Raw genomic sequence first — 72,089 nt, 5'->3', positions numbered from 1 at the left:
GAAGAATTCTTCCTCAGGGGATAAGTAAGTCATCAAATAGTGCCCGCTAAATGTTGTCAACATGCAAAAATAACACAATAAACATGCCACACTAATCTCAGTAAATACAAAAAAAAACCTGCACAAATGAAGGTGTCTGAGTTAACATCAATCAATCAATCAATCAATCAATCAATCATATTTATACAGCGCGCTACTCACCCGCGAGGGTCTCAAGGCGCTAGGGGGGGGTCACTGCTGCTCGAAGAGCCAGGTCTTGAGACGCCTCCGGAAGGCGAGGTGGTCCTGGGTGGTCCTGAGGTAGGCGGGGAGGGAATTCCACGTCTTGGCTGCCAGGTAGGAGAAGGATTTCCCACCTGCGGTGGTTCGGCGGATGCGAGGGATGGCGGCGAGAGCGAGGCTGGTGGAGCGAAGTTGACGGCTGGGCGTGTAGAAGGTGAGGCGATGGTTGAGGTATTCAGGGCCCTTGTTGTGGAGGGCTTTGTGTGCGTGGGTGAGGAGCCTGAAGGTGATCCTTTTGCTGACGGGTAGCCAGTGCAGGTGTCTCAGGTGGGCAGAGATGTGGCTGTGGCGGGGTACGTCGAGGATGAGGCGTGCAGATGCGTTTTGTATGCGCTGAAGACGTTTCTGAAGTTTTGCGGTGGTTCCTTCGTATAGGGTGTTTCCGTAGTCCAAGCGGCTTGTGGCGAGGGCGTGGGTCACAGTTTTTCTGGTGTCGGCAGGGATCCAGCGGAAGATCTTTCGGAGCATGCGAAGTGTGAGGAAGCAAGAAGACGAGATGGCGTTGACTTGCTTGGTCATGGTGAGAAGGTGGTCCAGGATGAATCCGAGGTTGCGTGCGTGGTCTGAGGGGGTCGGTGCGGTGCCCAGGGCCATGGCCACCAGGAATCGTCCCAGGCGGACGGGGAGTTTCCGAGGATGAGGACTTCCATCTTGTCTGAGTTCAGCTTCAGGTGGCTGAGTTTCATCCATTCTGTGACGTCTTTCATTCCATCCTGCAGGTTGGTTTTGGCGGTGGCTGGGTCTTTGCTGAGGGAGAGTATCAGCTGGGTGTTGTTGGTGTAGGAGATGATGTTGATGTTGTGTTTGCGTGCGATGTCGGCGAGGGGGCTCATGTAGACATTGAAGAGAGTAGGGCTGAGCGAGGAGCCCTGTGGGACGCCGCAGATGATCTCGGTGGGATCCGAGCGGAAAGGCGGGAGGTAGACTCTTTGGGAGCGGTCAGAGAGAAAAGAGACGATCCAGTCCAGGGCCTGTCCTTGGATACCGGTCGAGCGGAGGCGGGTTATTAGGGTGCGTGGCAGACGGTGTCGAAGGCAGCCGAGAGGTCGAGGAGGATGAGGGCGGCTGTTTCTCCATTGTCCAGCAGGGTTCGGATGTCGTCGGTGACTGCGATGAGGGCGGTTTCCGTGCTGTGGTTGGCCCGAAATCCGGACTGGGAGGGGTCGAGCAGGTTATTGTCTTCGAGGAAGTTGGTCAGTTGCTTGTTGACGGCCTTCTCTATGACTTTGGCCGGGAAGGTGAGGAGCGAGATGGGGCGGAAGTTCTTCAGGTCGCTGGGGTCCGCCGTAGGTTTCTTCAGGAGAGCGTTGACTTCTGCGTGTTTCCAGCTCTCGGGGAAGGTGGCAGATGCAAAAGAGCTGTTGATGATGGTCTGGAGGTAGGGGGCGATGCTGGCGTCGGCTTTGTTGAAGATGTAATGTGGGCAGGGGTTCGAGGGGGCACCGGAGTGGATGGTGTTCATGGTAGTTTTGGTCTCTTCGGCGCTGATGGGTGTCCAGGCGTTGAGGGTGACGGCTGGGGCTGTGGGTTCCGTGGTGGTCGGCGGGATCTGTGGGCCGAAGCTGTCGTGTAGGTCGGTGATCTTTCGATGGAAGTAGGTAGCGAGGGAGTTGCAGAGTTCTTTTGAGGGCGTGATGGGGTTGGAGCTGGCATTGGAATTGGAGAGCTCTTTGACGATGTTGAAGAGTTCTTTGCTGTTGTGGGTGTTCTTGTCCAGTCTCTCTTTCAAGGATGCTCTTTTGGTGGCGCAGATCAGCTGGTGGTGTTTGCGGGTGGTGATTTTGAGGGCTGACATGTTTTCTGCAGTGTTTTCTTTGTGCCAGGTTTTCTCGAGGGTACGGCAGGTTTTCTTGGATTCTTTGAGGGCGTCTGTGATCCATTGAGGTTTCCTGGTGTTGGTCTGTCTTGGGAGGCATCTGAGGGGGGCGAGGTTGTCAGCGCAGTTGGTGATCCACTGTGTGAGGCTGAGGGCTGCGTTGTTGGCGTCGGAGGTGATGGTAGGTTGGTTGTGGTTGAGAGTGGAGAGTAGCTGTTCTGTGGAGATTTAGTTCCAAGGTCTGCGGGTGATAGGTTGTGTGCGAAGGTGGAGAGTCTTGCGTCTGAAGGTGAAGTGGACACATCTGTGGTCGGTCCAGTGTATTTCGGAAGAGTGGCTGAAGGATACGTGGTTGCTGGCGGAGAAGATGGGGTCGAGCGTGTGTCCAGCGATGTGGGTTGGGGTGTTCACCAGTTGCTTGAGGCCGAGGTTGGCGAGGTTGTCGAGCAGGGAGTTGGTGTTGGTGTCGTTGTTCTGCTCCAGGTGGAAGTTCAGGTCTCCAAGGAGGATGTAGTCTGGTGAGGCTAGGGTGTGCGGGGAGATGAAGTCTGTGATGGATTCGCTGAATAGGGCGCGTGGTCCAGGGGGCCTGCAGACGAGAGTTCCTCTGAGGGTGGTCCTGGGGTCGGTGTGGATCTGGAAGTGCATGTGTTCGGCGGCGAGGAGGGTGTCTTCGGTGGAGGTAGTGACGTTGATGGAGCTCTTGTATATGATGTCGATTCCTCCTCCGACTTGTTTGGTGCGGTCTTTCCTGGCGATCTTGTAGCCGTCGGGGATGGCTATGGCGATGTCGTGGGGCCGATGCAGCGTTCATCCAGGTCTCAGTGATGAATGCGACGTCCGGTGCGGTAGAGTCCAGGAGGTCCCATAGTTCAATGGCGTGCTTGTGGACAGAGCGTGCGTTGATGAGGATGCACTTGAGGTGGTTGTTGGCGCGGGGGCTGGTGGACGGGATGCAGTCGCGGTGGAAGGTATGCTTGCAGGTTTGACAGGAGAAGGATCCATGAGTGCGTTTCAGGCTGGCTTGGTAGCAGGTGGTAGTACGTCCCGGGTTCAGTGCGTGGAGGGATGCGGCGTCGTAGCAGTGCTGGGGGTTTTGGGAGCGCTGGGGGCCAGGGGTTCTGGCGCTGGGCGCGGTCCAGGCACGGACGGGCGCAGACGGGCTTGCGTTTGGCGCAACCGTGCAGCGGCCGCCATAAGAGGGAGGGGAGGAGGGGGGGTCAGCTGGTCGGGAGGGAGGGCGACGAATGAGAGCAGGGGGCGGGGCCGCACGGGTGGCAGCGGCGGGAAAGCAGAGAGCGGGAGGCGGGAGGCCGAAAAAAGAGAGAAAGTGGGAAGAAAAGGGGAAATTCACAGAAGAAAGGCGGAGATGGCAGGAAAAATCAAAAAGTAGAAAGAATCAGAGGGGTAAAGAAAGCTCAGAGGAAAAAAAGGGGCAAGATACACAGGGGTAGAAAGGCGCAGTGGCAGAGTTGTAGAAGGGGAAATTCACGAGTGGGGGGAGAGCCAGGAGAAGGGGAGAAAGGACGAGGAGCTGGACAGGAGAGTGCCAAGAGGAGAGGAGAAAAACGAGGAGCTGGACAAAGAGAGAGTGCCAAGAGGAGAGGAGAAAACCGAGGAGCTAGACAAAGAGAGAGTGCTAAGAGGAGAGGAGAAAAACGATGAGCTGGCCAGGGGAGAGCGCAAAGGAGCACTTACGGTCTGCTGGAGGTGGCAGGGGCCTGGGCAGGTGGAGCGGCGGCATCGGGGGAAGCGACCTACCCTAGGGTCAAGGGTCGCTGTCTCTGCCGCGCAGCGTCTGCCATAAGAGAGGGGGGGGGTCAGCTGGGGGAAAGAGGCGGGAGGGAGGGCAACGAATGGGAGAAGGGGGGGCGGGCCGCATGGGTGGCAGCTGCAGGAAAGCAGAGAGAGGGAGGTGGGAGGCCGAAAAAAGAGAGAAAGTGAGAAGAAAAGGGGAAATTCACAGAAGAAAGGCGGAGATTGCAGGAAAAATCAAAAAGTAGAAAGAGTCAGAGGGGTAAAGAAAGCTGAGTGGAAAAAGAGGGGCGAGATACACAGGGGTAGAAAGGCACAGTGGCAGAGTTGTAGAAGGGGAAATTCTCCAGGGGAGAGACAGGAGAAGAGGAGAAAGGACGAGGAGCTGGACAGGAGAGTGCCAGGAGGAGAGGAGAAAAATGAGGAGCTGGACCAAGAGAGAGTGCCAAGAGGAGAGGAGAAAAACGAGGAGCTGGACAAAGAGAGAGTGCCAAGAGGAGAGGAGAAAAACGAGGAGCTGGACAGGGGAGAGTGCAAAGGAGCACTTCCTGTCTGCTGGAGGTGGCAGGGGCCTGGGGAGGTGGAGCTGCAGCGGCGGGGGAAGCGACCGACCCTACCAAATAGGTATTCATGACAAACTGTGTCACAAATGATGTGTGAGTGTCATGAAGACAAGAATACAAGATTGCCAATGAGAACTCATCTTATAAGGGTGTGCATGATCATCACACTGCAGTCAGACCTAAAACTGTTTCCCAATACCAAGTCTGGAAGCACTGTTAGTGACTTTGAAAACACACTTATCAGCAGAAACACATTGGGAACCATATTAACTGTGATTGGTGGTTGCAACAAAGGGTAGACACTTTGCAAGGTAGCTCTGGGATAGCTGCCAATCGTACAGCTCAGTTGGGATTCGTAGCAGAGGATACAGATGTTATAGTACACAATTGATGTACACTGAATCCAAACCCACGATCAAGTACCATTCAACACATACTATTAAGGGGTAACCAAATATTTATTAAAAGCTAACCATAGATGAGGAAACGGAAGGAAAAATCTTACCTACCCTAATCTACCCTGACTACTCATTACCCACAACTGTCCCTAACTAACCTAAGCTACACTTACTAATCACATGTAACGAAACGTTCTAAACATCTACCCCCCACCCCCCTTATGAGACGGGACACATTGAGGACAACACATACTAACCGAAACACATACTATACTATCCTAAACAAATATATATATTTTTTGAATTTTTTGTAAAAGTTTTTTTTCTTTTTTGGGTATTTTTTTTTATGTACACACAAGAACCCCAACATAGCCTAACACATGTAATAAGTCAAAAATAAAACAAGCAGGACCCCCCACCCCCACACTCACTAACACTAACTAAACTAACAGCCTATACTAACCTAACACTAAGCCCCCTAAGCCCACTAACTATAAGAACAAGGAAAGAGGAGGGAGGGGAGGGTAGCATGTCCATCAAATCAACTGTCTAGAGGTTGGCCCTCCGGAGGGTCCTCTTTATATCCTTGACCGGCCGTTTAATGTGCCGCACGTCCCGGCTCAGGTGGCTCACCTTGCGCAGCACTTTGTCCATCTTATGTTCAAGTCTATTGAAAGCTGCAGGGTCAACAGCTGGAGCAGTGGCAGTCTGGGTACCGGTGGAGGAGGTCTGTGTAGGCTGTCCTGCACCGGTGGCAATGCTGGGGCCAGGAAGACCAGCAGATGTTGGATCAACAGTGGCAGCTGTGGGTGGGGTCACCTGGCTCAGATTGGTGGTTGTTTCTGTGGTGGCTGTGGTGGGCAAAGTAGGCCCACCCTTGGGAAGGCTCGCCATGCCCCGGAGGCACGTTCATGGCGATATCGCTGGGCCATCCTCCGGAACCCCGACTCCACCAGCAGGATGTGCTGGTATCGCATGGCCCGACGCTGAAATTCACTGACCTGGTCTGGAGTCATGTTAGCTGCTGTGAAGACAAATGCAGATATGCTACATTAGTAACTGCATTGTGTGAAACGGCACAGCAAGTTAATCAGACATTACATCTACTGTGCTTGTAACAGCTCATATCACGATACAGAGCATTGAATGTCCCTGAGGAAGTATATGGCAGGCCAGACAACACAGGTGACATCACACAAAGCACATCCATAACCCACAAGATGGGTAACAACTGGCTTTGACTTACAATCTGAATTCTGACAGTTAACATCTAAGAATCATGCTGCATATCCTCCACCAAGAGCTGGGCTACAAATGTCAGTGTACGGAAAGCAAAACTAGAGCCACATGGTCTGTAAGTTGTAACTGGACTTTCCAGTATGGTACCAAGTGCCAAACCTGAGTGTGTAACCTAGTATACAACCAAACCGTCACTTATTCACAGGTATGTGTAACATACTGGTAGCATCAATACTAGGTACCCCATTCACAAACCCATGGCCGTGTTTGAGGGGGGGCGGTGGATACACAACTATAATTTGCCAACAACATGTACACCGAGGAGTGTACAGGAAACTCCACACATGTTTGTCTCTACAGACACACCACAGGTAAGGTCTATCAACAATTAGGAGTCAGCAAATCCTAGAGCACTCATAGGATCAGACATGTCAGGAAATTCAGAACTTAGTACACAACATATACTTCCAGTGAGGCCTGACTTACATCAGACACAGAGTTGCTAGAACACCCATGATGATGAATTGCATGCACACCTAGGCCATTACACTCAGGTTCCACAGACTTGATGCACTACATGTGGAAGTACATGCTGCTAGGAGGTTCTACCTACTGTTTCAAACTTACGTAGGTAAATAGTGAAGCAGATGTCTATTGGGAAGCTATTAGCTCCACCAATCTTAGAGAATGTGGGTCTGACAGGCTGACTAAATAGGGGCTGACTTCCATTGCGACTCTTGGTGATACAAGTGTCAGGCACATGACTATCCCCTGTACTCACAGTGGGGCCTACAGGGATGTCCTACAATCCCTACATGATACCATTGGATACGCATGGGCAAACTCAAAACATGTGAGAACTGCATTCCACTCATGGAACAAGTGAAAAACTTGCCCAACGCATCACACCTTGCTATGCGTCCAACTCACACAAGTCCATAACCAGCAAACACAACACATAACAGACATATCAACACTTACTTGAGTGGTCGGGGTCCTCAAATGTCGCCACCTCTCCCACAGTGTAGGGTGCCGGTCCACCTGTAAGGTATGGAAGGAAGAAATGTGCTCAAAATAATAATTTACAATGTGTAGGCTGAATAAGGACATGGCAGACATTCAGACATGATGGTACTGCATCTGATATTTCACGGCCAACTTGTACATAGCATGGGTCTCCTGTGACAGTTACACACATATCTGCACACATACATTGGCCCTAACTATCATGTGGTTGCAAACTTGCCCCATAATTGGTGAGCACTAAAAAATATGGAGTGTAATCGTCTCATCATGTGCATCCAAGAGAAACATCCAACGCCTGGTTACTTGAAGACTGCATTACCAGTCAAACATGCCTTGTGGCCATGACACATTTATTGCACATAGGCCCAATGTACAGAGGGAGGGGCAGGGACTCCTGTAAGCCATCCTGTTGTTACAGTATAGTCAATTGATGTGGCCCAGCTATTTTGATTTGCACCAACCATGGAGATGTGAAGCCATGTGCATACACTTGGACTGCCATCCATATTTGGATTGTGGCTCAACTAATTCCAACAAACATCTTAAGATGATAGCTGGGGGCACCTTACACCTTTTCACGATGTTTTCAAATCATGAACTGACATTATCCAAAAAGATCAAGAAACACAATAATCCCACACATTCATAGTAATTCTGTGAACGCTTTCCTTCCACACTCACCAGACTAACATGAGACCAATGTTTGAGCCACTTTGCTATTATCAATTGATGTGAAGGCAGCACTCATTTTCAGCGTCATGTAGTGATTCTAAAGTCAGTCTAGCAATTGCGTCAACATAGTTGGCCTAAATGTTGGAACATCTGTACTTCTCTGTCAATAATACCCTATATAGACATGATTGGCTCCTATTTTGTTAGCTGTGCAGACAAAAAGGCCACACCAATTTCCTTCATGGTAAAGTTACCTGTAAGTTTGCTGAGCACGTGCTACCTGACAGCTAGCAATTGTGATCCTTGCCATAGTGCATCAATGATCCCCTTATATTTCCCCAGCATTACACACAGTCATCAAGTTAGCTGGCAGACATTGCACTAATCCCCTGATGTCACTACAGAGCATTTAATCGTGCACATTAACAATTGTCGTACTCACCAACAGTGCCACCAATCATGATTCCCAGGTGGTCCAAGAGATCCTGCTCCCTGGTGATGAGGTCAGCCCACCGGTGCTTCAGCTGGTGGTCACTCCTCTGGCTGGCATACACACGCTGCAGGTGATGCAGCACCTTTCCCCACCGGATTCTGCGCGCCTCTGTCGGGTACCCCTGTATGACCCTGCCTGGATCATGAGCGGCAAGAAATGTGTCACCAGCCAGATGAAGCCCCCCAACTCCTCTTCCCCCATCCTACCAAGACGTGGCCTACCAGACATACTTATAGTTGAAGATAAGGCATAGGGGTAAAAGAAATAGAAAGGGGAAATGGGTGAAAGTAGGGGTAAAAAGAAAGAAAAACAGTAAACCTAAACACTAAAAGAGCCCAACTATCCCCAAACTAACACTACCCACAACAGACTCCCACAAACAAGAAATACACAAGATAAATGGACAAATGTAGACAAAACACAGTAGTAAAGTATACACAAACAATAATTATTTCACAAAAGGACTTTACAGATAGCACACAGGACAAATACAGCACAAAATCTCTGGACAACACTCTCTACACAGCCACACAGTCTAGAGGGATCATAGACTGCAAAGTGAAAGTGAAAGTACACCCACTGTACATGATCTGTAAACAGGATACCCTATTACATCACTTCCTGTATGAAAAGTCCCGCCTTTTTCACATTATGCGTCATTTTTTGTTGCACAAAACTGTATTTGAGTCATTTTTTTTGACGCACAGACATGAATATTAACCTGCATCCACATAATGATACATTGACTGTACAAATATCTGGATGCGGGCTAAATTTCACTCCTGTGCGTAAAAAAAAATGATGCAAATACAGTTTTTGTAAACAAAAAATGACGCACACCGCTAGGGACGTCAAAATTACAGTGCATTAACTGGTTTGGGGCATTTTTTATTGTTTTTTGTTTATTTTACATTTGGAACACATCAGAGATTGGCTAATTGAAGACACTATGGTGTTGATGGTGTATGTTCACATGTGTGACATCATACTGCAGCGGAACATCATCCACTACACCCTTCACAGTATGTTTACAGGTTGGCTGACGTCATAGATGGTCATAAGTGTGGCCTACATATATGTGTGGCACAAATTGTGCATGTTTGTCATAAGGAGAGGATAGCAATGTGACGCACATATGTACAATACCTAAATGCCTTTGGCTCAAAGTGTGTACTTTGACAACTAATGTGTTGGTTGACCAAGTGTGTGTTTATATCACATGAAGTATTATTGTACATATGGTTGTATGAATGTGACGTCCATGTGTTAAATCCTAAGATGCAAGGCAAATTTGGAATGAGCAAGGGCATGTGTTAGTCATACATGTAACAACACCCGTAAAGTATACTTCCAAGTTTTAGGGTCACGTAGACACCACATGTGACATAGCATGCACCAGATGGATGGCAGATGCATGTTTATGTCAATGGTCTACATTTTCTACATCCTATGTCCTAGAGTATTTGTAAGAGCTTCCTAGGCACTAGTTGATGAATCCCACAGTGAGTCATACACATGCATTGAGGAAGTGGGTACCATGTTGTTTGCACAGACAGACAAGGGTCAATCTCATATGTATGATGAAACCACAGTTGAGGCCATAGAAGTAAGCCCCAACTATCAAGTGGCTGCGGTGGACCAGCATACAAGACAGCACGTGTCCACATAATTCCAGTGATCAATTGCACATAGGTGTCTTGTTCATGTGTGTGGTCCAATGATGATCCTGTAGATTGTTTGGGGTGTAATTTGTCACAGTTCGGACCTGGACTCATCATGAGTCAGTGGCAGCTATTCCTGTAACTACTGAGTATCCTTTGTTGATCAATGTGAGTAAATTATATGTGGACATGTGAACCAACATGTGGATGGTCCCACCCTGTCACTAAAGACGTGTAATGAGACAGTCAACAGGGCAACCTTGGTGTGCTGAGTGAGATAATGTCTCAATTGTCATGTTCCGGCAGGTGTCATTACAACATTTGTACACAGGTTGGCCTCTGCACTTCCCACTGCATCTGGGAACATCATAGCCTCTGTGCTGTTTATTCTCGCAGCTATTCACCACACACGGCCCATCACTATGTTGTGCGCATTTTGATGCTGTGTGTAAACTGTCATGGTTTTGACATTTGTGTATTATTCATGTACATTATCAGAGGTTGCTGGTTGTGCTGAAAGCCCCGTACCCAATCCCTGCCTAAGACCCTGGGACACTGTCACACTTTGTCATTCATGCATATATGCAACCCAGACAAGGGATGGGCCATGAATTTTGCATTTCCAAGAGGATGTAACTCAAATGGTACAGTTAAAAGGCAGATGCTGCTATACAATGTATTTGGGTATGCATGGAAGAAGCCCATGCCCAATGCCCCCTGATGAATGGGAGGTTTTCTTAAGCACATGTGGTACATATGTAGACACAGGTATACTTTAGTGTGAAGCACAGACAGTTGCCAGTCAGGCTGACAGAATGCAGGGTGATTCAGGAGCCAGCTACTGGACAAGTTACATAGTCAGTGGTCTGACTGAGACTGTTTGGAGGACAAACTAGACAGTTGACATGTCAAACTGTGTATGTCCTGTGTTTTTGAAGGTGACAAATGAACCCAAGGGGTGTGTTACACGGCTTAATTAGTATCAATGATCGACGGTGTATTTGACATAATGGCAACTCCTATAATGTTCCAGGCATCATTATGGGCAGTGCTTTTTGAAATGGGTGGTGTGCATGGAGGTGATCACAGGTGTGGGCTGCATCTGTTTCTCACCAGTCCTGTAGGTGAGACTTGCATTCTAAGGGCCAACAGACATTTTCACAAAGGGAAGCAATCTACATGTGCTAACAGGGCTTTGAAACTAGAAGACAGTGTATAAATTGACCTGACGTCCATGCAGTCAGATGTTCTATGACAATGGCATACCTTAGGAAAGGGTGTAGCAAACTGGTTTGCTAATGTTGGTCTGTGTGTGTAGAGGAGGTATTATCAGGGTACACATGTTAGTATTCCAGGGACCTCTTCCGACAGGTGGGTTGTGACCAGGTGCATGGGTGTGTCAGGAGTTAGGAAATGGGCTGACAAGTGCATGGAATGTCATGTGCGCAATGCATGTCATATGTGTGGCACTTGTGCTGTCTATGTTCTGCTTCTATGGAACTCTAGTCACAGATATTCCTTGAAAATAATGGATGCAGTTGGACTAACTGCTGTCAAGGGTCTTGTCAGACATTCCTGTTAGTGATGCCAAAGCACATTGACTGCCTCATGTATGAGGGTTGTTTTCCCCTTATTGAGTGACGGTGTCATAGTTGTGTGCCATATGCTGCGTTGGACCTTGCTTTCAACATGTATGTGTGAAATAGTTGTGGTCCTCTGCTATTGGCCTTCAAAGGAGATATGTGCATGATATATGTCATTAAGAGTGTGTGTGTATGTGACCATTGTATGTTAGGCATCACATTAGCTCTGGGATGTTCCGTGTCCTACTCAGTATCTCAGCAATGCTCCATGAGGCAACACCCTTATTCTGATAAGCAGAGATGAAGGTGTGCAAAAAGGAATAGCCAGACCATGATATGGGGATTAGAATACGTGTTAATTTAAATTAGTTAACTAAAGTGGTGAAGGTGATCATATTCAGAAGAAATTATTTACATTCTGTTGCCGCCTGCGTATACCAGCAGCTGTGTTCTGTAGTTCCCCCTCCTGTTGCAGGCCAGCATCCTCCTCTTCTTCCTCTTCAGGCATGTGTGGCTCTGGTTCCAGGAGGGGAATGTTTCTTCTGATACAAATGTTGTGCCATATTGCACATGCGAGGATGATCCTACAGACCATCTCAGGGGAATATAGGAGGCTACCACCAGTGATGTCGAGGCAGCGGAACCTTGCCCTGAGGATGCCGAAGGTCCAGTCGACAATGCTGCGTGTCCTCCTATGGGCCTCGTTGTATGCACGCTCTGCAGCTGTACCTGGGTTGCCAAATGGTGTCATAATCCATGGCTGGATGCCATACCCCTGATCAGCTGCAAGAGAAAATGAATGGGATCATGTTGATGTAGCTGGCACTATTGAAAAGACCTTTAATGGCAGTAGTTGTCTTGTGTTGTCTGTGACTCTTTTGTGTACTAATGTGACATCCTATGCTTGTAGGATGTACCATCTGCATTGTGTTGTTTCCTTGGCTGAACAAGTGTTTGTCTGCTAACCGTTTGTCAGCAGTATGTTTTGGGATTTGCAGTACAGTATGCCCTCCCTAGCATTGTGACTTCTGATACTGGTGTCCGTGTGTCTTCACTGGGGGTGAGATGATAGTTCCATGCACAGTTAAAATTGAAAGTGTTGTTAACGCGTTCATATCAAAGTAGCCTGGACATCCCATACCTTGACACCTATGCAATGTATTAATGTAAAGGTCATTGGGACACTTACAATTTGCAAGGTGACATTTAGGCAACCACACTCATTGACGTCTTCACATTAGGCTGTACAGTAATTTCCAATGTGTGACAGGTTCAATGGTGACTTAAGAAACATGGCTAGTGATGTCACAACCTCAGTGTGTTCCTGTTGACATGTTGCTGTTGTGGTGTATGTGTTGTGTGTCCTAGAGGGTTGCTGTGCAGTGTGTATATAAGTAGGTTTTTGTACTTACCAACAAGTAGTCCATTGCCATACCGTCCATCGTGGAAGTGTTCATTGATGGTGCAGTGACGGAAGATGTATGAGTCATGTACACTCCCAGGATATTTAGCCACGATGTTGGTGATCAATCCCTGGTGATTGACTATGGCCTGCACGTTGATGGAATGTGTGTGTTTCTTGTTGCGTAGAGGTGTTCAGTTGCAGCAGGTGGCACAAGGCGTACATGTGTGCAGTTGATTGCACCAAGGACGTGTGGGAAGCCACTGATTGCGTAGAACCCCTGTTTTGTTTCCTGCTGCTTCTGCAGTGTGTTAGGGAAGCAGATGTAGTGGGGTGTCAGTCGAATGATGGCATGCAGTACTTTGGCCAAAAAGGCGGAGAATGATGGTTGTGATAGTCCGCCAACCAGGGCACCAGTTGTTTGGAAAGAGCCACTTGCCAGCATGTGAAGTACGGCAAGCAGCTTTGTTTCTGTTGGGATGGTGCGGGGTGTCACCAAAGTGGGGGCCAACTGCTGTTCAATGTTTCGCAGCAGCTGCTGAATGGCATGCCAATTCAACCGGTACCTCTGTATGATTTTGTGTTCCCTGAGGCCCTGAAGGGTTGTTCTTGGGCGGAATATCCTCTCCTGCCTTCTGCGCTGCCTTTGGGGTCCCTGCTGGTGTTGTTGTAGCTGCTGTTGTTGCTGCTGGGCTCTGCGTCTGCGTGCACGCTGGATTAGAATTACCTCCATGGCTCCCTGTTGCTGCTCTGCTGCTCTGCTGTTTGTTCTGTGTGTTCTGATTAAATACAGGTGTGTTTGCCCCATTTTAACGCCTGCCCTGACCCAGGCTTTAATTTTTTACGCAAATCGGGCTCTGCGTCATTTTCTGGCTCTGGCTCCGCCTCCCGGCCGTGCGTCATTTTTGCCTGAAAGCATAAATACGACGCATGGCCGTTTAAGCCATTTTTTGGATGGGAACGCCTACCTTGCATATAATTAGCGCAAGGCGGGTTGCCGCTTCCAAAAAATGACGCACACGGTGGAATTTTGTCGTCCGCGGGCTCGGGCGTTAAAGTTTAATTACGGGGCAACGTTTGAGCTGATTGTGCGTCAAAATTTTGGACGCACAATCGGCGCAGACGGAGTACAAATATGCTCCTTAATCTTTCCTAGTTTTTGACAGATTATGTGCAGATTTATCACACAGGCCCAAAAGTATTATCAATTAACATGTTTTTCCATCCCATTTTCAAATGCTCTCCTTTATTGGTATGCACATATTTTAAAATGCCAATAGTAATCTGAAGGTTGTGCCTGTCAAATTTTAGGCATATTTGTCAAGCAGTGCCAAAATTATAAGCAAATCACCAAATGGCTTCTCAACTGAAAAGAAATAAAAAGCTTAACCACTTACATCCCACAGGATACCTTTATTAAAAGTGAATACCTCAAAACCTGTTAAATAGATTTGCATGAAGTAAAAAAGCTACTTTCCTGCCAAGTTTGGGGTAAATATGTTTAGTTTTTTTAGTGAGGGCCAACACTCTGTAAGATATATATATATATATATATATATATATATATATATATATATATAGTGGCGGTCACCACTAGGTATAGATAGGATCATGTTTCCATAGAAAAAGTGTTTTTTGATTTGCCTATATTTTTGGCACCGTTTGACAAATCTTTCCAAACTTTTCCAAAAAAGTGTGCCTGTGATTCTTGTTGTACACTGAAAGTTTCTGGGTGATCTACAGCCCAAACCACTGGACAGAACTACACCAAATTAGGCAGAAAGCTAGCTTTCCGCAAGTAGATTGAGCTTCAACTTATTTGGAGCATAACCATTCAGTAGTTTTCAAGATATTAAAGGGAAAATAAATATGCATATCTCTGGCCGTGGCAACTTCATGATTATTTTGCAAACATTCATGAATGTTCACGAATACACATGCAAAAAGAAGCGATGGAATTGGTTGATCGCAACCTGACTAGAAAGTTACGTCCGCCACTTTATTTCATGAGATACGGTCCCCAGTGATGAAATTCCAAATTGAAAGTGGCTTAAGGGGTCAGGGTTAAGATACCCTGACCCCAGGGGTGTGATATAGGTGTGTTTTGGGGGTAAATTCTGGGTTGGAAATACTATTTCATCACCACACGTTGTATTCACGAAAATTCACAAATTTCATTATTTTTAGTCACAAAAGAATTGCGAATATGAAAAAATTGTAAGAGAAACCACAGACGTATTCATACAGTAATTCATTAACTCATACATGCACTCAAAGACTCAGGAGCCCACTCACACACTCACTCGGACACTCATACACCCACTCAGACCCACTCATAGACTCACACACCCACTTTCAGACCCACTCAGACACTCATGCACCCACTCACAGATCCACTGACAGAGACAGGCCCTGCAGCCAAACTTTGCTCCGCACAGTCATGCATGGAGGGAATTGGAATACCGTGTAATAATTAAAATTACGTTGCATTAAATACCATAGAAATTCACTGAAAAAAACAAAGGTTACAGGGACGTTATAGTTAGAACATAAATTTACTCATACATAACCATAGAAATTCAGCCTGCGATAGTTTCAGTTCTTTCAAGTAACTGTAACTTGCCGCCCTAAAGTAAGTATAACTTGCTCCTTCGCTATGGTTTTGTGTGAGTAAATTCAGAACTTAACTATAATGTTTCTGTAACCTTTGTTTTTTTCAGTGAATTTTAATTTTCTTTTTTAATTCGATTTGCTAGCTAAGATGTCCCTCTAGCCTTGGTTTTTTTCAGAGAATTTTCTATGTTTTTTATTAACGTAAAATCATTTTCATTGCCATACGTTAATCCAACCACCATCATACACGGCCTTTTCTACAGTCCAACTGTGTAATGCAGCACAAGCAAATTTCACCAGTGACCTTGTGTGCATTCTGGCAACATGATTGTTCCTTTTGCATCTTTCTCTAGAATTCTGTGATAACATGAATCCTCCTGCAGAGAGGCCAAAGAGACTACAAAGACATAAACCTCCACCAAACCAGGGTCCTTCCTCTCATCTGTATGACCTAAGTGCTTCTTTGTGGAGATATCCTAATATATATATCATATATAAAATTATATATATATATATATATATTTGTACACACACACACACACACACATTTATATATTTTTTTTCCACTGAAAACAGTTAAAGTGGAGTTATGCATGAAGATCATGGTAATATTTTAACTTATGTGGTAAAAACAACCTTAGAAATTCAGTGAAAAAGGACTACTGATAAAATTCAAAAATCAAGGAAATTAGTATAGCTTGTACCACCATAGATTGCAAATGTCATTAGTAATATAATGTGTGGGGTCATAAGCAGCACATCAGAGGGGAGCAAATTATTCTTATGTCAGTTACATATAACTGGCGAATTTGCTTGCCTTTTAGGTTTTCTGAATGGCAGTCCCTTTTCAGTGTCCTTTTAAGTTTTTTTTTTTTTTTTTAACATAACTTAAAATCTTACTACCTTCTTCATTTATAGCTCCACTTTCACCTTTGGTTTTTTTTCAGTGAATTTCTATATTTTTTTAACGTAGGTAATGTGTTAGAATTATGTTTCTGGCCAGCGCCCAACCACCGAGTTCTATGATGTCACCAGAACCTCTTTAATGGCAACATAGGCCCATATTACAAAATTACCCGCTAAGTATTCTCTCTGTATTAAACCTTAACGTACCATTAACCAAACGAAAATGTCTGGACTGAAGGATAAAAGTAGTGGCAGCTTGAGTTTAACGAAAAAAATAGGATCATTCTGTTCATTTTGCCTGCACATATTATGAACATCCAGTAGAGGGAACCATATACCCAGAGAAAGGAATGGTCTACGCTAGTTAATGGCGAGAGCAACAGACCAGTTACCATGTCATGACGTATATTCCAAAGGGAATGATGTAACGCTGGAATAGTGGCACCGGTATAGATAAAACATTAAATTCATTTTCAGTCAAACCTTCTCTGGCACGAAATGTTTATACTGCTGTTATGTCAATGACAGAATGAACGTGGAATAAATGTCCGTGTAGTCTCAAGTAGTGACGCAAAAGAAAACATGCCAATGGAGCATTGAGCCCTTCTGACGTCAAGGATACCCTCAAACAGAGTGCTAAATGTTTGTACTCACTTTGAATTTTTAACAACAATTATGATGCAAAGAGCACAAATTGGAATCAGCTCAAGGAAGTGTTAGTCACTTTGCTTCAGAATAATGGGGGTTGAGTAGACCATGACAGTTTTCGAACCCCCAAATTGCACTAATATTTTGCTAGCACTACCATCTTACCTCAATATTATTCTTATGTTGATTGCCCTAGGCCCATATGCTTGCTAAAGATGTTATCATAAGTCACTGGCCACATGCTTGTGCACCCATACCTTTTTATTAAGAAAGTCACCTGACAGGTGACGTCTGTGGAGGTTGGGTTTGGGGTGAGTCTATCTACAGACCTCAGAGAGGAGCTGCCTCTTGACATGTCCATCAGGACACTATGGTGTGGATTTAAAGCACTGATGCACAAGTTTTCTTGCGTCACCCCTTCCCCACCTAACAACACCATGGGTGCACACTATGTACAATATAGTGCACCACGTTGCATGTTAGGCCAATAACGTTAATTTGTTTACGTTATTGTGGCCCTTTCCTACAATCGCTTCAAAAATGTTGCCAATAGAGCAAAATGCAAGTAAGCCCATAGGGTAATATGAGTGCATCATTTTAACCCCTGCACTAAGCAGGCGTTACAAATGACTCCAAAAATGGTGCAGCGAAATCTCGTAGATTTCACTGCACGATCTTTGCCGGAAAGCCCCCCTTGCATACATTATCCTGACACAGAAAAAATGTCCTGCAAGGGGGTGCAAAGTGGTACAATGCATAGATTGCGCCACTCTGTAAATCTGGCACAGCAAAAATGCCTTCCTAATGCCACATTAGCATAAACAAAAATGACGCTAATGTGGCGCATAGAGGTGCTAGGGGCTTGTAAATCTGCCCCATTAATTCTCCCAAAACCCAAAAGGAAGGACAATGAGTTCAAACTGTGTAAACAAAACAAGCAGGACATCAATAGACACACAAACAAATTAAGTTGGCTGCAACAGGATATCTCTGTTTACATTCATAAATTGGTGTTACAGAGGACACGAAAACTGGTGCAAAGAAATGTGAGATCTTCTGGCAACATAACCCCAGGAGTCATGTCCTTTGAGTATAGAGTTCGACCACCCTGCTAATGGAGGCCCTTCCACCGTTGTCAGTGGAGCAGCAGCAAGTCCATCTCTCACTTGGGGAGGCCCCATCGACGTGTCACCAACAGCACTGCACGTGGCCTGCGCTTGTGCTGCATTTATGCCATCTGGGCCACTGCAAGACTGTACAGGAGACCCTTCCTAGTCACTTGTACAACCACAGGGGTAGATGGGTCTTAGTCAAGGCATGCTGCTCTCAATCAGGATGTAGATGGGGTATTCAGATAGTCGCAGTTTGAGTGTTGCTTCAGAGTGTCAGGGCGCTTTATGGTGCTCGATGCATCAGTGTCAGACTCCACTCTGATTGTAACATGCTCCCCAGGCAGTAGCATGATTATGTTGCCAGTATGGTGAATCTGTACAACAGGTACATTCGCCTGCCTTCATAGATGCTTAGATTATGAGTTCAGTGGTTGGAAAGATGGCGACCAGATGGTCGTCGTGCTGGTGCTGTACGTCTTCTACTTTTGCAAGGCATCTGTATCTCTGGGCGTGTATGCGATGGTTCTCTAGGCAGCCAGCGACGATGTCTGGATGATTGCATTGGGAAGCTTGGGTCAGTGACTCGGTTCGAGCCTGCGGGTGGCTTACTTTTGGCTTGCCGCTGTACTTCACCTGTTCATCGTTGCTCCACATCAGAGGTTTGCTTGCGTTGGTAGATGTACTCACAGTCATTGATGTGACTCGGGAGCTTTCTCCTTTTCTTCCACACTTGTCAACACGACCAGCAGTGACTTCTGTGGTCACAATATGCCCCATATGTTGTGGGGCGAGGTCTACTCACCTCTTGTGCTTCTAGCCAATGACCGCCCACGAATTGCCCTTCTGCTCCTCCCCTTTTTGTTGGCGCCTTTGGGGAAACAAACAGATGGTGCATAACTTCTTCCGTCAAGTGGAGGCAGCAGCCTATTAGGCCTTGTTGGAGGTGATCGCCAAGGGCTACAGGCTGTGCAGCGAGGGCACTATGGTACTCTCTCAGTAGGATGCTGAATGGAGCAGCTAGATGATGGTGAGTGTGCCGATTCTATCGCTGAATGTTAGCCTTCTGCAACTCTGTCTCCCACATGCCTCTCTTTTCACTTAGCCGCTAGCTCTTTGGTGTAAGGCAGTCGTTTTGCCCACTGCAGTGTTCTGGTAATAGTGTGATTTACTTTTAAAATTTCATTTTAAAGCATGCACGCCCTCTAGTGGGCATTGTTGTGCACCGTTCCGGTATTCCGAGTGCTTGGTCGCCTTTGCTGACCCGTGCACGCCTCTATGCACCTCGTCGGCCGATGGAGATGGCTCACAACCGGCACCTCCTAACCTAGCCGGACCAAAACGGCCCCCTTTCCTGCTCCTCCCTTGCCGCCGAATCTTGGCTGCTGTTGCAGGGCTGCTGCCGGACTGACTCCCAACCTGTCTTCATCACCTTTCGATTGAGGTCGAACTGCTACACAGCGTCCATACGTAGCCCCAACAGCTCCCCCAGGCAGCTGGGCTTTCTTCTGGAAGGTATGGCATTACCCCCTATCCCGTTTACTACCCTTCTGGTGGCAACGCTGGAGTAGGTAGAGAGGCAATATCGGGTATGGGGTTACAGCCGCCCTCATCGACCAATGTTGTATTGTGGGCCTAGGCATTGTCATAATTTCAGTGTAAATATGAGTGACATTTCAACGACTACGAGTTCTCTGACCTCGTTGTCAGGACAGGACGCTCCCCCCGCCGTGCAGCGCACCCTGCAGGTGCCCTGTTCCCTGACTGCCGCTGCTGCCCGTGCTCGAGGCCCTCCTCCACCCGCAGGCCCCCGCCTGCGCCTCATCCCTGGTGGCCCAGTGGTGGGCAGTAAGGTTTGCTTCTGTCGTGTCTCTGTATTCTCCTCGTTTGTCTCTTCGTTTCTGTCTCTGTTGTGTTGCTGTTGTTGTTATCCCTATTGTGCCCACTGTGTTCATTAGTATCTGTACTCTGTAGCTGTATTGCCCAGTAGTGACTCTTTTGCTATTGCCTTTTCTGTGCGCTCGATCCCGCTCTTTCCCCTGCGCGTCTCCCTCCTCCTCTGACCCCCCCGGCCCCAATCCATCGCCATCCGCCCGCTTCCCTGATTTTTTCCCCTTCTCTACACCCCTGCCCTCCCACCTCCCCCTCCCCTCTAGCTACCCAGTGCTATTTCCAACCCCCCTCCACACTCGCCGCTCCCTCGTCCGTTTTTCTTGCCGCTTCGGCCCCGCCCTCCTCCCGCCCCCAGCTTCTCCTCCCTCCCTCCACCCCCTCTTAATGCAGGTCGCTGCGCTCCGAGGGTGCGTTCTCTGACCTCGTTGTCAGGACAGGACGCTCCTCCCGCCGCGCAGCGCACCCTGCAGGTGCCCTGTTCCCTGACTGCGCTGCTGCCCGTGTTCGAGGCCCTCCTCCACCCGCAGGCCCCCGCCTGCGCCTCATCCCTGGTGGCCCAGTGGTGGGCAGTAACGTTTGTTTCTGTAGTGTCTCTGTATTCTCCTCGTTTGTCTCTTCGTTTCTGTCTCTGTTGTGTTGCTGTTGTTGTTATCCCTATTGTGCCCACTGTGTTCATTAGTATCTGTACTCTGTAGCTGTATTGCCCAGTAGTGACTCTTTTGCTATTGCCTTTTCTGTGCGCTCGATCCCGCTCTTACCCCTGCGCGTCTCCCTCCTCCTCTGACCCCCCCACCCCAATCCATCGCCATCCGCCCGCTTCCCTGATTTGTTCCCCTTCTCTACACCCCCTGCCCTCCCATCTCCCCCTCCCCTCTAGCTACCCAGTGCTATTTCCAACCCCCCTCCACACTCGCCGCTCCCTCGTCCGTTTTTCTTGCCGCTTCGGTCCCGCCCCCCTCCCGCCCCCAGCTCCTCCTCCCTCCCTCCACCCCCTCTTAATGCAGGTCGCTGCGCTCCGAGGGTGCGTTCTCTGACCTCGTTGTCAGGACAGGATGCTCCCCCCGCCGCGCAGCGCACCCTGCAGGTGCCCTGTTCCCTGACTGCCACTGCTGCCCGTGTTCGAGGCCCTCCTCCACCCGCAGGCCCCCGCCTGCGCCTCATCCCTGGTGGCCCAGTGGTGGGCAGTAAGGTTTGTTTCTGTCGTGTCTCTGTATTCTCCTCGTTTGTCTCTTCGTTTCTGTCTCTGTTGTGTTGCTGTTGTCCCTATTGTGCCCACTGTGTTCATTAGTATCTGTACTCTATAGCTGTATTGCCCAGTGGTGACTCTTTTGCTATTGCCTTTTCCGTGCGCTCGATCCCACTCTTTCCCCTGCGCATCTCCCTCCTCCTCTGACCCCCCCACCCCCAATCCAAATCCATCCACCCGCTTCCCTGATTTTTTCCCCTTCTCTACACCCCCTGCCCTCCCACCTCCCCCTCCCCTCTAGCTACCCAGTGCTATTTCCAACCCCCCTCCACACTCCCCGCCCCCTCGCCCATTTTTCTCGCCGCTTCGGCCCGCCCCCCTCCCGCCCCCAGCTCCTCCTCCCTCCCTCCACCCCCTCTTAATGCAGGTCACTGCGCTCCGAGGGTGCGTTCTCTGACCTCGTTGTCAGGACAGGACGCTCCCCCCACCGCGCAGCGCACCCTGCAGGTTCCCTGTTCCCTGACTGCCGCTGCTGCCCGTGCTCAAGGCCCTCCTCCACCCGCAGGCCCCCGCCTGCGCCTCATCCCTGGTGGCCCAGTGGTGGGCAGTAAGGTTTGCTTCTGTCGTGTCTCTGTATTCTCCTCGTTTGTCTCTTCGTTTCTGTCTCTGTTGTGTTGCTGTTGTTGTTGTCCCTATTGTGCCCACTGTGTTCATTAGTATCTGTACTCTGTAGCTGTATTGCCCAGTAGTGACTCTTTTGCTATTGCCTTTTCTGTGCGCTCGATCCCGCTCTTTCCCCTGCACGTCTCCCTCCTCCTCTGACCCCCCACCCCAGTCCATCGCCATCCGCCCGCTTCCCTGATTTTTTCCCCTTCTCTACACCCCCTGCCCTCCCACCTCCCCCTCCCCTCTAGCTACCCAGTGCTATTTCCAACCCCCATCCACACTTGCCGCTCCCTCGCCCGTTTTTCTCGACGCTTCGGCCCCGCCCCCCTCCCGCCTCCAGCTCCTCCTCCCTCCACCCCCTCCTAATGCAGGTCGCTGCGCTCCGTGGGTGCGTTCTCTGACCTCGTTGTCAGGACAGGACGCTCCCCCGCCACGCAGCGCACCCTGCAGGTGCCCTGTTCCCTGACTGCTGCTGCTGCCCGTGTTCGAGGCCCTCCTCCACCCGCAGGCGCCCGCCTGTGCCTCATCCCTGGTGGCCCAGTGGTGGGCAGTAAGGTTTGCTTCTGTCGTGTCTCTGTATTCTCCTCGTTTGTCTCTTCGTTTCTGTCTCTGTTGTGTTGCTGTTGTTGTTGTCCCTATTGTGCCCACTGTGTTCATTAGTATCTGTACTCTGTAGCTGTATTGCCCAGTAGTGACTCTTTTGCTATTGCCTTTTCTGTGCGCTCGATCCCGCTCTTTCTCCTGCGCGTCTCCCTCCTCCTCTGACCCCCCACCCCCAATCCATCGCCATCCGCCCGCTTCCCTGATTTTTTCCCCTTCTCTACACCCCCTGCCCTCCCACCTCCCCCTCCCCTCTAGCTACCCAGTGCTATTTCCAACCCCCCTCCACACTCGCCGCTCCCTCGCCCCTTTTTCTCGCCGCTTCGGCCCGCCCCCCTCCCGCCCCCAGCTCCTCCTCCCTCCCTCCACCCCCTCTTAATGCAGGTCGCTGCGCTCCGAGGGTGCGTTCTCTGACCTCGTTGTGAGGACAGGACGCTCCTCCCGCCGCTCTGCGCACCCTGCAGGTGCCCTGTTCCCTGACTGCCGCTGCTGCCCGTGTTCGAGGCCCTCCTCCACCCGCAGGCCCCCGCCTGCGCCTCATCCCTGGTGGCCCAGTGGTGGGCAGTAAGGTTTGCTTCTGTTGTGTCTCTGTATTCTCCTCGTTTGTCTCTTCGTTTCTGTCTCTGTTGTGTTGCTGTTGTTGTTGTCCCTATTGTGCCCACTGTGTTCATTAGTATCTGTACTCTGTAGCTGTATTGCCCAGTAGTGACTCTTTTGCTATTGCATTTTCTGTGCGCTCGATCCCGCTCTTTCCCCTGCGCGTCCCCCTCCTCCTCTGACCCCCCCACCCCCAATCCATCGCCATCCGCCCGCTTCCCTGATTTTTGCCATTTCCAACCCCCCTCCACACTCGCCGCTCCCTCTCCTGTTTTTCTCGCCGCTTTGGCCCCGCCCCCTCCTGCCCCCAGCTCCTCCTCCCTCCCTCCACCCCCTCTTAATGCAGGTCGCTGCGCGACCGCGCAGTGGGCGCGCCAGAGGCAAGCCTGTCTGCGCCCGTCCGCGCCCGGACCGCGTCCAGCGCCAGAACCCCTGGCCCTCGCCCCCCGCTCCACACCCCGCCCAGGCTCAGCTACGACGCTACCCGCCCTCCACGCACTCAACAACGGCCGAAACCAAAACCAACACTGCTACCTAGCCGCACCAAAGCACACACACGGACCGTTCGCCTGCCGCACCTGCCACTTCTCCTGCAACCGAACCTCCAAACCAACGACCGCTAGACCGAACCTCCTCCGCTGCATACTCCTCAACACCCGCTCCGCACGCAAACACGCCGTAGAACTCTGGGACCTGCTCGACAGCACCGCCCCGGATGTAGCCTTCCTGACAGAGACATGGTGGAACGAATCATCCGCGCCAGACATCACCATCGCCATCCCAGACGGATACAAGATCTCCCGCAGGGACCGCACCAACGGCTACAGAGGAGGTCTCGCCATCGTCCACAAATCCTCCCTCAAGATCACCATCCACACCGACGACCATTTCAACACCGCAGAGCTTCTACACTTCCGGATCCACACCGACCCCAACACCACCCTCAGAGGAACGCTCGTCTACAGGCCCCCCGGACCACGGGCCCAGTTCTGCGACTCCATCGCCGACCTCGCAAGCACCCATGCACTCGCCTCCACGGACTACATACTCCTCGTGGACCTCAACTTTCACCTCGAGAACAACAACGACCACAACTCCACCACGTTGATCAACAACCTCGCAAACCTCAGACTCAGACAACATGTCACGTCAACAACCCACGCTGCCGGACACACACTGGACGCCATCTTCTCCACCAGCGACCACGTTACCTTCAACGACACCACCGAACCTTACTGGACCAACCACCACTGCGTCCACTTCACTTACAACAAAATCACTGCACACCACCACAGACGCCAACTCCCCCGCCGCAACTGGGGCAAAGTCACCAAAGAACAACTTCTCAGCACCCTCTCCCAGAACCCACCAAACGAGCCCACCGACCCAGACACCGCGGCCTGCAACTTCAGTCAATGGATCAACAACTGCGCCAACATCCTCGCCCCACTGAAGAAACCCCTCAACAACCCCACCAGCAAGAAAGCCTCCTGGTTCACCGATGAACTCCTGGCCTCCAAACGCGCCTGCAGGAAACTGGAAAAGAAATGGCTCCAAGAACGCACACCGGACAATCACGCTGTCCTCAAAGACGCAACCTGCCGACACCACCACCTCATCAGGACCACCAAGAGGTCCTCCTTCAAAGACCGCCTAGACAACAACGCACATGACAACAAAGAGCTTTTCCGCATTGTGAAGGAACTATCCACCCCCAGCACCAACGTCAACGACATCCCGCCATCTCAGGAACTTTGCGACTCCCTCGCCGCCTTTTTGCACAGCAAGATAGCCGACATCCACAGCAGCTTCAAACCCCTACCTCACCCACCTCCGTCACCACCTCGTACCCTAGCATCACCAACCCCATCACCGCCTGGTCCAACGACGACGCAACACGCAAAATCATGAACTCCATCCACTCCGGATCACCGACTGCCCCCTGCCCCCACCACTTCTTCAACAAAGCCGACTCTATCATCGCGCCCCAACGCGATCATCAACGCCTCCTTCGAAACAGGCACCTTCCCAGAAAGCTGGAAGCACGCAGACATCAACGCCCTTCTCAAGAAACCAAAAGCCGACCCCAAGGACCTCAAGAATTTCCGCCCCATCTCCCTCCTCCCCTACCCAGCTAAAGTCACAGAAAAGATCATCAACCTTCAGCTGACAAGCCACATCGAAGACAACAACATCCTCGACTCCTCACAAACCGGATTTAGACGCAACCACAGCACCGAGACCGCCCTCATCGCCGCAACAGATGACATCAGACGCCAACTCGACCGCGGCGAGACCTCCGCCCTCATTCTCCTAGACCTCTCCGCGGCCTTCGACACAGTCTGCCACCACACCCTACTGTCACACCTCCAAGAAGCCGTAATCCAGGATAAAGCCCTAGCCTGGACCTCATCCTTCCTCTCCGGCAGAACACAGACCGTACGCCTCCCACCCTTCCGATCAGAAGCCAACAACATCATCTGCGGCGTCCCCCAGGGCTCCTCCCTGAGCCCTACGCTGTTCAACATTTACATGGCCCCCCTCGCACAAGTGGCCCGCCGTTTCGACCTCAACATCATCACCTACGCCGACGACACCCAGCTCATCCTCTCCCTCACCAACGACCCTGCCACCGCCAAAGCCAGCCTCCACGAGGGAATGAAAGCAGTTGCCGACTGGATGAGAAATAGCCGCCTGAAGCTCAACACCGACAAGACAGAAATCCTCATCCTCGGGACATCCCCCTCCGCCTGGAACGACTTGTGGTGGCCCACCACCCTCGGAACCCCCCCCGACGCCCACCGACCACGCCCTCAACTTGGGATTCATCCTCGACTCCGCACTCTCCATGAACAGACAAGTCAGCGCCGTTACCTCCTCCTGCTACAACACCCTCCGCAGGATCTACAAGTGGATCCCGACCGACACCAGGAAGACAGTGACCCACGCCCTCGTCAGCAGCAGACTGGACTACGGCAACGCACTCTATGTAGGAATCCCAGCGAAACACCTACTGCGAATCCAACGCATCCAAAACGCCTCAGCCCGACTCATCACCAACGCACCCCGCGACAGCCACATCACCCCTCACCTCAAAGGACTCCACTGGCTCCCCGTCAACAAAAGGGTCACGTTCAAGCTCCTCACCCACGCACACAAAGCACTCCACAATGCCGGCCCCTCCTACCTCAACGACAGACTCAACTTCTACACCCCGACTCCCCATCTACGATCCGCGAGCCTCGCCCTCGCCACCGTCCCCCGCATCCAACGAGCCTCCTCCGGCGGCAGATCCTTCACCTACCTCGCCGCCAAGACCTGGAACACGCTCCCTACCTACCTCCGACAGACTCAAGACCTACTCGCCTTCAGAAGACTCCTCAAGACCTGGCTCTTTGAGCAGTAGCAGTCCCCCCCTCCCCCAGCGCCTTTGAATCCTAACGGGTAAGTAGCGCGCTCTATAAATTTCTGTGATTGATTGATTGATTGACACTTTCTTGCTAACAAAATCCAGCAATGAAGAGAAAGGAAACATATAAATATCAGAAATTACACCTTTTTGAGTATAGAAATAAATCATAAGAAAATCTTAACCCCTTCTCTGCCAGGCCTTTTCCTCCTCAGGTGCCAAGCCTTTTTTTGGCTATTTGAGGCAGTTTGCACTTAGGCCCTCATAACTTTTTGTCCAAGTCTGCTACACATGCCAAATTTGCGTCATTTTTTCCAACATCCTAGGGATTCTAGAGGTAACCAGAGTTTGTGGGTTCCCCTGAAGGAGACCAATAAATTAGCCAAAATGCGGCGAAATTTTCGTTTTTAAAAAAGAAAATGGGAAAAAAGGGCTACAGAAGAAGGCTTGTGATTTTTCCCCCTAAAAATGGCATCTACAAAGGGTTTGCGGTGCTGTTATTACCAACTTTCCAGCTTTCAGGAACAGGCAGACTTAAATCAGAAAACCACATTTTTCAGCACAATTTTCGCATTTCACTAGGACATACCCCATTTTTACAATTTTTTGTGCTTTTAGCCTCCTTCCAGTTAGTGACAGAAATTGGTCTGAAACCAATGCTGGATCCCGGAAAGCTAAACATTTCTAAAAAGTAGACAACATTCTGAAATTCAGCAAGGGGTCATTTGTGTAGATCCTACAAGGTTTTCCTACAGAAAATAACTGATCAAATAAAAAAAAAAAATGAAATTAAGGTGAAAAAAACAGCCATTTTCTCCACGTTTTACTCTGTAAGTGTTTCCTGCCATGTCATATTTTTTAAAGCAATACACTGTTACGTCTGCTGGACTCTTTTGGTTGTGGGGATATATAGGGCTTGTAGGTTCATCAAGAACCCTAGGTACCCAGAGCCAATAAATGAGCTGCACCTTGCAATGGGTTTTCATTCTATACCGGGTATACAGCAATTCATTTGGTGAAATATAAAGAGTGAAAAATAGGTATCAAGAAAACCTTTGTATTTCCAAAATAGGCACAAGATAAGGTGTTGAGAAGCAGTGGTTATTTGCGCATCTCTGAATTCTGGGGACTCCATACTAACATGTGAATTACAGGGCATTTCTCAAATAGAAGTCCTTTTTACACACTGTCTTACATTTGTAAGGAACAAATGTAGAGAAAGTCAAGGGTCAATAACATTTGTTCTGCTATTCTGTGTTCCCCTAAATCTCCTGATAAAAATGGTACCTCACTTGAGTGGGTAGGCCTAACGCCCGCAACAGGAAACGCAACATGCACAGATCACATTTTTACTTTTAAAAATGGCGTGTTTTTTCGGAAAGTGGCTAGCTGTGGATTTTGATCTCTAGCTCAGCCGGCACCTAGGAACCCCTCTCACACCTGTGCATTTTTTAAATCTAGACACCTAGGGGAATCCAGGATGGGGTGATTTGTGGAGCTCTTATCAGGTTCTATTACCCAGAATCCTCTGCAAACCTCAAAACGTGGCCAAAAGAACACTTTTCCTCAAATTTCAGTGACAGAAAGTTATGGAATCTGAGAGGAGCCACAAATTGCCTTCCACCCAGCGTTCCCCTAAGCCTCCCAATGAAAATGGTACCTCACTTGTGTTGATAGGCCTAGTGCCCGCAACAGGAAATGCCCCAAAACACAACATGGACACATCACATTTTGCCAAAGAAAACAGAGCTGTTTTTCGCAAAGTGCTTAGCTGTGGATTTTGGCCTCTAGCTCAGCCGGCACCTAGGGAAACCTACCAAACCGGCACATTTTTTAAAACTAAACACCTCGGGAAATCGAAGATGGGGTGACTTGTGGGTCTCTCACCAGGTTCTGGTATCCAGAATCCTATGCAAACCTCAAAAGTTTGCCAAAAAAAACACTTTTTCCTCACATTTCGGTGACAGAAAGCTCTGGAATCTGAGAGAAGCCACAGATTTCCTTCCGCCCAGCGTTCCTTCAAGTCTCCCGAAAACAATGGTACCTCACTTGTGTGGGTAGGCCTAGTGCCCATGAAAGCAAATGCCCAAAAACACTATCTTGACACATCAAAATTATCAAATACAAAACTACCTGTTTTTGTGGGGGCACCTGCGTTTTTGATCCTGGGATCAACAGCCATACAGCGAAACCTACCAAACCCAGACATTTCTGAAAACTAGACACCCGAGGGATTCCAGGGAGGTGTGACTTACGTGGATCCCCCAGTGTTTTCTTACCCAGAATCCTCAGCAAACCTCATATGTAGGTAAAAAATCGAATTTCTCTGACATTTCTGTTAGGGATCACCGCACCGGGACGAATTTCCTACCACCCAACGTTCCCCTCCATCTCCTGGTAAAAATGATACCTCACTTGTGTAGGTGGGCCAAGTGCCTGTGACATGGAAGAACCAAATACATGTTGAAATTGAGGGGGAACCAAAGCGAGTCGAAAAGGGAAATTTGAAAAAAATAAATTGGGGGGTAGAATTTTTATTGGTATAGATGAGACAGTTCTGGGTGGTAGGAATTTTGTAGATTCCTGCAGATTCCGTAAGGTTCCATCACAAAAATTTGGGGAAAATGTGTGATTTCCAGCAAAGTTGGAGGTTTGCAGGGCATTGTGGGTAAGAAAATGGTGCGGGGTGCATGTGAAGCACACCACCCTGGAATCACCCAGATGTTTAGTTTTCAGATGTGTCTAGGTCCTGTGGATTTTTCTACATGGAAGCATCCCAAAGTCCAAAAAGTACAGCCCTCACCATTCCAAGTGGGACGATTTTGAGAGTTAGCCAAGCCCTCATGGCCCAAATGTAAAACCAAAACCTAAAATAATTAAATGTCCTCTTGCTTGCCATGGGATAAGATGTTTTAGTGTACAGGGGGAGAGCTAAAAGACTGTTACCCTCTACAGTTGGGGTGGGGGCATAACCAGGCCCATACTGGTTGGTAGCCACCACCCCACTATTTTTTTTTAAATTCCCTGTCATCTAGCAGACTTTTGGCCCCCTTCCCCAGGGTGTGGCTCGGGGGTAATTCCCCCATCTGCCCACTGGAGGGCAGAACAACTTTGGCCCAATTTATTTGGTGTGGAGGTATGGCCATACATCCACCCTCTTATTTTGAAAAACAAATCTTCCCTGGTCTCTGGTGGGCTTTCTGCCCCCCTTGGGGGCAGGTGGACCTTCCAATAATAGGCCGATCTGCCCCCAATGGGGGCAGATATGGGCTACAGTAATGTGCCCCCATTGGGAGCGACCTTGCCGAAGGGGCTGCCCCCCCAAACAAAACACACACATACACACACACCATTCCCTAAGTGGTTCCTGCCCCCCCCCCCCCAGGGGCAGATTGGCCTAATAGAAATAGTCTGATCTGTCCCCAAGGGGAGCAGAAATGGCCTAAAATAAATTCCCCCCCCCCCCAGGGGAGTGACCCTTGCCTAAGGGGCCGCTCCCCTTGCGTGAAATTGGGGCCAAATAAAAAACCTTGGGGCCTAGTGGTTTCTGCCCCCCCTGGGGGCAGCTCGGCCTATTAAAAAGGTCGCTCCCCTTTTGTGAAATTGACGCAAATAAATTAAAATCCCTGGTGTCTAGTGGTTATAATAAAAATAGGCCGATCTGCCCCCAAGGGGGGCAGAAATTGTCTAAAGACAATTCCCTCACCCCCAGGGAGCGATCCTTACCTAAAGGGTCGCTCCCCACATATTAAAAATAAAAAAAAATAAAATCCCTGGTATCTAGGGGTTTCTGCCCCCCACCGGGCAGATTGGCCTACTTAAAATAGGCCGATCTCCCCCCAAGAGGGGCAGAAATGACCTACAACAAATCTCCTCCCCCCTCCCTCCGAGAAGAGGGACCCTTGCCTAAGGTATCGCTCCCCTCATGTGAAACTGACATAAAAAATCCCTGGTGTCTAGAGGTTTCAACCTAATGCAAATAGGCCGATCTGCCAAGGGGGTCACAAATGGCCTAAAGACAATTTGCCCCCCAGAGGAGCGACCCTTGCCTAAGGGGTCGCTCCCCTCACGTGAAACTGACAAAAAAAATCCCTGGTGTCTAGTGGTTTCTGCCTCCTTTGGGGCAGATTGGCCTAATAAAAATAGGCCAATCTGCCCCCAAGGGGGGCAGAAAAGGCCTAGAGTTAATTTTGCCCCTAAGGGAGCGACCCTTGCCTAAGGGGTCGCTCCCCACATATGAAAAAACAACACACACCCCAAAAACAAAACCCTGGTGTCTAGGGGTTTCTGCCCCCCCTGGGGGCAGAGCGGCCTAATTATAATAGGCCGATCTGCCCTCAGGGAGGGGGGGGTAGAAATGACCGTAAAATAATTTGCCCCCCTGGGTAGCGGCCCTTGCCCAAGGGGCCACTCCCCTTATGCATTTATAAAAAAGAATAATACCTGGTGTCTAGTGGGCATTTCTGCTGCCCGATCGCATCACGATTGGGCATCATAAATGCTGAGACAGACATGAAAGGAGAGGAAAGGCGTTTCCTCTCCTTTCGTACCTTTCTCTCCCCCTCCACGTGATCGGAGGAGAAATGCTTTTGTATTTCTCCTCCGATAGCTTACAGCGTGGAGGAGTAGGACCCTGATGAGGTCAGCACAGAATTGTGCGCTGACGTCATCAGATGCCATTGGGGGGCCAAGGGGAGTGGGGGTGGAAGGTGAAGCAATTCCCCTTCCATCCCTGCCCAGGGGAGGGGGGTGCGAGACCCCCGGGTGGAGCGCTAGCGATTCCCCTTAGGGCCCCTGTCAGGAGGTAACGGTTACGTCCTGGCACCCGAGCGGTGCTGCCCAGGACATAACTGTTACGTCCAGGGCACCTAAGCAGTTAAAATCTACAGCGCTTAGAAGTGGAAGGTGAGCACTACAAATCCTTCTATAAAAAATAAGTTCTAAAGTGTGAGTGATTTTCCACATTGCTTAGTATGTTTATGGCAATTAGATAAAATATAAGCCTAATGCGGCCATCGATTGAAAGTTTACATGGCACACAGGCGTTAATAACAGGAAATGGAAATTGTCTCACTGGCTGGTTAGTAGATGACAGGCCTCTGCAGCAGCATGGTAAACAAGATAATTACTGTTCAAGTCTGTCTTTAATTAGTTGAGCCCATATTTAACTAAAAATGATGGAGCATGACGCTGTGCCAAAATTGGCAGCGCCGCGTTCCATCATTTTCACAATGCAGAGATGCGCCATACTTAATTTAATACAGCGCACCCCTGTCTTGTCCCCTGAGCTGGCGATAAATTGAGCTGCGCACCATCGTGCAAGGATGACTGCATTGAGGGGTTTGATTGTTTATGTGTGGGAAGGTGTCCCTTCCTGCACATAAACAGTCACTAATGGCGATTTCACACATTTGTGTGTGCTGCCGAATGCAGCACACACAGAAGTGCCAAAGCATCATTTTGACATGATTGTTTATGTGTGGGAAGGAACACTTTCCCGCACATAAACAATCATGTCTGTCAGTTTGCTCTTTCTATGTATGTTTCAGAATGCAGCACACATAGAAAAATAAAAAAACTAGGAGGAATAAAAGCATTCCTCCTAATTGCGCCTTGCTGACACCACCCGTGTGGTGGCGTTAGATTTTGATGCTGCTTCAGGTTTACAAAAACTCGTAAATCTGAGGCAGCATCAAAATGCAATGTGTGTTGCTTTGGCATGCCTAGAGCGACACCCATTGCACGCCCCTTCCGCGCGAAGTACTGTGTGTGAAGGGGCCGTATTTACGCCACCTTTTAAATACGGCGCAGTGCTTAGCACCACTGGAGCCTCACAAAAAGTGGTGCTTTGGTGGCGCTAGGGGCTCATAAATATGCTCCTTGGTGTGCTTTACCTTTTTCATGGTAGCATACTTCAAGTTCAGCCAAGGGGATTGTCCCATGATCTATGTGCGCTGCTCTTCACTCAACACTGTGAAGGCTAGTGAGGAGTCTGCAGCATGCGCTGCATATGTGGGCACATACCATCCACTTTCAGTCTACAGACCTCAGAGTTTGGTCTGCTCATCCACCATCAAAAACAACTTCAGGAGCAGAGCAGAGAGGATTCTGTGCAAGAAATACAAGTGAGATTCGATATTGGCCCGTAAATGGCACATTTCCTCCTTAATTGACATTCAGAGAGCGAGGTTGAGATAAGTAGCATTGGGCTCATCACGCATCTTCAGGTGTTTAAATTCTGTAGTTTCTCTCAGCACGCCACTTGCACTGACAGAGTTAATACTCGGCAGGCCACGGTGTGACTCCAGGGGTAGCTCCAGGTCTCTGCACAATCATGCTTCTGCTGCAGGACCTGGCTGTGCAGTCCTGCCCGAGCTGCCCACAGCTGGGACCTCATTGGGCACTTGGATGCTGCAATGGTCTAAATGCAGCCAGCTCTGCTCTGATGGTCGTGGTCACTCTACCTGCTTGCAGCTTGACCCTCACAGAGCACAGGTGATAGAGGTGCTACAAAATGCATGATTAGTCTAATGCTGTGGTACTCAAAGTATGGCCCGCCAGCAGCCCATCTGACCTGGCTTGGTGGCCCTCAGACTTTATAGTTAACCCCATTAGCAAGTACAACACAGCTGCTGTGCACTGGGCCACCCAGGGATCTCTGTAAATACAAAAGAGAGCCCCTGGAGTTTGCGCAATAACAACATAACTGTGCATGCGCAAGCGGCCCTCTTTTGCAGTTTCAGAAAGCTTCTAGTGACATCATACGCTAGCGTTTGGTGGGAAGCCAAAGGGTCTTTAAAAGAGAGCTGTTGCACAATCACAGATGACTATTAAGGATCCTTTCCCCAAGCTTCCTGCCAGGCCATCTTTATTAGGGATGTCACTGCTGCTCCTTTGACACCACCCGCCTGCCCTCAGCGCTGGTCACCAAAAGAGGTGCACAAATAAGCAGGGGGTCCCCTGTGGATTGGGTCAGCCAGCTCTCCTTTTGCTACCTGCTAGCCAGTTTGTTTCCCTTCTTTGCCACCTGCAAGCTCTACCCATCACTGCGGCCAGCAAATCTGCCCTCTTTTTCTTGTAATCTGGAGCCTGCCAGCAGATGGCTAGAAGTATCAGGTTTCTCCCTCACATTGGGACTCCCTGCCCTCCTTGACCTTTTTTTTTTCAAATGTTTTAGTGTGGCCTTACTGAATGTTGAGTAAGCTCTTTCAGGTCAGTGGTGGGCTGTTTTTGGTTGTTTGTGAGCCTGTTTTATGGTGTGCTGGGTCGGTTTTTATTGTTTTCCCTCATATTAAAACAAACATTATCTGCGACAAGCTCAAAGCCATGCAGCCTTCCACACCTTGTGAAAAATTCATAAAGCAACTCTTTACAAGTTAAAAGCTACCCTAATTTGCAAACGTGCACTACTTTTCTTTCACATTTCTTACTCACTAATAGGGGTCACTTTTATTTTGGTGCCCAGGCCTATTTTCTGTCCCAGTCACACGCTGGTAATACTAAATGCTTACTGGCAATAATGAAGGTGACATTATTGCCTTGTCTGAGCCCCTGCACAACCTCAAAACTAGTGTTGTAACCCTGGGGAGTGACGCATCCTTTTTGGGCAGTGCTTCTAATTGCCTTGATCCCCACCGCCTCCTTCACCACCAGCTGCAGTCAAATAAAATTAAAAGCAAGCATTTGCAATGCCATGGGTCTCACATTTGCTCGAATTAGAGATATTAGAGTTGTAAAATCCTAACAGGACTTTTCTTGCTACATAAATTGAAAATGAAAGTAAAACAGTTGACATAAGCAAGCCGATTCAAAGTGCCATTGCCGCCATGAGCATGAGCACGAAGGAGAGACACAAAAATAAAAAGAATCTTGCTTGCAGACAAACTATCGGCAGTCGTGCAATTATCCATGTAACAGGGACAGTCTGCAAGGTGGTAACAAAATCACCCTGAGGAGGCACAAACTGTAAGGCTTTACCAATGATGGTAAAGGATTTTTCAAAGGCAAGCCCAGGAACAAATAAAAGTTATGGGTGTGCGGTGGGTGTGGTTAAAAGCCCACGATTCTTACAACAGGTCAAAGCGCTTGTGCATTCAACCTAAAAAGGACATTGGCTTGTTTTTTTTTCACATTTTATTTACTCAATTGCATGTGTTTTATTTTTTTACAAGATGTTGTGCTTCTGTTGCTATTTTCATGCACTATGTTACTCCTGTAAAGGGTGTACTGTTAGAAGAGCAACCTAAATATCAGTTTGAGGTCAGGTTGTGGGTAGGTGTTTATAATAAGGCACAATTGAGAACTGTGCGGTTTAGGCCTAGGGCAAAGTCAGTTTGACACAGTACAAGTCATTGGGTCATAAGTGGGTTAACAATCCCTGCTTGTTAGATCTGACAGCCTTAAGGTGGTCATCTCCCAACTTTTTGCCTGCCTCTCTCCACTTTTCTGACACTGTTTTTGCTGGTTTTAGAACTCTGCACATTTTACCACTGCTAACCAGTGCTAACGTGCATATGCTGTCTTCCTGTAACATGGTAACACTGGTTCATCCCCAACTGGCATATTCAATTTACTTATAAGTCCCTAGTAAAGAGCACTACATGTGCCCAGGGCCTGTAATTTAAGTGTTACTAGTGGGTCTGCAGCACTGATTGTGTAACCCACATAAGTAGCCCCTTAACCATGTCTCAAGCCTGCCATTGCAAGGCCTGTGTGTGCAGTTACACTTCCACTCATCTTGCCATTTAAAAGTACTTGCCAAGCTTTAAACTCCCCTTTTTCAGCATATATGTCACCCCTAAGGAGGTCCTGGGTAACCCATAGGGCAGGGTGCTATGTAGTTAAAAGGCAGGACATGTACATATGTGTTTTATATGTCCTGGTAGTGGAAAACTCTTAAATTCGTTTTCCACTGCTGCGAGGCCTGCTCCTTTCATAGACTAGCATTAGGGCTGCCCTTATATACTTTTTGAGTGGTAGATTCAGATCTGAAAGGGGTATCCAGGTCATATTTAGTATGGCCAGAATGGTAATAGAAAAGCCTGCTTATTGGTGAGGCATTTCACCCAGAAAGCCACAATCACAGGACACCTGCACTCATCTGCATATTGAATGGGTCTTCCTGGGGTGAAAGGGTGGAGGGCCTGACACTTACATTTCAAAGGCTAGTGGCCTGCCCTCACACGACAGACTGCTAAACCCCCTATTAGGACCCAGGCAGACAGGGATGAACTGAAAGGGGAACTTGTACACTTCAAAACCACTCTTCAAAGTCTCCTCCACTATCACTCTCAGAATATACGGTTGTCCTGTATTAGTTTAGTTTTCTGGCATTATTTTCTTCCTCAGTTGATTTTCATTTTGTGAACTTCCTTTTTTTGTCTTGGAAATCTTTATATAGGAAATTACTTCTAATAGCTGTAAAGATACCTGGGGATCATCTCTATTCTTGCTGGCTTGTATAGTTTTGGCTAGGCTGAGCTGCTGGGGTGGGAGAGCTGTGCTTCTCTAGATAGGTTTGACAGCTACCCAAAGGCAGCCAAACATGTCCCCAAATGTCCAGTGCAGAACCTGTGTACCTCCTGAACCAGGTATTAGCAATTTCACTGCATACTGAAGTGAGACTTGACTGCTCGCTATTGCAATTTTTGGAAGGCCAATTTAAAATATGTACAACTCGCAAATCCAAATGGAATGAACTAGTATTATTTTCTCAATTATGGTACGTTTTGCTGTTGGTGAACACTATCCACTATCCGAACCAAAGGATCAGTAGAAAATGTTGTGAGTGGTATAAAAATGGTCCTTACTACCTTTAATAAGATAGGCGAGCCTCTGGGGCAGGCAGACAAAACTAGGTGTGGGCAAGTGGAGTACCTTTTAGCCATCTAACTTAGATACTTGGCATCTTATCTAAACCGGACCACTCCACATAATCATATTGGGAATAAGCACTGCATTCTAAAGCTTGGGATGTTGTAGAGTAAACTCAGAAATGAGCTTACAGACTTACTTCTGGATGAGCTCTTGAGGCTTTTTGGCTCCAATAAAGTTTCAGATTACAGGGCACTACTAGGAGACATTAAATGCAAAATAAGTTGCTAGTATACCTGTCACTAACTTATAAAAAATTTGGAACCAGTTAAACCTCTGCTGCATTGGGCCTCTGTTGAATATCAAGTTAATGAGCATTACCATACAATTCATATCAAGTTTGATATTGTGTCTGAAAATAAAAATGCATTATCAAAATAGCAATATAATTTATTTTATTGTGCATACCTTTAAAAGTTCAGGCATGTGTTTTCACTTCTACCTCTTTTGCTTGAAAAGCTACCACTTGTAGCATTGTATTTGAGCAGCCATATAAATCCGCTATGGAAATACAGCATAGTCTAGTAATGTTGTGAAAAGGCGTGATTTCTTTTACTCTAATATCCTGGCCCTGCCCCCTACACTTAGCCCCGCCTCAGCCCCATCCCCATCCACAAGCCCATCTGTGCGTCCCTCGTCTCCAAACCAGACCATACTTTTGACCCTTGAGAAAAAGTTTGTGAGTACATATGGCCTAATGACTGATGCATGGTACTTGACAGGACTGCATACTTTCTAAATGGCATGGACACCAAATACTATCATAGGTAATGGCCCACAGACTTGTGCACATGGCCCTTTTTTATCAACAGGTCATGTGACTGATGGCACCTGTGATAGATGGGTGTGGGTTGGGCCTATGTATAGCACACCAGCCAGTGGCTGCCTCATGAAGAGTCCATCAGGGCACTATGGTGCATATTTATACTTGGCTTGCACCATTTTAGCGTCAAACATTTTGATGCTTTAACGGCGCATAGCTAACTCCATATTTATATTTTGGCGCTTGTGTCCAAATATTGGAGTTAGCGTTATGTTTAGGATGACTGAAACCACCTTGAGACAATGAGATGCAAGGTAGCGTTCCTGTCCTAAACATGACGCGAACCCCATAGTGCCATATTTATCCCCCAACGCAAAAATGACGCTAATGAAGGAAGTGGATTGAAAAAATGGCGCAAAGTCCGATTAGCACCAAATTGTACCACCTGGTCAGAGCTGGCATTAAAAAGAGGCTCACACACCACCACTCAAGGAAATACACACAGAAGGAGCTTTGGAAACTGCCAGAACAACATGGAAGTGCTACTGCTCCAGCTTGGCACACGCCAAGTCCATCGTACGTCTGCTGCTCCAGCTTGTACCACACATCACTGCATGGCTGCAAACTCCCTATAACATTCCACCCATGGCAAATCTCCTCGCTGTCCTCCACATGATGGCATCTGGATCTGGTAGAAAAGGTAAATACCACAGATAAACAACTAGAAGAACTGCGGCCTGAAATAAAGGATAATTCCAAAATAACACGCCAGGCGGAGAAACGGATCAGAGAACTAGAATTAAGGGCTGAAGATGCCGAAAATAGATCGCGGCGAAACAACATCAGAGTCATAGGGCTACCTGAACGCGCTGAAGGACCTAACCTGGTAGAATTCCTTGAAAAATGGTTGAAGGAGACAGTGGTGGATGAAGGCCTTTCCCAGCTCTTCGCAATAGAAAGAGACCACAGGGTCCCTGCGCGCTTACCCCGACCGGGTGCTCCTTCTAGGCCAGTAATAGATTGCTCCACTACAGAGATAGGGATTATCTACTAAGTCAAAGCAGGAAGAAAGGAGACTGCACGATCGACAATCCCGTGATCCGAATCTTCCCCAATTTTTCCAGAGAAGTGCAGAGACAGAGAGCATCCTTCAGAGAAGCCAAACAAAAACTCCGTAAAATGGGGGTCCAATACGGGATGTTGTACCCAGCCAGGTTAAGAATAGTGACCACAGCTGGCACACAGTTCTTCAATACGGCAGAAGAGACTTAGAGCTGGATCGATGAACAACCGTCTAGAGAGAAAAGTCACAGCCCTGAAAAGCTTCACATAGACCGCAAAGGAAAATATAACCATAGTAACTCCAGTAGACAAAACAGCCCATCCCCTCAAGAAATTCTAAAAGAACGCCAAAAAGCTATGGAAGTAGCTGCATCCCTCAACGGCTCAGAACACGGCTCCCCTAAACAATCCCAAGAAGACATAGAACAAACTGAATCGGAACAAGAGTCAGTACTCTCACTCGCATCCGACAAGCAGGGCCCTGACATGACTCCAGGAACCTCACACAACATCATCTGATGAGCAAGCAGGAACCATAACTACAGAAACACAAATTCCTGAAGAAAGAAAAACATGCAGCATCTACACCCAAACCTGCGGTCTTTGACCGCCCTGCAGAGTAACCCACCAGTCAACAAATATCTGTACTTAACACAGACTTGGTGATATGAAATCCCTATATGTTAACCTCCTGGGGGTTGGGGAGAGAACTTTTGCTATGCTCTTGACTCCACCTCAGAGTACTCCCCACATTGTTGGACAGGTTAAAGTTTTTTTACTAGTTTGGGCAAGAGAGGTTTCGACTTTTGTCCTGTGGATCGGGCGTTGGGTAACTACAGTTTTGGGGATTTGTCTGGGTCTAATTAAACTTCCGAGAACCCTTATGAAAATTACAGAATTGCTCAGGGATTCCAATAGCATGAAGGGGAGCTTTGCGAACCCATGCCCCCTGAAACATAACCTGATCAGGGGGGAAAAAGCTAGCAACATGATAACGCCAAAATCATATAAGTTCCTTACGTGGAACATCAGAGGTATGCACTCAATGGTTAAGAGATACAAGGTCTCATCATACTTACAAAGGAGGGGAATCCAAATAGCCATGCTCCAAGAAACCCACTTAACACTGACAGAGGGTAAAGCCCTGCAGAAAAGATGGAGGGGACAGGCGTACTATACCTCCTGCTCGGCATACTCGAGAGGCACTCTGATCTGGATTCGAGCGGGATTCCCCATCTAAATGACAGATAGCTTTATAGACCCTGAGGGGAGATTTGTGGTGGTCAAGGGCAGACTGGAGGGGAGGGAATTGGCCTTGATTAAGGTTTATGCTCCCAATACTGATCAGGGAGAATTCTTTACACGACTATCTAGCTTATTAGCATCGTACTTACAATCCCCAGTGATAGTGGGGGGAGATTTTAACTGTGTGGGTGACCCCAACATAGACAGATCACACCCTCCCCTGCCTAACTCCCCACTGGTGAGAACGGCGTGACAATTCAACACTTGGCAAACAAACTGGGGCCTAATTGATGCCTGGCGTAGATTACACCCCACCATAAGGGACTACTCCTTTTTTTCCAGTCTCCATGAACTGCAAGTATGCTTAGACGCTTTTCTGTGCTCACCTGATATACACTCATTAATTATAGACACAGAATATCTGTCTCGCACAATTTCGGACTACAACCCTCTCTTATTGTCTCTGAATTGGGGTTCCATTGTTCCCCGTATCCCCACATGGAGACTCAAGCCTGAACTATTAGAAGATGCCCCCTTCCGGGCCGAACTCCGCCAAAAAGTGCTGCACTATTTTGAAGACAATGACGCAACCACAGCTAATCCACTGGTAGAATGGGATGCCTTTAAGGTAGTAATGCATGGGAAGTGTATAGCTGAGACAGTGGGAATATGAAGAACCTTACTAGGTGATACAGAGCGAGCTGTGACTAAACTAAGAGAAGTTGAGAAAGATAGACCTGGGAACCCTCACCTACAAACTCTAATGCAGGACCTTAGGGCCAAAGTGACACACTGCATTGAACGCCTTAGATGCTTTGATTACAAAAACTATCTCACCCGGGCACACATAGAGAGAGATAAGGCGGGCAGACTCCTCACATGGGTGGTTTCGCAGTCTGATAGATCTACCCCCATTATGAACTTGACCTCGGAGACGGGGACCCCATTTTTTGAAACAGAACAGATTAATACCCAGTTAATGGCATTTTACGAGAGCTTATACAAAAAAAGTCTCAATCTTAATAGGGAACAAACTGAAGTGTACTTAACGGAATTACATTTAAAACCCATGGCACCTGAACTCACAGAATCATTAGAAGGGAACTTCACGCTAGCCGAGATTAATGAATTCATGAAAGGAATGGCCAGAGGAAAATCGCCTGGCACAGACGGCCTCCCTGTCGAGTTTTATATGGCCTTCGTAGAAATCCTTTCTCCGAGATTAGAAAAGATATTTGAAAGCACTAGAGACCAGGGCCTATGCCAGAATCCTCCCAAGAGGCCGTCATAGTCCCCCTTCTCAAGCCCGGCAAAGACCCAACAAGAGTGTGAGTTTATAGCCCCTCTCCATGTTGAACCTTGACTATAAAATTCTTAGCAAGGTCCTGGCATCCAGACTCCTCCCACTGATGCCCTCCCTGATACACCCAGACCAGGCAGGTTTCATACCGGGGCGTAATACAACTGGGAATATCCGTAGATTAATTGCCATCATGAGGGACCTGGCTCCCAATGCCAGGACTTCGGGTATCCTAGCAGTAGATATTGAAAAGGCTTTTGATTGTCTAGATTGGGAATTCCTCTATATATTCATGTCCAAACTTGGAATTGGACCCGAATATATCTCTTGGGTGATATTACTATATACTGACCCCTCCGCCAGAGTCCGCACAGGACACATAGGGGGTCATTCTAACTTTGGCGGGCGGCGGAGGGCGCCCGCCAAAGTTCCCCCGCCAGAACACAGCAGCGCGGTCAAATGACCGCCGCGGTGATTCTGATTTTCCCGCTGGGCGGGCGACCGCCAAAAGGCCGCCCGCCCGCCCAGCGGGAAAGCACCAGCAACGAGGATGCCGGCTCCGAATGGAGCCGGCGGAGTTGCTGGTGTGCGACGGGTGCAGTTGCACCCATCGCGATTTTCAGTGTCTGCCACGCAGACACTGAAAATCAATGTGGGGCCCTGTAAGGGGGCCCCACGACACCCGTTCCCGTCAGCCAGGTTCTGGCGGTGAAAACCGCCAGAACCAGGCTGGCGGGAAGGGGGTCGGAATCCCCATGGCGGCGCTGCTTGCAGCGCTGCCGTGGAGGATTCCCTGGGGCAGCGGGAAGCCGGCGGGAAACCGCCGGCTTCCCTTTTCTGACCACGGCTTTACCGCTGCGGTCAGAATGCCCCCGGAAGCACCGCCAGCCTGTTGGCGGTGCTTCCACGGTCGTTGGCCCTGGCGGTCCATGACCGCCATGGTCAGAATGACCCCCATAATATCTAACAGATACAGAGTTGAGCGTGGAACGAGACAGGGTTGCCCCCTCTCTCCCCTGATATTTGCCCTGGCAATGGAACCACTGGCTGCTGCGGCTAGGGCGAGGGGGGTGGGGGACCAGGTATACTGGCAAGGAACGAGAGACACCACATAGCCATTTATGCAGATGACCTCTTAATATTTATGGAAGATAGCCAAAGAGATCTACCACTAGTACATCTAATGCTTTCTAACTTTGAAAGCCACTCGGGATTAAAGGTGAACTGCGATAAAACAGGCTTGTTCCCACTTAAAGAACAGCAATTACCACCCCTGAACTTGGGATTGGTTAGATGTATACCGAATGGGCTTCCTTACTTAGGAGTGAAAGTTTACCATGATTCCCCGGATACTCTAGATGGTAACATCGGGGGCACAATCCGTTCCATAAAAACCTGTATGGCATTCTGACAAACACTGCCACTATCAGTGACTGGGCGAATTACGATTCCAAAAATGATTGTGTTGCCGAGATTGCTATACCATGTCTCAGTTCTTCCGATCTGGATTCCTAAAACCTTTTTTGGGGAACTAAATACCATGGTAACCTCATTTATATGGGGTAAAGGCAGGAAGAGAGTGGCTCTGACAAAACTCCAAAGACAGTCAACAGATGGTGGATTGGCAGCACCTGACTTTGAGACCTATTATCTGGCAGCACAACTAAAATGGTTGGCCCACTGGTTCTCAGACAGATTACTCGCAACAACAAATGCGAGAATATCCACCCCACAGGAGGTTAGGCTGTTTGAGATACTCCTGGGGACCCCTAGTGATGGGGAGCAAGACTCTCCAGAACTAAAAATCCTGACCAGGTGCTGGAAAACCTTTCTATGTAGGATCAGAATAGAGACTCCCTACTCTGCGGAGCTTCCCCTTAAATCCCTGCAAGCAATAACGCGGAGAAGAACACGTCTCAAATTGGGAGACTGGTTAGAAGCCGGGATTAATACCGTGGGCATGCTTTTCAGGGATAACAAACTGATGACATTCGAGACTCTCAGGACGGGATGCGACATTCCGGCGAGACATTTCCTAGCGTATGGGGCTTTAAAAGCCAGCATATATAAACATTGGCAAAAGAAGAGCGCTGAACCCCTTTCACAAGCAATCTGCACATATCTGTCATCCCCAAATAACAAAACTAAGGTAGTCTCAACGCTCTATGGGCTGATGAGAGCAGACAATACAGAACCCTTGACCTATCTTAAACAAAAGTGGGAAAAAGATCTCAGTCGAGATATCCCGGAAGTAGAATGGGGGCACATCCTGAGAAACCTTCCCAAAGCATCCCGAAACGATAGATTTAAACGTATACATTTTTACGTACTGCACCAAGCCTACTTGACCCCAGCCCGCATAAACAAATATTTTTGTAAATCTACTGAGTGTTGCCCGAGATGTGGGTTGGTCGGCGCTGAGTTCAGCCACATGTTGTGGGATTGTCCCACACTGACACCCTATTGGGTGGAGGTTTGCCTGAAACATCTACTGAATAAGAACACGACCTGCTCCATGAATAACTGCCTCTTACACGCCTTCACTCACTCAACTAAACACTAAGCCTCAGACAGATTCCAGGACTTATTTTTAACACTAGCCAAGAGAGAGATAGCATCCAACTGGAAAAATCACAGGGGCCCTAGAACATCAACCTGGAAAAACAAATTACTTAAATAGGCAAACGCAGAGGGAATGCTTCTTTAACGGGAGACTAGGAGAGGGGTCAAACCCCCGGAACTGTCGGAGGGCTGGGAAGCAATAATGGATACACTTAGAACAGAAACAACACTCTATAGTCCGCTCAGTAAGTAACATCACGGGCAGAACAACAAACGACGATGGTAGGCATGGCTTACAACTCTTAATCACAGACCAAAATACACATCCAAACCTAAGCTGAAAAACATAGTAATCTTAGCTCTACCTAAACACATCTAATCACTCTTCAAACACTACATGATTCTCTTCAGAAACAATATCAAATTGGAACATGGTTCTCGGATGAAAGGGTTAGGGAGGGATTGGGAGGGGGGTTAAGTATTGTTACTATTAAGATTAGTATTGCTCAATATTTAGATATTATCAATCAGATTGTCTGATCCTAATGCCAAAATTAATGAAACACAAGCAATGTATTGTAAGAAAACATATGTATTAGAACCATCGAAAATGTTATAATGCCAATAAAATCTGGTCTTCCTACCAAAGGTCCTGCATGCAATCCTATGCAGTCCTATGCCTCACACCCCAACACATCTGCTTCTCAAATAGCAGCTGCAGCAGGAGGCCAAGCAAGGTTTCTATCAAATTGCTGGGTTTTCCGCATGTGCTGGGGGCAATGGACTGTACCCATGTGAAACTGGTGCCACCTGCAGCAACAGAGCCCCTATATAGGAAGTACAAGCACACACATTCTATCAATGTGCAAGCCATTGTGGACCACTATCAATGTGCAAGCCATTGTGGACCACTGTGGAATCTTCACCAACATCCATGCAAATTACCCCGGCAGCATCCATGATGCATACATCTTTAGCCATTGCACCATCAATGAGCGGTTCCAGGATGGCCAGTATGCCAATGGGCTACTTGTAGGTAAGCCATTATACCAATCATAGCACACAACACACCAACCATCGAGGACAAACAAGACAAACACCACAATAAATACACATTGGCAGGTACACAGAGATGTACAGGCAACAACACATATGCAACAGGCCACTCTACACTGCACACATTGCATGTCACAAAATCATACACCCAAATCTACTTAACACACCTACACCCGGACTGGCAAACCACATGTGGACAGGTGGAGTCAAGTCCCCTTTGCACACAGAAGGTGCTCACAAACCACTACAAGTGTCCACAGGTTGACAATGAAATGCAGACCACACACACACATCACACCAAACAAAGAAGTGCACAGGCATGTCAATGGCATAAGCTATGGTCATGTTGAGCAAGTCACACATAGGCACAGTCCTACGTAAACCATGGTGTGCAAGCCTCGGGACTTAAATCCAAATGCCCCCCAAGTGGTGCCATAATCAAGTATATATCAGCTACACATACCTGACATACCTGTAGTGTGCACATACACCTGTGCGCGGCATTGTGCTCCACACATACATATACAAAAATATCTGCCATTGAAGACCATGGAGCTGAATCATGAGAAATGGATCATCACCTATTCCAGTGCCACCTCACATGCACCCCTAGTGCCCCCTAAGAACACCACGTCTGTTGCTACTACCAGAAATAGTCCATCATGGTGTTGAGTCTCTTAAAAAACATTAACATCCATGGATGTCATTGTAGGATGCATTTGAAGTATAGAGGAGAAACCTGACCTTACATGCCCTTACAAAGGGACACATGTGAAAAATAGCTGTGTCCCCTCCCAATGGCTGCACTGTGCATGTGTAGAAAGTGTCCGTCGGAAATCATGTAATGGAAGCTAAGGCAGTCAACTGCACCAAATGACATCATCCTACCAATGTGGGAAACACACTCTGGCACCACCATCATCTGCCACAAAGGGTCACAAAGTGTCACACTGTTTGCGTAGTGCCACATGGTAACATGGACGGCACAGTCTGGCTTTGTAGGGCAAATATGCTGTTAAAACATCTGACACCATTGTGCTGCTAGGAGGTGGTATATGCCATGTAAGAATAGAACACTGCAACAAATATGGACTACACAACACATTTACCTAAATCATAACCATCACTTTTGGGATCAATATAAGAAGTTCCCAGGCCACTGAGCCATTATCCAAGTTTGTCATGTCCATCAACAGAGCCCAAAGAAACCATTTCACAAGAACAGGAACATACACTACACCACAAGCCAGCCTGTGTCACCACTCCAACTAAAAAGTACAACTGCCATGAGATGTTCCAAAACACATCTCCTCTCTATCTATTGCAGCTGACCAAGGGTACGGCATACAGCTGTGGGTGATGACCCCATTTGCCAATCCCACAACAGTGGAACAGCGGGCCTACAATGAAGGACACAGAACAACTCACAATGTGTTGGAGAGGACATTTGGCCTCCTGAAATCCAGGTTCAGGTGCCTGGCCCTGACAGGAGGAACCCTCCTGTATGCTCCACCACCTGTCTGCTAGATTATTCTGGCATGTGCAATCCTATGTGTCACAACAAATATCCCCTGGGATGAACAGGTTGATATCCCCAATGAGGTGGATGATGATGATGGAACAGATAATGTGGGGGGTGGAGACAACTGAACACAGCTGTAGGAATTTGTAGGAGACACCACACTGTTGAGAACGTCTACACATAGTCACACTACTATGAACTTCACATTGTAAATTGCACAAATAAATGACTTTTCACATGATTCTCCTTTGTCTACTCATTCTCCACTAACTACACCATTAAAATGTGAACCAAACCTCAGTGAGCAGGTAAGAAACACAAAGGTGACAAGTAGGGTAGCAACAACATTTTTGACATAAGTGGGTCTACTGTCACCATCTCAAATATCAGTGACACACAATTTGCAGGCATGTGACTCCTGAAGGTCTAGATCCATGCACCACAACAAATATTGTCCCATTGAGTGGGCAAGGTGCTAATCCCTAGCCCATTCACCACAACAACAACATACATAACAGGGTGAAATCAAGGGGGACCCACATGAGGTAGGGGCTGTCAACAAATGGATATCAAGTTATGTAGGAACAGAACACTGACATAACTCATGGTGACAGTAGCATTGCCTCGATGGTACATGTGTGACAAGGGTGGAACATCATTGTGAACTGTGGTCCCTCAGTAAATGGCCAGGGATTGTAACCAGTGACCGATGCTGAGCCTGCACAGTGTATCCATGGGATTGTGTCCTGGCACTGCCAATGTCCACAACCTTGGTACATCGTGGACTGTACCTCTCGTATGGCACACACACATTGGCTGTGGAGTACGCAATGGGTTGCCTTGACTACATAATCAGCTGTGGGTGCAGAATCCCTATCCAAACACATGGCCAAAACTCACTGTCCATAGATTATTTTGGACAGTGCACCACCACATATTCAACTAGGTTGAATGTAGGGGGAGTTGCAAATATTCACTGTGTAAATAAGGTGCACACTTGTTCCACAAATCTGCTGTCTTGAAACATGGCTAGATCAAATCTAGGCAAACAAATGCAGACTGATGTATGGGTGAATGTTCTTGGTAGCAACAGGTTTTCCAAGATCAACAATGCTTGAAATGTCAGCATGTATATTTAGTATGCGGTGTACAACTACATCACACAGCACAAAGCAATACACACTACTCATTGTCACCCATATGACAGAACAAGTGCATGATAGCAACATTAACAAATAGTCCCATACATGTTGTGGCCTTCAACATTGCAGTCAGGTGTGGGATGTGCTACTCTGTCCAGCATTGTTGAAATATGTCTGAAAGACACCGCCAAACGGAGTCGGAGTAGACCTGTACGTTGCACTTGGCAAATTAACTCTTCAGCACTGAGATGATGTGACACCTCAATATCAGTCAGTCATGGTAAGAGTTACCTAGGTTGTGCCTTGAGGGAAGATATGCAAACCCATGTACAATGGACGTTCTGGATGGACTGCTTCCAGACACCCACAGATACTTGCAAATACAACACAGCAGGTGAAATGGGAGACAACACAATTGGTGTGGCAGGAGTGATGTCATGTATGTGTGGAATTCATGACAACTCACGAATACCGGCAATGGAACCCTACCTATCAAGTAGGCAGGAGAAGAAGATGTGGACATCTTCCGTGTACACAAGTCACATGTTGCATTATGTCCATGTATGAATAAACAAAGGTGCACTAGTAGATGTGCACAAAGTGCAAACAGACTAAAGAATGGGACCAATGTAGGTGACAATACATGCCTTAGTAGTAGTGCAGGAATACATAGAGAATGGAAACACATAGACCAAAACTGACTGTACAACACATTGATGTCTACATGTCAACATTTCACATATGTACAGAGAGTGTGGCCAGGTCAGTACATCACCCAGTCAAGTTGGCCACTAGCATACTGTGGTATTTGCCCATCGCATGCCACCATGGCAGGAGGCTGTGACAGACAACACCATCTGTACTCTGACACGTTTCCAATATTGAAGTCACAACAGAGATACAAGCCCCAAAGGATGCCCAAGTAAACTTCTAAAGACATCAAAACATGTCACATGTCCCAAATGTGCAAGATCCGCGTGTTGTACATGAGAGCGGAAAGCTAACATCAACATCAAGTACAGCAGAGGTAAATGTGAGATCCTGGACTGTATGACCAGAATTGTGCATGTGTGTACTGTTGAGTAGCAAACATGAAGAGGCTAGGTCCCTGCTCAATGAATCCACACACTACTGCTCTAGCTACATGAATGTATCACATTGTCAGGGCCCTGATGAATGTGCACAGGGGTGAATAATCTGGGGCTCAATTGACTTTCCCCTTCACATGCAACCATGGTTTGTGTTGCTATTGAAACTCACACTGTTGTGATGATGAGTAGGCTGGAAGATATGCCAGACTGCAACACTGTACCACTGTGGTATGCCATTGTTTGTGACAGTCAATACAACTTAATGTGGACAAGTATGGGTGTCTAGTTGATGGCATGCACACATATGCTACATATGTCAGCACACATGTACCACTGTATTGGCTAAGGCATGGAAATATGTATGAATTGAGAGCAAAAGGCAACCTAGCACAAAAGTAAGGGCATAGATATCACTAGATCAGTGACTGTCAGAAATGAGCTTCACATGTGTTGCAACATAAGGAAACATAGGTGGCACTGATGTGACAACACATGCATTTGTCAAATGGCAAAATGTGTCCATGCGGTAAGATAGTAATGTGCGGTTTCACATCCCATAAACACACCACTGTCGTCATATGTGTCAGTATTCACACAACACATGTCTATACACACACACAGTAGATACTAATATTCACCAATACATGTGTACATGACATCTCCTGCAACTCTGGTGCATGGGGGCAGAAATGGCACACGTGTACTATGTGTAGAAACGTTCATGGTTGTCACATGCATTACCATGTGTTGGACATATGCCGCCAACCACGGTTGGTGTTGTAGGTATTTGTACATCTGTATCTCAAACATAATAATGTAGTCCACCCCCAAATTAGTTTACTTAGTCATGTATACACACATAACACACATGTGCTGACATATATGTGGATACAGTGTAGCTACACATGCACATGAGCATGAGGTATTGAGAAATCACATGCAGGGCCTCATTTCTCATGACGGGCACACATGGCGGGGGTAAGGGTTGTACTGAGGGCCACAGGGACTGTATTGACGCAATTGCTGCAGCACCCCTGTTTTTCTATTGGCCCCTTTGTGTCATTGGCCAAGGCCATGTAAGGGAGCTTGACCATGTACTGGGCCCAGACTACTACCACTTCCCTGTTCAAATTCCTTACATATCACATACACCCTGTACTATGTCTATTACCACACATATGTGCGGAATCAGTTCCACAGGCCCACCGCTTGTCACTGACAGTACGGGGCTGCCTGCATCTGCTCCTTCCTGGCACATCACTCAGTTACCTCCACCAACAAATGCATCCTTGGACCACACAGCAAGTGTTTCACTGTTGAGGCATGTACTATGCCCATTTACAGATCCCTTCCTGGACACATGATGGTGTACCATGGCAAAAATGCCTGGTCACGCAATATTGCCAACACATCCATGAATACAATCAGTCAAAGTGCAGGTAGGTACAACTATCTTCACATTAGTATACGCCCATTGCATTACTGCTTATGTGTTTGCCTTGTGATGGCACACACAACTTACTTAGGTCCCTGAAGGATGTATGACATCACACCTCAACACCTTGACATGCCTAAACAACCCCTGGGTTGTAGTTTGTCAGTGTGCTAATGACAATGAGGTAGATGACAACAACATCTGAGGCAGGCACAAATGCTATGGGTTCACAATGGTACAGCCACTGCAACAACCATTGCATGCCCCTCCAATCCAATGCACAGTGTCAAGCAGTCCGTATGGTCACGGAGGTGTTGAGATAACAGACACCTGCATGACAATGCCATGTAGCAGTGGAGGACTGAGAAGCACCACAGGTGTGTCAGGGACAGTGATGGTGTATAGGTGTGTGGTCTACATTATCTGAGAGTATGTGTGAGTGACTGTTAGTTGCTCTGCTCTACTGCTAGGATGACGTGCTCAGTCAGCGTAACTAGTTAACAGTAAACAATGTTGTCCATTAACAGAAATGTACAAATTACACTAACCAATGATTTCAATCCATGTTTTGCAGGTGGCCGTGCCTCCTACACCATCAGAGAGGTCACCCAATTTGAATACCCTAATGTATCCAGTAAGTGTCATTCTTGTGCATTATGGGTGCAAATCCTGGGTTTTGTGTGATTCAGTCTGAAGAGTGGAATGCAATGTAAGATGGTTTTGCCTGACCAATGTCCCGATTTCATTAGGAATGGATGGTGACATCTTGTATGTTGGAATGTTGTGCAATGAGAATGAAGTTCAAGGGGCAACGTGTGCTGGCATGGAATTGTGTGACATGGAAATTGATATGGGTGGTCATTAATCCATTGGTGTCTACTATGAAAGGTCTCAGGGCAGCTCATGTACATAGCATGCCTATTTACAAATAATACATGTTGTTACCACGCATGCCTTTACAACGGTTTTACACTGCAAAAGCTGGCTAGTGAAGGCATGTGTGGGAACGGCATTTGTTGTTCTATCATACCACCTCCCCCAACCAAACGAAGTCCTCATACCACCCCACCTCTCTATCCTAAAAAATAAAAATAGCTCAACCCCCTACCCTAAAATACCCAAGGCTGCCCACCCCGGCCCTAAAAAAATAACATTCAGCCCAACATCCCACCCACCCCAAGCCCTTACTCCACCCCCCCACCCCTGGAACCTTAAACAATAAGAGCACAACCCCTTTACCTTAATATGCGCAATCAGCCACCCAACCAAAGCCCTTAATCCACCCCCACCCCTAACAACTACCCCTCAAGCCTGCCCCACTTCCCTCACCACGTTCACTCCCGATCCACTCTGCCATTTTCTGCACCTTCACCATGCATTTGCATAGGTCAGCTCATGCGTAGTTAAGGCACAGATAAAGGCATTTGTTGTTCCAGCAAACACGGTTACGCTTGCGTGGGAAACAGCTGCATTGTTCCTAACCCGTTGTTTGTGACATTTCAAGTTAACAAAGACTTTGTCACAACACCATTGCCACCACTGTGTGCCACACTTAGCGTACACTTACTGGCAAGACAGCACAGATGTGGGTATATAGGTCTCTAGGGGGCTCATATAGGAGAAACATACACCAAAAGTGACTCAGTACCCTTGAGATATCATGGGGTATATATATATGAGCCCCTAGCACCACCGGAGGGCCACTTTTCATGACGTTCCAGTAGTACTATGCCCTGTGCCATATCTACAAGGTGGCGTCAAGACACTATGGGCCTCATTAAAACCCTGGCGGTCAAAGACCGCCAGGGCTGTTTTGGAGATTGTACCGCCAACAGGCTGGCGGTACAATCTTGCGGATTACGACCACAGCGGAAGCGCCGCAGTCGCACCGGTTGTCCCGGCGGTTTACCGCCATGGTTGTCCCGGCTGTTTTAATCCGCCAGGGCAGCGCTGCTTGCAGCGCTGCCCAGGGGATTACGAGTCCCCTTCCCGCCAGCCTGTCCATGGCAGTAGAGACCGCCATGGAAAGGCTGGCGGGAAGGGGGTTGCGGGGCCCTCAGGCACAGCCCCACCCTGCTTCTCACTGCGCAACGGGTGCAACTGCACCCGTCGCACGGCCGCAACACCGCTGGCTCCATTAGGAGCCGGCTTCCATGTTGCGTCCGACATCCCTTCCGGGCCAGCGGGATGCCAAAATGGGGGCGGCGGGAGTGCGGCCGCATTGGCGGCCGCACGGTGGTTAAACCTTGGCGGGCGGCGGTGGCCGCCCGCCAACGTTGTAATGAGGCCCTATTTGTGGCACAACGCCACCTTGTAAATATGACCACTTCACATGCAGCCCTTTGCGTAGAAGGGGCTTGCAATAGCTGTTGTTGTGGGCAGGCCACAGCAAGACCCATTGCAACTTGACACTGCCTCAGATTTATGAGTATTAGTAAACCTGAGGCAGCACCAGCCCCACGGGTGGCCTTAGCAAGGCGCAACGAGGAGGAATACTTTTATTCCTCTTAGTTTTTAGCTTTTTCTATGTGTGCTGCACTCTGCAGCAAATATAGAAAGAGCAAAATGCCAGAAATCATTGTCTATGTGCAGGAAGGTGTCCCCTCCTGTACATAAAAAACCCTTTGTCAAATATGCTTTGGCACTTCTGCGTGTGCAGCATTCTGCTGCACACACAGAAGTGCTAAATCTCCATTAGTGATTATTTATCTGCAGGAAGGGACACCTTCCCACCCATAAACAATCACACCCCTCAATGCAGACACCCTTGCATGATGGTGCAAGGATGGCTTGGTTGGTGCTGGCAGTTAAATTTAGCGCCAGCGCAGAGGACAACACAGACATATCCCATATTCAGCTGAATACGGGGCATGGCTGTGTTGTGATCATGACAGAGTGTGGTGCTGCCAATTTTGCCGCAGCAATGCTCTCCATCATTTTCCTATCAATATGGGCCCATGTGTCTGTAGCACTGCAAGGGGCCATATTGTGCTACACAACAATCAGTAGTGTACACATGTAGTCGACAGCTAACCTCCAGATGGTTGTGTGAAAAGTTTATGAATCTCCAACACGAGCTGTCAGGTAGTTTTCACAACATGGTCCTGCCACTATACTATTAGTGAGTGATGTAGGCCACATCACATATGCATATGATGTGAATGGTGTGCACGTACCTGATACTTTGATTACATCAGACATGCAAGTGCAAATTATGTACGATGTTTCTGGATACTGTTGCAGCACCCACTGCCGTGCCAGACTCTCCATGGGCCTAAGGGATCCCATACAGCCACCCTGTGTGTGCCATTTAACACATGTAACACTACATGGCATAGGGTAGGGGGCTTCAGTTCAGTTATGTGTCGACAACTCTGATGTGCAGCAAGGCTTCAATCCTAACTTGCTGGGAAGTTTCAATCAGTTGTACATGTGGGCACATCATGGGCAATGGCATGCCCCCTTGTTATATATCCTCAGGGCAGGTCTTACAACAGAACACAACAATATTGCTTTACCTAACCTTAGAATAGCAGGTGTGAAGTTACCTGAACCCCTATCATATGGGCAACACCATTCCTTCTTGCTGACTGGGCAAGGCGTGATGTTCCACCAGGTGTGTCTAAGCGATGGATTGCTTGTACAGCCACCCTAATGCACAAGAACACAGGAAATCCAGACTTATTGAGGCAAATGAGGCTCACAAGGTAGGCGACACAAATGTTGATCATGGACAGTTTGGTCCACTTAGCTCTGGGCCCTATTGTATCTAAACACATTTTCTTCATCCCAGTGACATGTACATGATACTGATGATGACTGGTAGGAATTAGTCATAAATGAGGAGTGAGGTTTCCTGGAGGAATGTGTGTTGGACTGTATGTGTTTTCTGCAGTGTACATAATATGTCTGTACAATCTCCACTCAATGCTGTTACTGATGCTTGCTTTGCCTCATGTTTCAGCTGCCAACATGACTGAGGCACAGAGGTGAGACTTCCACAAGAGGGCCGATCGCTACCGCCACATAGTGGAAGTTGATGATGCCTACCGCCAAATGGGCAGGAGATTCAGAAAGGAAAAAAACATCAAAGGAATGATGTGCCTTTCCACATAGGGGACCTCAAAAACAGCCACAGCAGGACACAGTCAACAAGCCATCAGGGGTTGCAGGGGGCCACTTCTGGAGCAGGACCTTTGACGTCAACTGCACCACTATTAACACAGCCACCAGTGCAACCACCTGCAGCAGTGGGCCCAAGTAAATTTGAGATGGACATGAGGAGGGAAATTGGGTTGATATTGTCAAGACTAATAAAACTGGAGGAGGAGGTTGCAGCAAATTGCAAGATGTTGCACTACGTCAAGAAGAAGTTGAAAAAAACACACACATGAGCTACTGTAGCATCCTGCAACCTCCCAGTTTTTACTCCTCCATTTTACAATTTTCTATTGTTTTAATCAGGGTATTAGATATGTAGTGTTAGGTTAGTGAAGGGTAGGAATAGATTAGGATAAGTATAGTGGAGGGGGTGTTTTACTATATCATTTTATTGTTGGGGGTTTGGGGGGGGGTAATGCCGGGGTATTTGTGTATAAAAAAATACAACATACAAAAAAAAATTTTTTAGATACAAAAAATATAAATGTTTAGGCCATAGGTTAGGTAGTATATGTGTAGTTATAGTTTATGTTGTCCTACTTGTATCTCGTCTCATAAGGTGGGTGGGGGGGGCAATGTTTAGAGTGTGGTGTTAGATGTGTAAGATAAGTTTAGTATGGGTTAGATAGGTGAAGTTTAAATTTTAGAAAAGTCAATTTAGGTTAGTTTAGAATAGGGTAGGTTTTAGGTTTTCACATGCTTGACAGTGTTAAATAAATCCTGGTCGTATTTGCCTCATTACTATTTCTAAATGATTTTGACTAGGACATATCATGAGTACATTGGGCAAGTTGGGGGAATGGCCTAGGGTATGCTTACTGTCATGATTTCCCAAGTTTTCCATATGGATCCTCATGACCAAGGAGCTGTCAGAATGACTGCTATATTTTGTCTACTTGTGCACACATTTGACATCCTGTGCTCCAGCCAGTCACAATAGCCTATATTTATACTCCTTATGTGCTGAATTTGCGCCATTTTGTGTACGCAAATTCGGTGCAAACTTAACTCCATATTTATATTTTGATGTTAGACACGTCTTATGTCAAAATATAGGAGTTTGCACAATTTTTTGGATGAGTGAACCTATGTTGCATCAATAAGATGCAAAGTAGGGATTCCCATCCAAAAAATGGTGCTATTCCCATAGCACCGTATATATTCCCCATGCTAAAATGACTCACCGGTGGGAGGAGGGGCTAAATAATGGTGCTAGGCCTCCTTAGCACCATTATTTGAAGCCTGGGTCAGACCAGGCATTATGGGACCTGTGGACCCATTTCCACAGTTAAACACTATGGAATGGGTCCACAGGTGCCCTCTTCAACCCCCAGGAATACCCCAACCCCCACCATAGGGGCACCAGAGGATGGGGGACTCCATCCCAGGTAAGTCTAGGTAAGTATTTTTTTAATTCTGGTTTTGGCACAAGGGGCCCTAAGTTGGGGCCTACTGCATGGCACAGGGTGCAATGGCTATGCCATGAGACAATTGTACCCTGTGCTGGCCATTGGGGTGGTGGGCATGACTCCTATCTTTCCTAAGACAGGAGCCATGTTTTTGGTGGTTTTGCACCAGGAAATGCCTCTAGTCTGGTTAGAGGCATTTTTTGCCTCTAACCAGACTAATGTCATTTTCTAATGCACAACCCCCTGTTTCCCTACCGCCAACCCCAGCCAGCTAGCGTCTTTTTTTAAGACGCTAACCCAAGCTTAGTGCTGGCTTGCTCCATTCAATAAATACAGCACCGGGCTGACATGGTGAAATGACACAAGACGTTGCTAAACTTTTTGCGTTAGCACAGTTTTGCGGCAAAAAACATAACTATGGGCCAATGTGTTTTTAATTTTCATCTTGGAGAGGTGAATATGGTGCTTCATCTGTCACTGTTGGGGTCCTGGTAATACATTGTTGGCAAGTGCGGTACATCTGACAACTCCCATTTTTTAACTGTGCCCTGCAACACTGACAGGTTGCCATCACTGATTCGGTTAGGTTTTCCTTTTCCACACATATCAGTTGTACTTGTACTCCCATCTGGTTAACTCAAATTTGATTGGGTAATGAGCCATACATGCCTTATGTCTACTTCAAAGGCAATGTGTTCAGGAGCATTTCATCTACAAAGTAAATTGGTTGTAGCTGACAGCACCATCATTCAGCTTCCTCTTCGTTGGATCCTAGTGTGTGGCTTAGTGCTTGACAGTCATGCACTCATGTACTGATATCCTATACGCATTTACATGGATTGACACAATGGTAAATTATTGCTGAGTAGACAGATCACAGTAAACGTAGACACACTACATGTGTACAAGGTGCTTTATTTACAGGTGCAATTGTTATTGTGATTACTATACAATGTCCATTTCACTGGTTCCATGAGTGAACGTTTGCCAAATATAGGTCATTGGGAGTCCAGAGTTGAGGGACATGTCATCAGACTAGGAGTAGTGTGCATAAGTGGGGAGGGCATGACATTGCAAATTAGTATGATAGAAACATTGACAGCAAATATCAGACATTTCACCAGTGGTTAGGTGAAGAATGCACTTTTCCCACTGTCACAACACTGGCATGATCTTAAGCCCAGAACTAAGGAGAAACTATCCATGTGGCATAGACTGGTGTTACCAGGTACATTTCCTTTTTAATTGTTATTCCGTCCACATCTTCATCCTCTGATGTTTGTGGTTCCTCCTGTTTCATGGCTGATGCTGTTGTAGAGGTAGAGGGGGCCACATACACTTCAGGTGATAGAGATGTGGAGTCAAGGAACCCCGTAGCTGCCATTTGTGGCAACACATAATGCATCACTTGTGCAAGGAAGAACTGCTGATTCTTCAAGACTGCAACAACGTCACGGTAGTAGGCAGCCATGTTTTCCCTGAAGGAGGCCACTTCCTGCTGTATGGACTTCAGGGTGCATGCTACTGGCATTTTGGGAGGCCATTTGTTGTAGCATCTGGTTCATCACAACAGCTATGTCTGCCAGGGACTGCTGGAGTCCACATAGCGGGAGTGGGTGCCTCTGATGGCAGCTGAGTTGTCCTTATTTAGACTGAGGCACCTCCACACTTCCTGTAGGCTGCCTGACATTGGTCTCTATCCCCACCCAAACCTGCTTTGCCAGCTCATGCTGGACGCCTACCACTGTCCTCTGAAAGCTGATCTCTGGGTCCTCGGAGTGTGTGGACTGGCTGGTGGTAACTGTTGGTGGCTGGGTGGTTCACATGAAGACCCCGCAATGCTGTCTGTCCCCCCAAGCAAGTGGAGGTGGTGTCTGGAGGGATCGTAGGACATCCTGGAGAGTCTGTTGATTGATTGTTGCCAGCCAGTCATCCATGTCACCTTCAAAGTCCAGGACAGGCAGGTCGGCAGGCGGTAAGCCATCATCATCTTCAATGAGATAGAGTAATATCAATTTTGGATTCAATTGCTGTTGATCTGGTACATTATGTATTTGTCAATGGAGATTCAGTATCATGTCGCTGACCCAAGGTTGTGGTTGTACTTATGTGTAGCACTGTACAGCTCAAATGGGTCAAGCTCACTAGTTATTGTGAATGACAGAGCACAACGCTGCGCTGAGAGTGGCAACGCCCCGCTACATCATTTTCACAGCGCAGGGATGCACCATGTTCATTTGCATACGGGGCACCCCGTGTTGTCTCCTGCCCTGGCACATACTGGAGATGCCTAGTGTCAATGCAGCATCCTTGCACCATCCTGCAAGGATTTCTGCATTGATAGGTTTGATTGTTAATGTGTAGGGCGGTGCCCCTTCCTGCACATTTACAAAGTTTTTTTTTTCAAAGATGGCATTTCAATGTGTGCTGCAAGATGCAGCACACATGAGTACAGGCAATGCAACATTGAGGAAGGAAAGCATTTTGGCTAGTTACCCAACCCTGATACCACCCCTGGTGGTGGTATTGACCTACGTCCTAGTCTCTGATTTGTACTTTGTGTTGGTACAGGAGCATTGACTAAACGCAAACCGGTGTTGTAATGGCACAGCCACACTATTTCCATGTGCCTACCAGAGAATGTGGTGCTTAGTTACATGGTGAAGTTTAACCATGGTGATTGGCCCATGTCAACTTGTGTATATGTTGGTGTGCATAGCACATCCAAAGCTTTCGGTAAGTAATAATTTATTGTACAGATAATAAAATCCAATACAAATAATCGAGACAAAAGGAAAAAGGAAAAAAGAAAAGAAACAAATAATCAAAAACAATGCCCTCAAGAACTGAGTTCAAACTAAAAGCACACCATAAATTGCGCATGCAACATATTAAAAACATTATGAAACAATACAGTACAATACCGGCAACCTGACCCAAAGCCCCAATAAACACAGGCTAATACACATGAGCACAGCCCTAAAGTGCATGGTGCATAAAATAATAATTTCACTGAACATCATCAAATACCGATAAAATTCCTTGTCCTAACCAATAACTGGCAAAATGGCAAGAGCATGGTAAAATATCCAACTAAGCGTGTTCATTGCTCGCAGTGCCATTAAATTTAGATCATGCAAATTTAATGAATTTGGTCAGTAACACATTTAACACTGGATTGCCTGGGTCCAGAGACTGAATAATTGCTTGTCGGCAAGAGCGGATTCCCAATTCATTCCATTTGCTCCGGAGCAAAAGTCTACGCTTCTTTGATAAAGCTGGACAAAGGCAGACCACATGATCAATGGTTTCCTCCGCATCGCTACAGCCTCTGCATATCACACTGTCCCCAGGGGATAGCTGCCATTGAGGCAAATGTTTTTAAAAAACCCAATCACCCATCCTTAGGGCCAAAAAGGCCTTTTTCAACCAAAACCCATATAAGGAGGAGAAGAAACTGGAGGACATACCTGGTTTAAAAGAGCCAAATACTGCCCAGGCATGCTTCCGATGGGCAAGAAGAAAATAGTCTGAGTGATAAGAGTACAATTGAATAAGCCTTTTAATCTCTGATTTAAACAAGGAATACAGGGGATTGCTTTCCCAGAGATCGCCGGCATCCAATCGCCGTTTACAGTCAACCAAAAATTGGGAGTAAGTGCACTTCGATTTCACCTTACTAATTTCTTGCCACAGGACTGCCTCCAGAGGGCCAACTGAGGCCTGACACAGTTTATGACACAACTTCAGGAAAGCACCAGCATCAACTGCCACCAGATCCGGAAGCCCAAACTCCAACCGTACCTGCGCCGTTGAAGCCAGGTGCGGAACATGAAAAACTCTTTTATAGATTTTATTAACCAACCTATTTAATAGGCAGGAGCCTTTGCCCAACAGAATTTCTTGATCATAAACCAGCGTGGGGGCGATCTTTGCTTTCATGACTTTCATTAAGGGAATGAGGGTCGGCCCCTTTAACACTTTTGCTAGTTTGGAAAAGGCCACCTGCAAAGCCACAGCTTTAAGTTCAATTGCCTTCTCGTGATTAACAAAGCTGCCCCTCGAATCAAAATGTACCCCTAAATATTTATAAGACTGGTCGGAAACAAGTTTGCGGTTTTTATAGTACCAGCTAAAGCCCAAATGTTTTTTCCTCCCAAAGGGAATCATTTTGTTTTACACAGGTTAACTTCTAATTGGTTAGCGGAAGCTTCAGTACATGTGTGGCTTGGGTGAGGATCGTGCATCTTGATTCAGGGCCTATGTGTCCTGATGCAACCCTTTAGGATGCTTGGGTGTGTCCAATATACCTCCCCCTTCTACCTTTGTTGACGTTCCAGACATCCCCCCTGCAACTTACCCTGCATTAGTGGTGTTTCCTGGTAGTCTGCGCTGTCCTGCAATTCCAGTGAACAGCTCCTCTGGGGTGGCCGCTGCCACCAACTACTCCAGCCCATCCAGGTCCTCCTCTGGTGCAGGACTCCCTCCTCCAGTCTGTAGTGCTGACTGGCAAGTTTCTCCTTTGTCCTGCACTTGTAATCGTGCCAGCACTTCTTCCACTCAGTGACAGTCCTCCTCACCTCTACCACGCTGTTGATTTTGTATACTATTTGCTGCCATATTGCGTTTCTCTTTCCAACTGGCAATTTGGAGGTGACAAATAGCTGATGTTGGTGCTCCGTCACATCTCTGACCAGGATGTCATGCTCCTCCTCAGTGAAGCAACACTTGCACTTTCTCTTCTGCTTCTCCTGTACTTGTCGGTACTCTCCTGGCTGGTACCTGGGTGTATGGGGTCTTCCTGGGGTCTCTTCTGGCCTGATGCTTCCATTTTCAGTTGAAATTGCACTCTTTCCTGCTTTAGCATTTTAATTTTGATGCTAATGCGGTGTAAATATGGTGCTAACCATTTTGCGATGTGTTTACGTGTCGCAAAACGGTGTTGCACCATTTTTGCAGCCTTAATGTCATTTTTACTTACGGCATCGCGCAGCTGTTAGAGTTTTTTTTTTACGCTTCCCATTCCTTAGCGCCGTCATGCATCATACCTTAAATATGGCGCATGGCTGGTGCTATGGAATGGTGCTAGCTTGCGTTAAATGAAATGCGTTAGCGCAGTTTGGGGTCATTTACTATAGATATGGGCCTATATTTTTCTTCCCTACGGAACAGATATTAAGGGCCATATTTATACTTTTTGATGCAAAACTGCGGCAACGCAGTTTTGCGTAAAAAATATTACAGCCGGCTAATGCCATTTCTTTACGCTGTGTAGGCGTCAAATTTATACTTTGACGCACAGCAGCGCAAACCACAGGTGTGTCATTTTTTTTACTCAAATCAATGCGTCGCATCATAAAGGAAAACGACGTTAATGCGGCGAAAATGACTGTGAGCCGGTTTACGATGTCACCAACCAGATACGTGCCATTTTTTGATGCAATTGCGTCAAAAAGCGGCACAAACACTGCAAAATGTGCTAAAGAGAGCCAAAATGTATCCCAGATGCTTGCACAGACCCCAGGAAGATGACAACAGACCAGGAACCAGCCAGGAGGACCCACACAAGGCCCAGGACAGGGAGAAGAAGAAAAGAAAGTGCTGCTTCAGTGCAGAGGAGCAGGAAATTCTGGTTAAAGAGGTGACGGAACACCAGCACCAACTGTTTGTCACCTCAGAGTTGCCAATCAGTAGGAGAGAGGCAATATGGCAACAAATTGTTGACAAGATCAACAGTGTGGCAGAAGTACGGAGAACAGTCATTGAGTGCAAGAAAAGCTGGCATGACTGCAAGCGCAGGACCAAGGAAAAGCTGGCCAGGAACAGGAAGGCAGCACTGCAGACTGGAGGTGGGAGTCCAGCATCACAGGAGGCCCTGGACCACATGCAGGAGATGGTGGCAGCCGTCATCCCTGAGGAGATCGTCACAGGGATTCAAGGACAGGACACCGCAGACTACCAGGAGACAACACACATGCAGGGTAAGTCACATGGGGGAATTTAAATGCACAAATGCTAACTGTAAGCAGGGGGTGGACATACCTACTACACAATGCATGTAAGTCATGATATTCAGGGAGTGGAATGGGTAAAGGGGCACGGCACAGGGGCATGGCCCGTTCAGAGGAAACCTGGGGCAAAATACTACACAACACCAACAACCTTTGCATGGGGGCATGCTTCCATACCAAGGATGTTGCAAAGATAAAGCCAGGCCAGGAGGACAGGGTACAATGTAAAACTGGCAGCCCATCACAAGTCAGCCAGTATTATCCCTACATTAACTAGGGCCCAATTAACAACCTCTGGCCATATCTGCAAGTGGAATGTAACATTGGCAACAGTTGCCACTACCACCTCTGCTGTGTCTGCAGGTCAAGTAGCTAATAGCAGTAACGTCCCCATGGATCAAACACACCCAAATTAGAGGGTTCAGGGTGACAACGTTAACAATCCCCTGAAATCAGTACAAATGTTCCAATCCTGTCAAATATGATTGTTAAAAGTTGCTACAAACATCAGCCATTGTCATAAACATTAGGAGGTACACAGCACCAATGTCATACCCATGCTGCATATGTCAGGGTCCACCCTGTGCCTGGGTCACAATAGCTCCAATGACACCATGCAACATCCCAAATGTCATACTGCTCAGACAACAGCATTAAGGGGGAGGACATATGTCACCGGCTAGTGAAATTCACCCTCACAGTCAGAAGAGGAAATGGAACACTGCTAGGACCATTGGTGCAATCCAATGTAGCACAAATTCCCCAACATGAACATTACACACTACCAATGCTGACACATGTAATGTGCCATGCCAATGCTATACACAGTATATGCTAGGTCTCAGCAACATATAGCTGGATGTGAAATATCTGAGACTGGGTCAGTTCCAGATTGTGAAGTGCGGTGCTTGTGCCATCAGAACAACCACAGCCAGTGCAAGGCCTCACCATGACAATGGAAGTAGACAGAGGGTTGAGTAGGAGAAGAAGGTGGCAATTCACAATTTGGCCTGAACCAACACTTAGAGGATGTGATGCTGACAAGTCCACAAACTGACCACAATACATGTGACATGCAGGTGGGGCATAGGCCTGGGAGAATGCTAATATGAAATACAGGAACAATGAACAGGAACCAAGATCACAACGTGAAAATGTTCGGAAGGCAGGCATGTCACATTACAAATCCCACAACACAGACATACCCATATCTCATTTCAGAGGACGATGGCTCTCCTGTGGATATGCCTGTCCAGGACTACCCTGATGACATGGATGACGAGCTGACAAACATCAGCCAGCAGACCCTCCAAATGTCGTTGGAACCCTCCTGACCACACCTTCAGTCACAAGTAGGAGCACAGAACTAGCAGCCATCACAGAGGACCCACCCGCCACCCCAATTGTACGACCTGCCACCTCCAACACAGCTGAGGACGCTGACGACACTGGCACCAGCTTTGAGAGAACTGTAGTTGGAGTACAGCGGGAGCTGGCCAAGGAGGTGGGGGTGGGGATGCAAACTATGGCAGCCAGCCTAGAGGGGGTGCGTTTGTGCATGATGTCAACTGAAGAACAGGCAGCAGCTATCCAAAGGCGAACAACAATCTTGCAGGAACTTGAAAAAAGGTTGAAGGATATCAGCACAGCTGTAATAGAGTTGACCCAACACATACAACAACAATCCTGTCAACGCATGTACAAATACAATATTGAACCCCTCCGCCGACCTGGCTGCCTACCACCGTGATGTGGCTGCTATTCTTAAGAACCAGTAGCTCCTCCTTCCTGCAGTACTGCCCTTAAGAGCTCCACAGTTGGCAGCTACTGGGATGTCTGACTCCACGTCTTCAAACACTGAGGTGTGTGTTGCCCCTTCACAACCACCACCACCAAGGGCAGAGGAGACAACACACACATCAGAAGATGAAGACGTGTAACAGATCACCTTCAGCCATGAGTGTACCCGGTAGCACTAGTGCCTGCCACATGGCCACCTATTACCAAGGTCCTGTTCTTTGTAACATGCCAGTCTTGCAACAACTGTACTCAAGCTCTGTTCTTCAACCCACTGTTTATCTTGTCACCCTGCCCTGTGATTGTCTCTCACTACCTCGTTGGCAAATCCTGTCCCTCTGCAGTGTCTGACACTTCACCCCAGCATGTCCAATGACATGTCCTTTTGCACTTGTGTAGGATCACAATGGAAGATGTCACACTAATGGACTCACAACCATGTACAATGTACAAATAGCACTACAGCACTTTAAAATAAATAGCAATTACTCAACAACTTTGTCTCTGTGTAATGTGACACATCAACCATGATGGCCATCAGTGATGTTTACCTCAGGTCAATGATTATTGATTGTCAATACACCTGACCTGAACGAATCTTGGCTGATAACTATGCCCAGTGGTCTGGATTGTACCATCATCTCCCCTCCCTGAGGGTTATTTCATAAGAAAATATAAACTATACACCAAAATGCTGTGTTGGACAGAATAACGCTTCCTCAAGGGATGTCTAAGACAGAAAATAGTGCCTTCAATTTTTACTGAGTCAAAACGTACGTATGTGACATTTGCCCCAATTTTTAGCTAACACACAACATACGGCATGAATGGATGTGTATGAGTTTCCATAGAAATAAGCCACCAGGCTGAACATTGTAACAAATTAAAGGCGTGAGTTATGTATACCTTACTACATGAGAGCATACTACCACTCACCTTATAAGGATTCGCTTGGACATCAGGCTGCAGGCAGACTTAACACAGTGTCCCCAATACCAAATCTGTTAGCAAAGTATGTGACATTGAAAACATACATCACAAAATAACCACGCTTTGGGATCCATAGTGACCGTGAGTGGTGGGTACAATGGATGGATAGCTAAGAAGCTTTGGTGTAGCTGCCAATGTAACAGCTCAGTTGGGATATGGTTGCAGCATGGGACACAAAAGCTAATACAAAAGAGACACTGTTCACTCATGGCAAGGCCCTGATCTACAAGCATTTGACACATACTGTAAAGCCAGGGGAAACACCTTACCTAACCTAAGCTACTCTAACTACACATTACCCACAACTGTCCCTAACTAACCTAAGCTAAACTTACTTAGCACAATTAATGAAATGATCTAAACATCAACCCCCACCCCCCTTATAAGACGGGACACATGGAGGACTAAATATACTAACCTAAACACATACTATCTTATGCTAAACAAATATATATTTGTTTGTATTTTGTTTTATAATTTATTTTTTCTTTTCAAACACCAAACACCAAAACTCCAACATCGTCCAACACACATAATAAAAAACAGTTTTAAAAAGTATGATACCCCCCACCCACTACTACTAACTAAACTAACAGCCTATACTAACCTAACACTAAGCCCCCTAAACCCACTAATTTAAATAACCAGGAAGAGGAGGGAGGAGAGGGAATCATGGCTGAGTATAAGCCTACAAGTTGGCCCTCCGCAGGGTCTTTTTGATGGCACCCACCCTCCGATTCACTTGTGCCACCTCCTGCTGCAGTTTTGTCATTTTACGCAACACACGGTCCAAGTTCTGTTGCATCTGGTTAAAAGCTGCAGGGTCTATGACTGCAGCAGGGGTGGTCTGGGTGCCAGTGGAGGAAGTATGGGCTCATGTTGGTGCCATGTCTGTAGGCTGAGGTGCAGGTTGTCCTGTGACAGGTCCTGGAGCTGTTGTGTGATGGTCCAGCAAAGGTCCCTGCTAATGTTGGTGCCACCTGGGTGGTAGTGGTGGTGCTGGTGGTGGTGGCTGAGGTGGACACAGAAGGGCCCCCTTGGGCAAATGCCCTCCACACTCTGGAGGCTCTTTCATGGCGATAATGCCTTGCCATGTTGCTGAACACAGACTCCACATCCAGAATGTGGTGGTAACGCATTGCCCTGCGCTGAAACTCTCGTATCTGGATTTGAGCCATTTTGGCAGCTGTTAAGACAAACAGAAAACCAAACATTAGGTACTTCATTGTGTGAAATGGCTCAAGAAGTAAATCAGACAATACATCTAATGTACCTGAAACATCCCATATCATCATACTGATCACTGATTGTCCCTGAGGCAGTACATGCCAAGCCAGCCTACACAGCACATCAAAACCCTAAAAGATGGGCAACAACTGGAATGACTTTGGCATCATTGTTCAGCCACTTGTCAGGTAAAAATCATGCTGCAAATCCTCCACCACTGACAGGCCAACAAATTACTATGTTCTTGATGACAATCTAGGGCCACAATATCTGCGAGTTGTAAATGGAATTGCCAGTATAGAATGCAGTTGCTAAATCATGAGTGGGTATCCTAGGTTTAGACAAGTGATTTACAGATTTACATGTCTGTGTACTAAACTTGGATCATCAGTCCTACGTACACTTTTCACAACCCTAAGCCTGTGCTTGGGGTGGGGGGGGAGAACAAGCAAATAATAATTTCTAACAACAAGGACACCCAGGAAGCTTTGGAAAGCTGTACATGGGTCGGGCCAGCACACCACAGGTAAGGAGTTGACCTAGGACACACCCAAACCTTGGACAATCCCATCAACACTTATCTTTGGAAATGCAGACCATTGTCAACATCATTTCCTACCAGTAACCCATTACTTACCACAAACAGATAGATGCAAGCACACCTCTGGCCATGAGCTGCATGCACACCTAGGCCATTGTACTCAAGTGCCTCATACTCGTAGCACAACATGTGGAGCTACATGCTGCTAGGAAGTTAAACATACAGTCAAACATGTCCATTATTGAATAGGGAAGCTGAAGTCTGTGGGTAAGACTTTGGCATCCCTATTCTGGGAGAATCGGGGTCTGCCTGGCTGACTAAATCACTAATATGGTCCACTGCTACATTTTCTGATTTCAAGTTTTATCCACATAACGCATCCCTATTCACATTGCCGTGCCTACAGGACTGACCTACAATCCAAATTATGACAATACACTAATGATTGGCCAACTCAAAGATGGGGAAAAATTATACTCGACTAAAGGAACAAAACAGATCATTGACCAGCGCATCACACCTTGCTATGTGTCCAACACACAGGAGTCAATCACACATCATCAGCAAACACAACACAGAACAGAAATATCAACACTTACTGGAGATGTCTGGGTCCTCAAATCGAGCCACCTCTCCGATAGTGTAGGGTGCAGGTCCACCTGTAAGGCATGGAAGGGAGAAATGTGCTCAATGTCTGTGAACTGTACAACACTTCCAAATACAAATACTATGGCCCTCATTACAACCCTGGCGGTCGGTGTTAAAGCGGCGGTAACACCGCCAACAGGCTGGTGGAAAAAAAAATTGGAATTACGACCATGGTGGAAACTGCCAACATAGACAGCCACTTTAACACTCCGACCGCTTTGGCGGTAGAAACAAACACCGTGGCAGTAACCTCCAACACACAGGCGGAAGGCAACGTACCGCCCACCCTATCACAAGATGCCAATCTGCCACTTTTTCCGGGGCAGAACCAACGCGATCAAAAACACGGCGGAAACAGTACACAGAAGGGGAAATCACTCACCTCTCCACACCCCACGAGGAACCAGGACGCCATGGAGCCAGAACTGCAGATCCTTCCGGCGATCGTCTTCCTGCTCCTCTATCAGGAGCTCCAGAGACGGCGGCGACGACCACGGTGAGTACTGCACCCACAACACAGGGGAGGGGGGAGGGAAAAGAGAGTGACACACACACGCAACACCCCCAACCCCTACCCTCACCCACAACACCAGACACACAAATACATGCTGCAACATTACATATACACCCTCACCCCCTTCAATAACGCAAGGACAAAAGGAATTGATTTGAACGATTGTAATCAATAACAATCCAGTAGTCAAAACTATAAATACAGTATATACAATTATGTACACCAACTACACAAGTCCGGATAGTGCACAAATCATTATCCATGGACCACTGGGCCCAAAATGCATGGGCGAGGCCCACAGTAGATACCTGACTCCAAACGGAGAGAACACTGGAGGGGCATCAGATGGAAAATAAACAGGCACCTCAGGGGGAGGGGGGACACATCAGCCTGATGAACGCACAACGCCACTGCTCCACGAGGGGGCTTCATGCCCATTGATGAATCCTGGGGAGTGCAAAGCCACAGTCTCTCAAGTCTCTCCAGTCGGTGGTTTGCCCACTGCCTTATCCTGGGGTGTGCAAAGCCACAGTCTCTCAAGTCTTTTCAGTGGGTGGTTTGCCCACTGCATTATCCTGGAGTGGTGCCACTGGCTCAGGATTTCGCGGGCCGCTGGTGGTGCTTGCGGCGGTGTCAGTCGCTGGCTGCGGGCTATGTGGCGGCGGTGGTGCTGGTGGCGGGCTCTGTGGCAGCGGTGCTGGCTGCGGGCTCTGTGGCAGCGGTGCTGGCTGCTGGCTCTGTGGCAGCGGTGCTGCGGGCGGGCTCTGTGGTGGCGGTGCTGGCGGTGGGCTCTGTTGCATCGGTACTGGCTGCGGGCTCTAAGGCGGCGGCGCTGGTGGCGGGCTCAATGACAGTAGTGCTGGCGGCGGGCTCTGTGCCAATGCAGGTGGCGGTCTTCTCCGCCGTACAGGTTGGTGCCGACGTGGACAGAAGGTGTGACACTGGTCCCTCAGTCGGTGCCACCATGCCGTCTCCTGACCTACCCTTCAGTTTCTGGCCCTTCCCCACCCTGGATGGTGGCGCAGCTGTCTTGCCACTATCGCCTTTCGTTTTCCCTGAGCCCTTGGTGGCAGGTGTTTTCTGCTTCTCCCTCTGGGATGTGGGCAACTTTTTTAGTTTTGCAGGTGGCGGAATGTCCTTGCCCTTGCTCCGTGGCACACCGGCAGCCCTGATGGTTGGCGCACTCCAGTAGCCCACAGTTGCTGGCACCACTGTGCCTGGGGATGTGGTGGCTGAGGTGCTGGGTTGGGACCTTGAAAGCCTGGTCCTAGGGGACGGACAGGGGGCGAGGTGCAGGGAAGAGGTCAATATTAGCCAGGAAAGGTTTTTTAGACACACTGGGATGGGTAGATGGAAGTGGTTTGGGAGTGGAGGAAGGTATTGGTTGTAGGAGGTGTACGTCTGCTGGATTTGGGTGAAGGTGGATGGGCTGGAGGCTGTTAGGTGGGTGTGTGCCTGCGTTTGTGTACTTTGGGAAAGGGCTCACTGACACACTGGGAGAGGACACAGGGGATGTGTGAATGGTAGTGGGGGTGGTGAGTGCACGTGAGCGGTATGTGGTGATGGGCGTGCTGGTGATGGAGGTAGTGGATGAAGATGTAGTGCATGCAGATGTGAGTGTAGACGAGACTGGGAGGGAGGAGGGAGATGTGGAAGAGGGGGACACAGTGGAGGCAGTGGATGTTGGTATGTCTGCATGGGTATGATGCTTGTGTGAGTGCCTGTGGGATGTGTGGTGCTTATGTTTGCCCTAGCCCCCCTTGTGTGTTGATGTGTGTGCATTCTGGTCTGATGGTGTGCTTGGGATAGGCTGAGGTACAGGGGATTGGGTCTGGGTGGAGGAAGTTGGAGGGGGGAGGCTAGACACAGGCACAATGGCTGCCATCAGTGGTGAGGCCAGAGCCTGAAATGCTCTCTGCTGGGCTGCCTGGCCAGAATGAATGCCCTCCAGGTATGCATTTGTCTTTTGCAAATGCCTCTCAACACCCTGGATGGCATTCAGAATGGTAGACTGCCCAACAGTGAGGGATCTCAGGAGGTCAATAGCCTCCTCACTGAGGGCAGCAGGGCTGACTGGGGCAGGGCCTGATGTGCCTGGGGCGAAGGAGATGCCCAGCCTCCTGGGTGAGCGGGCACAGGACACGCACTGAGGGGCTGCTGGGAGGGCGGTGCTTGTAGGGTGGGGGCGGCTGTACCTGTTGATGCAGGGGGCACAGAGGGGCCCGCCACCACAAGGGAGTTCCCATCAGAGGAGGAGTCACTGTCACTGGTCTCTGCTCCTGTCCCCGCCGTGGAGCTCCCCTCGCCCTCCATCCCACTGGTGGCTTCAGACTCCGTTGTTTCGCCCTCCAGGGCCAAGTGGGATGCAGCTCCCTCCTGCTCCGGTGCCACTGCTCCTCCGCCTGATGATGCTATTGCACACAAGAACAGGGAGACCACAAAAAGGGGGGGGAGACAGAAGAAAGACATGTTCAGTGCATGCAACACCACTACCGTTGGTGGACACTACAGACACAGCAGACCTCTGCACTACGCCATGCACTCATAGTTCCTAGATCATTCACAGGGCCATGGGGTACAAGGCCTATGCCCGATTGCTGCACACATGGAAGTCACAGGAGGCTGACTAGGTGCAGATGGCACTAACCACTAGTGGGGTTGGGGTGCCGCTGAGCCTGCCTCACAGTGGACCTTGTCTACCAAGCTCGCCCTGGCCTAGGGGAACCCACTGCCCACCTCCCCTACCCAGACACCTCTTAATGCGCGCAGAGTCAGATGACCCCCTTGTGGCTGCTGTGATGCCCTCAAGCGCCCTCAAGCGCCCATCCAACTCTGGATACGCCACCGCCAGGATCCGGAACATCAGGGGGGTCATGGTGCGACGGGCACCCCTCCCACGTTGGGAGGCCATCCCCAGCTGGCCCTCCGCCGTCTTCTTGCTCCAGCAGCGAATGTCCTCCCATCTTTTCCGGCAGTGGGTGCTCCATCTGTGTGTGGACCCCAAGAGTCTGGACGTCCTTAGCGATGGCACGCCAAATATCCTTCTTCTGGTGGGCGCTGACCTAGAGGAATAGTACAGGGGAAAAGGATAATCTTTACCTGTCCGGACCGTCATACTCATTGGCCAACGTTCCCACCCTTGCCCTGATGCACAGACACTCACTGTCCGCTCATGCAGGCCTCAGTGCCCCCCCCATATATATCTTCCAGCTACACCACTCCAAACAGGCATTGCCCATGCAGCATGCTCACAGTGTACTCACCTGTTTGTCTGGAGGACCGTAGAGTAGCGTGTACTGGGGGAGGACCCCATCCACTAACTTCTCCAACTCCTCCGAAGTGAAGGCAGGGGCCCTTTCCCCAGACACATGAGCCATCGTCGCTTTCAGACCAAGGTCACAGCAGCACTTGCAGTGTAGGTCCTCTCCTGTCGAAGTTCAGGTATCAAGTGTGTGAACAGACAGAAAATGGCGGTCACGTCCGCGGCGGTGCGTACTGTCACCGCTGGCGTACATCGTCATTGGCTCCTGGGACCCATAGGGTCCAATGTTAACCAATGCAGATTTGCGCCATGGTCTTCAACCACCTACCGCAACGGTCTTGAACGCCAGCACAGTTACCTCATATCCCCTTGTCCCACTTTACAGGTCAGGCAGCCACCATTTCAGGGTGCCACATGGCAGTAATAATAACTGCATCACACCTATCTAGGCCTTGCATACAGACAGTAACAGGCACATTGCGGATTAATAAATGTGTGGTAATTACATTTTGTAATACCTCAGTGTTGGCTGACTCTCTGCTCGCTGTTCTCGTCCATAGGGCATGTCCGCTGGGGCAGGTGAGGAGATGGCGGCATCCTCCGGTAAACAGACCTCTGGTGGACCTGTCAACAATGGAAGAGAGACACGTGATAGTCACCTACAGACTTGATCATGCAACAATCCATGAACTGTGTGCCCAGTTGGAGCCAGACCTGATTTCAGCTATCTGCCATCCCACAGGGATCCCCCCTCTAGTGCAGGCCCTGTCAGTACCCCATTTCCTGGCAAGTGGGTCTTTTCAAACCACAGTGGCCATTGCATCAGGGATGTCCCAATCAATGTTCTCTATTGTGTTGTCCAGAGTGTTGTCTGCCCTGCTGAAACACATGCGCAGCTACATCGTTTTCCCTCAGGTGGAGGATTTGCCTACAGTGAAATGTGACTTCTATGCCCTGGGGCATATCCCCAACCTCATAGGTGCCATTGATGGGACACATGTGGCCTTGGTACCCCCCGCAGGAGTGAACAGGTTTACAGAAACCGGAAGAGCTACCATTCGATGAATGTGCAGATGGTGTGTTTGGCCGACCAGTACATCTCCCATGTGAATGCCAAGTTTCCTGGCTCAGTGCATGACGCTTGCATTCTGAGGAATAGCAGCATCCCTTATGTGATGGGGCAACTCCAGAGGCACCGTGTGTGGCTAATAGGTAAGGACAAGGACCCTATATCCTGTGAATAGTTGTCTGGGTCTGGGGTTGTCCCTACGAGTTAGTGTGTGTCTAACAGTTGTCCCTCAATATTTTCAGGTGACTCTGGTTACCCTAACCTGTCATGGCTACTGACCCCAGTGATAAATCCCAGGACAAGGGCAGAGGAACGCTACAAGGATGCACATGGGCGAAGTAGGAGGATTATAGAAAGAACCTTCGGCCTCCTGAAGGCCAGGTTCCGGTGCCTCCATGTGACAGGTGGTTATCTCTACTACTCACCAAAGAAGGTGTGCCAGATCATTGTGGCCTGCTGTATGCTGCACTACCTGGCTTTGCGACAACAAGTGCCTTTTCTGCAGGAGGATGGTCCAGCTGGAGGTCTTGTGGCAGCTGTGGAGCCTGTGGACAGTGAAGAAGAGGAGGCTGAAGAAGAGGATATCGACAACAGAAACAACGTTATCCAGCAATACTTTCAGTGCGACACAGGTAAGAAAATATCACTGCCTCCCACATCTCATACTATTGTTTGACCTATCATAAGTCTATCATTTTCACCCAGTGTATGGACCCTGACTTGTCACTTTGCCTTTCCATTTAACAGATGTGGGTCCCACTTTGTGACCTCTGCTATAGTACCTCATGGACTAGAGCTGTGTTGCATCGGCATGTTGACATTTAAATTGACATTGCTATATTCCATAATTACTGCAATTACACATTTGTGAAAGCACAGACTGACTCCAGAT

The 72,089-nt window shown here is 48.1% G+C and overlaps 1 long non-coding RNA gene across 2 annotated transcripts; it reads left to right on the top strand.

Annotated features, from left to right (window-relative positions):
• Positions 1 to 19,052: 19,052 nt before the first annotated feature.
• On the top strand, positions 19,053 to 54,090 carry LOC138283326 (uncharacterized). 2 transcript variants are annotated; one of them, XR_011201191.1, is made up of 3 exons: positions 19,053 to 19,196; positions 50,143 to 50,202; positions 53,533 to 54,090. It is a non-coding gene; the product is annotated as an uncharacterized lncRNA (long non-coding RNA). The 2 variants fall into 2 exon arrangements; XR_011201190.1 differs by lacking the exon at positions 19,053 to 19,196 and adding an exon at positions 19,457 to 19,681.
• Positions 54,091 to 72,089: the final 17,999 nt, after the last annotated feature.

The sequence above is a fragment of the Pleurodeles waltl genome, chromosome 3_1 (assembly GCF_031143425.1).
Source record: "Pleurodeles waltl isolate 20211129_DDA chromosome 3_1, aPleWal1.hap1.20221129, whole genome shotgun sequence".
Taxonomy (NCBI): Eukaryota; Metazoa; Chordata; class Amphibia; order Caudata; family Salamandridae; genus Pleurodeles; species Pleurodeles waltl.
This window is presented reverse-complemented; position numbering and strand designations above follow the sequence as displayed.